The 72089-nt window shown below is 37.7% G+C and overlaps 5 protein-coding genes and 1 non-coding gene across 6 annotated transcripts; 3 read left to right on the forward strand and 3 right to left on the reverse strand.

The window, feature by feature from the left end:
* Positions 1 to 21702: 21702 nt before the first annotated feature.
* Positions 21703 to 23643, reverse strand: LOC138892907 (uncharacterized). Its single transcript, XM_070176662.1, has 2 exons — positions 22826 to 23643; positions 21703 to 21763 (listed from the first exon to the last, which is right to left on the reverse strand). The coding sequence occupies exons 1-2, from the start codon at positions 23641 to 23643 to the stop codon at positions 21703 to 21705; spliced, it is 879 nt and encodes a 292-aa protein (XP_070032763.1).
* Positions 23644 to 24879: 1236 nt separating this feature from the next.
* On the forward strand, positions 24880 to 24986 carry LOC117273821 (small nucleolar RNA R71). The gene has a single exon (XR_004503851.1). It is a non-coding gene; the product is annotated as a small nucleolar RNA R71 (small nucleolar RNA).
* A 6070-nt stretch (positions 24987 to 31056) lies between these two features.
* LOC104084481 (riboflavin biosynthesis protein PYRR, chloroplastic) lies at positions 31057 to 42597 on the reverse strand. The gene is made up of 9 exons (XM_009588355.4): positions 42118 to 42597; positions 41119 to 41253; positions 37448 to 37547; positions 37222 to 37347; positions 36756 to 37069; positions 36048 to 36167; positions 33981 to 34226; positions 33771 to 33896; positions 31057 to 31569 (listed from the first exon to the last, which is right to left on the reverse strand). Exons 1-9 carry the CDS (start codon positions 42502 to 42504, stop codon positions 31291 to 31293), a joined length of 1833 nt encoding a protein of 610 aa, XP_009586650.1. The 5' UTR covers positions 42505 to 42597; the 3' UTR covers positions 31057 to 31290.
* Positions 42598 to 46281: 3684 nt separating this feature from the next.
* LOC104084501 (uncharacterized) lies at positions 46282 to 47434 on the reverse strand. Its single transcript, XM_070176663.1, has 3 exons — positions 47005 to 47434; positions 46701 to 46957; positions 46282 to 46554 (listed from the first exon to the last, which is right to left on the reverse strand). Exons 1-3 carry the CDS (start codon positions 47432 to 47434, stop codon positions 46282 to 46284), a joined length of 960 nt encoding a protein of 319 aa, XP_070032764.1.
* Positions 47435 to 65688: 18254 nt separating this feature from the next.
* Positions 65689 to 66153, forward strand: LOC138892908 (uncharacterized). The gene has a single exon (XM_070176664.1). The coding sequence runs from the start codon at positions 65689 to 65691 to the stop codon at positions 66151 to 66153; it is 465 nt and encodes a 154-aa protein (XP_070032765.1).
* A 901-nt stretch (positions 66154 to 67054) lies between these two features.
* LOC138892909 (secreted RxLR effector protein 161-like) lies at positions 67055 to 67747 on the forward strand. Its single transcript, XM_070176665.1, has one exon. The coding sequence runs from the start codon at positions 67055 to 67057 to the stop codon at positions 67745 to 67747; it is 693 nt and encodes a 230-aa protein (XP_070032766.1).
* The last annotated feature ends 4342 nt before the right edge of the window (positions 67748 to 72089 follow it).

A 72089-nucleotide genomic window follows, 5' to 3' on the forward strand; every position in this document is an offset into this window, starting at 1 on the left:
ACTACTAATCCCTATGTCTACGAGCAGATTCATTACTATGTTTTTATACCCTATATATAGACTATAGAGCTTAAGTAACCTGAGCAAGCATGTTGTAAAATCATGAAGCCGCATTACTAATAAGTAATAACAAAGGGTCAAAGCCAGTGCCATCCAAATGTTTCATCAATATCTTAAACGAAAAACGGCTATTCTTTTAGATTATTGTATGATTTCTTAACTATGGCTACTCCTTAACTAGGTAACAGGACAAGCATAATACAGTTAACTTCAGGATATGCTCTCACAGAGTTGTTCGATTTCCACTATCTAATTTTAATTACCATAATTTGTAAACTGAAAAAGATGTTATTTATTTATCTGCAGGTTTTATAGAAAATAATGAATCAAAGCCAAAAAAAGCAAGCCTCATGAAAAAAGAAAAGTGCTAAATACACTACAGAGGCAAAGGAACATGATAAGAAGTGATGCAACATGCAGCCAGAGGGGATGGAAAGCAAAAATAAAGATAATTAGAAGCCTACAGAGCCACCATAGGATTATATTCATGAGAGCAAGAAGGGGCCACACTACAAATCCTATAGTCCTGCTCAGGGGCGTATGTACCATAACGGTACGTGTTCAGCCGAATCAATAGCTTTTGTCCAATCTTTATATTTGTCTTCAAAATTCAATGCAGTAACTTCAAAGGGGTATAATCCAAAACCTATAAATTTTAAATTTTGGATTTGTCTCCTGTCTTGCTGAAAAGGTATGATTAATTTTTTTAAATTTTATTTTGATGTATTTCGATCGAGTTACACTGCTTTTTTACTCATTCTTTTGATTGGACATGTCAAAACAGAGAAAATTAGTGAATGAATGAAGCTTCCCCAAGATCTTCTACCACTTTGCAATAAAGCAAGAGAATACTTCTTTATGTGCTCTATTAATTTTAAGAGAAAGTATACTGAATTCTGATATGGTAAGCTTATTGTGTTTTATAAGTTATTAGAAAAATTGTGATGCTTGATGAGATATTAACAATGTGCAATCCTTCCACGGCCAAGATGAGCTAAATTACTTAGATGGTTTATTTTAGAGTTTGCAAAAACTAACTTTGCAAACTTAATTAGTGTTCGAGTTTTTGGAAAGGTGTTTGTTTGATCTGTTTTTGCAAACTTTTTTTTAAAAAATATCTCCAACCTTAGTTTTTGAAATCTTTCAAAATAATTAGCATGAGATGAAATTTATATTCCCAATGATGGGGAGTTAAACATTAGTGAGATGGCTGAATTCTATTGTGTACATTCAGGTAGCTTCTCTCAGCGACGTTAGTTATTTTGAAGCAATAAATGGACTTCAACATGGAATGGAATGTCTTCTCTCCGAGGATCTAAGTCGGTCAAACTTATGGTATCACTCATATTGTTTTGGCTTCTTGGATATAATTGTTTGAGAATTGTTTGACACTTCATATGATTCAATACATTCGATCGTTGCGTGTAGCTTTATAGTTTGGATTTTTGGAATTATGAAGCCGGCTTAGAGAAAGTTCATCTAAATCAGTTGAGGGAAGTAAAAGCCAAAAAACTCTTTGTACAAACCCTATTGCTATATCAACTTGAAATAGCCGTTTTCTTGTGACATAATGACTTATTACCTCCTTTGCAATAGCATTATAATATACGCTTCATCATCCTGCTTCTTTTCTGTTGTAGCATGTCATACTCGTATTTTTCTTCTTCATAACTATTCTGTTTAATATGGTTTGTTTTCATATCTGTTCTTTTTTCTACATTTTTCTTAATTTACCTAATGCTAGAATGATTGGTGATTTAGAGTATAGCTATCGCATTTTTAATTGTTATCTTAGTCATGCTTATACATTTTTTCATTGGTGATTGGGACTATCAATAAGACCTATTTAAGTGCTATCAATTTGACTCATGCTTTATGCCCTTGTGCTATATCTTCATCTCTAGCCTTTGTCACCTTTTTTTACTTATCTTAACCGTTACAAATGGACCACAATTCTATTAATATGAGCCTTTGTTAAATGAATGTAATACACGATCGATTGATAGAACTGACTATAAAATACTAAGCAGCAAAGAGCTTCTTGCAATTAACCAGAGTAAAAGTTTTATATTACATGAACAAGTTCCATTCTAAGCTGATAACACTGCTTGCTGGTAGGATGCCTTCTTGATTGATCGTTTATTGTTTTATGCACGAGACTTAGATGGATGATTCCTTCTTTTGATTTGTATTCTGTCAACTTTAAATTTCTTTACTTTTCACTTCATCAGCATGTTTTTTGAATAAATGAAAATTTTTAACAAACAAATATTCTATTATCTAACGCAATAAATATATCAAAATACTTAAATGCCAGTATTAATAACATGTACATAAAAGATTCATGTTAGGCTTCACACGCCTACATATTTATCTTTTGTAAATATGCTAACAAGAAATGCAATTCTACTTCTAATAGAATTATTTATATCTGTGATATGATCAAATATATAAAATATACAATAAAATTTAATCTATTATATTTTAAATAAATTTACAACTACATGAATAGATATAAATTTACTAATTTCATTTACAATCATGCGAAGCGCGAGTTATATCACTAGTTAAAACATATTACATATGCAAGACTATCATTACAGAGATTCAGAACATAGTGGAAAGTAAATTCATGTCAAATAACAAATGTAGGCATTCAGGCATTGACACAGTAGACTAATTAACTAAAGAAAGTCCAAGTTATACCAAGAATTCATCCTAATATCATAAAACAATAATTCAAATATGGTTGAGATAACAAGCTAAGGTAACTGTTCTAAAATCACAAGCAATCACTAAAGGGGTATGGGATCGAGTGAGCATGCGGAGTGACACAATAGCAGAGAGACAAGTTATAATTAACAAGGAAAGTCTTACAAATGTGAGGCATTCATTATAGAGATTCAGGACAAAGCAGGTAAGCATATTCATGAACATTCAGGCGTCAATACACTAGCTAAACAAGCTTAGAAAGGTTCAGATTATCCAAGTTAGACATAGATAATCTCAGATTTAGCAGCATTAGGAGTAGTTAAATACTAAAGAGACTTAAAACGCGTGTAAAGTTAACAGAGTGGTGCATAAAAGTAACCCAGAAACACATTAATCCATGGATTCCAGAAGTAAGAACACATGCAAATCAGAGACACATAGGGATGAAATTGCAAAAGTCAAGTAACTTACCAGTTAAACAAACAACAGCAAAAATTCCACAAGAACCCAGAATCTCAATGCGCCAAAGTTCCCAAGAGCTTCAAAAGAACTCCTGGAAATGCTCCTACCAAGAGAAAGTTCGAATTACAGAATTTCAGTGGCCTTGGCTTTCATCCGGCCGAAATGAAGTACAGAACAAGAGAATGAGGGAATCACAGAACAAAGCTCCAATTTTTAGTGAAAGTATATCGATTCAAGTCTGTCCCAAAGGGGAATGGGGAGGGGTTTATATAGTAGCAAAATTAGACGAATAAACAAGGAAACAAAGTAAATAAAACCTAAAATAAGGAAAGAAAGCATGCAAAATTGATTCAAATCAATTTAGGAGAGAAAACGGATAAACCCTAGTTCAAGAGGGAAAGCACAAATCAACAGATATCTCACTACTTACATAGCGTGGTATTGAATATATATAGACGAAATAATGATCAGAATCAAAGGTTCAACCACTTTGGTTCCATATCAGGAGATCTTGCTTGCCAAACTTAGGCAAGCACCTAAGTAACACCACAAACGGGCGACCAGAACCAAAGGGACTCAAATATGGTAAGAAAATAATGGTCGAATCCCATTATCAGTAGGATTAGGAGAGGGAATTAAGGGGAGGCGGCTAGGGTTCTTCAGAAGAGAGAAGCAGAGGTTAAGAGCGTTTAGGGGCGGCAGGTTAGAGGGAAATGGGTTAGGGTTTCAGGTCTAGGGTAATTAAAAGGGTGGGTTGATTGTAGATCGTTGATCTTGAAAGATCAACGGTCGAGATTAAGAGATAAGCGGGGCGGGTCGTTTGGAACGGGTATCGACCGGGTTAATTATAGGGGTCATTTAGATTGGGCTTTGGGGGGTTGGGCCAGAGATTTGGGGCTTGTTTGGTCCGAATATTAGCTCAAAATTTGAGCCAGCCTTTAAATAAGAAATTAAGGGAAAAACTATTTTAATAAAATAGTTAAATAAACTATAAAAATGTTGTTTATGCAAATTAATACCTTAAAACAATAGTATAAGATTATAAAAATATAATATATTATTTTGACCCAGAATGAATTGACAAATGCAATACAATTGTAAAATATAGGCTATTATTGCGAGATTGTGCAAATAGCCTGAAAATACTAATGTAATTATAAGAAAATAGAGTAAAATACCTGAAGCAAATATTATAGATGCAAAATAAGGATTTAGGTAATTGAGTCATCACAAAATAATTTGAAGGAATAATTAATAATTATTCAAGCAATTTAAATACAAAAATCAATTTAAAAGCCCTAACAATTATGAAAAATTATAGAAGATGCTTGCATAAATCTTGTAAATTAAATAATGATTCAAGTTAATATTTTGAAAGCATATACGCTTATTTGCAAAAATATGAGGGCAAAATTGGGTATCAACAGTGACAACCTTCTTAAGGGAATGAGTCAGTTTTTGTGTTTAGATAATAATAGTAGTAGTAATGAATAAAAAGACATAATCAAGTCATTCTCGATGAGTTAATCATGCTTCATTTGGTACCAATACACTTAGCTACGTGCTTATGGTTAGAAACAAGGTTTTGAAAGAAATAACTCTAGTTAGTAACTTTGTGACTCTTGTGTTGACTTTGGCAACCATCGAGTGGTTTAATTGAACCATAGTGATCTTTAAACTTGAATGTGGTCGTTGTAGGCTCTCTACTCTATCCTCTTTTACAATCTAGTCGTGTGAGGGGTGATATGAATTGTTGCTAGTCCAAGTATTTGTGCGAATAGTCTAGAACTTGCCCCGAATGTGTTTCATGGCGAAATCCTAAGTTTTGCTTGGTTTGAGAAGTGATTGTAGGCTTTCCTTGGTCCGTTTGAGCTTTCTATTGCCAACCAATGTCGTTATACCTAGTCAACCCCTTTGAGCTTCTAGCCTTTCTCATTTGATAAATGTTATAAGCCTTTACCCGTTTTGTCGTGACCCTCTCTTGGTACTCGGACATTCCTTAACACTCTTGTGAAATAAGTGGCTTAACGCATAAGTTTGGGGGAGAGATGAGGAATTTGAAAAAGGTATCAAGGCACAAAAAGAGAAAAGAAATGATCTCTATGAAAAGAGAAGGCAAGAAAAAAAAAGAACAAAAAGAAAAATGCAAAAAGTGAATAAGTGGAAGGGTTGATGGATTCAAAAAGAGGTAATGATCCCTAATATGAGCAATCAAAAAAGGGAGAAAAAGAATGAAATAAACAAGAAAGAGCAATGTTAAGTCTCTCTAGTCCCCAATGAAAAGAAAATGCCTTTAAGAATTCGTAATTGTGAGCCGAGAAATAAAAAATGTGGAGTGCTTAAGGAAAGGTGTAACCAGTTACCCATATTGTATTCAACCCTAATCCAAAAGCCTTCATTACAACCCGAAAGAAGTTCTACTTGATTTTGCACTAAGTGAGCTTATATTAGTGGCGATCTACATGAAGGGCACGCCTATGGTACTTGAAGCCGTACTTATGATTTTCTCTTGTGAGAGATGAGTGAACCTTTCATGAATCTTAAGATTGAGTGCTAATTTCTTAATTGAGCTTGGCAAATGGAAAGTTGAGGAGGAAGAGTTTGGAGTCCACCATGACCTACATGATAGAACAAGAGTCCTTGATGAGTAAAGTCAATTCTTGAAGCTCAAATGTCACATTAGAACTATATGTGCATGAATATTTGACTTGTCACCTTGTTGATAATGCACGAGTAGTGTGGGTAATTGTTGGTCCCAAATGATGTGTGAATGGCTCACTATTGACTCGCTGAAATGACCCTTAACTCTGAGGAGGTGAATTTTGACCACTTATTAGCACCTTTTGTTGTAGTCTGAAAGTATTGATTTAAGTTCCCAAAACTAATGAAAGTGTGCAAATTACAGGAATGTTGGAAGTTTGGGCTCCCATGATAAAATCCAACTCAAAAAGGAGTGTTCCGACTCACAAGGCAAGAAGGGGCGCAGAACTTAAGAAGTGCGGTCCGCAGAAAGATTTCTACGGTCGTAGAAGAAAGTGCGGACTGCAGAATTCCCTCTGTGGCCGCAGAACAAGTGAAGAAAGCCATCAGAGTTTTAGTTGATCTGCGGACCGCACATGAATTGTGCGGCCGCAGAACAAGGTTTGCACTGACAAAGAATTCAAAGTTCAGAGAGTGTGCAAATGAACAAGATTTGAAGCCTTGTCTGAAGTGCGGACCGCACAAGAATTGTACGGCTGCACAATTCAAGACCCTGCCAGCTGAAGAAATATGCAGGCCCCACAAGGAATTGTGCGGCCGGAGAACCTCCCGAGGGGCATTTTTGTCAGCAAATTTTGAGCCACTCTAAATAGACGAGAATCACATTGTTAGGTCAAGTTTTGAAGTTTAAGCTATTGTAGCCGTTGTATTTTGCTATTTTAGGAAGTTTGTGACCATTTTAGGATTTAAACATCATATTTAATCATATTAATCTTTGATTATGAGTTTAATTAGTATTTCTTCTTTGTTTCCTTCATTTATTAGTATGAGTAGCTAGATTCTTACTTTGGTTGTGACCCAACCTTATTGTGTAAACCTTATGGGTATTTAATTTAATGGTTGTTTATGATTGGGTGTTGATTATTTAGCCTAGTTTATGCTTTAATTTTAGAATTAATGGTTGTAAATATTGATTCATGCCTTTTTGACTTGGTCTTTACTTGAGAAAGAGGGACCTAGACTAGGATAACTTGGCTAATAAGAAATTGGGCTAATTAAGGGTTTGATTAGCCTAATTAAAGGGTTCAAACTATAGATAGTGAGAACCTGACTTGAGCTCATATCAACTATTTAGTTTGATACCCATTTGGGCTTGAGAAAGCCAAATTGGGCAAAATTACTCTATGATCGAGATGTATTGAGTGAGTAACGTAGAGTTGAGAGCTATAATACACCCCAATCAACAAAACAAGTGTTAATGTACTTAACCCATTAGGCGAACACCTAGGTTAAGGTCACATCCTTAGGCTTTTTAACTGTTTGGAAAAACACCTAAAAAAATCATTCGCTTCTAGTTTCTTCTCTTAGCTTATAATTGTTAGAGTAAAATTAGAATTAGAAATTAAAACCCTTTGTTTGGAAGTGCAATTTAGTTGTTCCATTTGCTTTTGTCAAGTGTATACCCCTAACACCCATAGTAACTCCCTGTGGAAATCGACCCCGACTCTTGTTGGGTACTATTCTTCCAACGACCGTTTTTACTCACTATTGAGTGTGGATTGGATGTGGATCAGAAGACTTTTATCGCAAATGCGATATTGACTGAGGTTGTGAGGGTTCGAAAATTTGATCCCTGGTCCGCAATTGTGAGGGTTCATAAATGCGACAATTACAGCTGATACAAAGGGCTGGGAGATGAGATTTTAAGCACATTCTCTCAATTTTAGAACCCTAGACTCGGTAGGAGGCGATTTGGAGAGGGGATTTTCATCTACAAACTTTGGGTAAATGATTATAATCTATTTCTAATCATATTCCATCAATGTATCGTAGATTTTAATATCAAAATCAAGTGAATCAAAGTGAAAATTTGTGAAACTTTGTCAAGTTTTTGAAAAATAAGAATTTGAGTTTTGAGAGTCGATTTGGACTCGAATTTTGAAACTAATCACATATATGAACTCGTGAGTAATGGCTAGTCGGAATCTACCATTGGACCTGGGTTTTGACCGGGCGAGTCCGGGGTTGACTTTTGTTGATTTTTTGGAAAAGTGTAAAGATCATAGCTTCATCTATTGTAATTGATTTCTCTTGCATTGTTTGATGATGTTAAGTCGATTTTGGTTAGATTTGAGCCGTGTGGAGGCAAATTTAAGGGAAAAGCTGTTTTCGAGAGTTGAATTGGGCTAATTGAGGTAAGTATCTTGCCTAACTCTATGTGGGAGAACTACGACTTAGGATTGGTATTGATTGATTCATCTGTGCTATGTGAAAGCCGTGTACGCAAGGTGATGAGTGGGTACATGGGTTGTACGTGATATTTGACTAGTTTAGTCTACTTAGACTATTTCCATGCTTTAATTGAAATACCATATCATGTTCTAACTTCTCATAGTCAATCTATTCTTATTTGTGTCAGTCTATCCTTACATACCTTAATTGACTTGTTTAACACTTGTTCTGCATCCTACTTGGTAAATTGTTTTCATGTTTTAGTTGAACTTGTTGCCCTTTTATTTGATATATGTCATCTCTTTCATTGTTGATTATCATTACTTGAAGTCATTGTACGTGTTATCTCTTTCAGTGTTAATTATCATTATTTGAAGTCCTTGTTACACCTCTTTCGCTGCTATTATTCTGATTTGAAGTCATGTTATTTATTCCATTGCGAGTTATTTGTATTTAGTTCGTAGTTACACATTATCTTTCTCATTGTTGAGTTATTGGTGTTGAAGCTGTGAAAGTCGTACCACTTTGAGGCGAACTTGACAATTGTTGAGATATCTTCTTGTTGAGAATTTTACATTCATTGTTATTGTTAATATTCTTGTACATGTTGTGGTGGAGCCCTGGGCTATTATTGTAGAAATATTATATTGATGATTGTTGGCAAGTTGTGATATATGAGAACTTATTGTGTGAGTTGTTATTGTGATGTGATGTTGACGTGCATATGGCGGTATAAGGCTAGGGGTTAATATGCATGCGATGGTATAAGGTGGGACTTATGTACGTGTTGCTTATAAGGGAACTACGTGAAGTCACGCGGCATCATAAGGTGGGCTAAAGTGCATGTAGCTATTTCAAAAAAACTATTTTCAAAACCTATTTCAAATGTAAAGCTCATGTGGCGAGATAAGGGAAGATTGTGATTGAAATTGAAAAATATGAATACGAGGTGGTACCTCGGTTGTGATTCTTATTGTACACGAGGTGGTACCTTGTTGTGATTCTTATTGTTTATCTCATGTTACAAAGAGTTTTGGTAGGAACATTTCTTATTGTTTTGTTCTTCCTTGTTCTATCGGTTGTTGTCCGTATATGATCGTTGTGGTTCTCTTTTATTGCTTTTTTTATGTTATTTCCATGCTTAAATTCTGGTATTAGTTCATGTTATTATCTCATTTCGTATCAGTTATTTCTCCGCTTTCCATTAGTATTCATTCTTATATTTTTATTCTGTCTATTTATATCCTAGTAGGTGTCTTGACCTGGCCTCGTCACTACTCTACCGAGGTTAGGCTTGATACTTATCGGGTACTGTTGCGGTATACTACACTTCTACACATCTTTTATGCAAATCCAGGTATGTTTACTCGTGTCGGACGCTAGAGATGATTTGAGTTGCTGTTTTTGGGAGACTTCAAGGTATACATGTTCCACGTCCACAGGCCTCAGAGTCGTCTTCCTTTATCCTTTTTTCCTATTGTATTTTCATTCAGACAGTGATGTAGTAGACATTTTAGTTCACTCTATAGAGCTTATGACTCAATTCCACCGGTCTTGGGGAGTGTATTGTTGAGATTCTGTTTTCAGAAGTTTATATGAGTTGATGAGACTTGTTTTAGCATTTTGTTAATTATATCTGTCAAGTTGTTATCTAATGTTAGGCTTACCTAGTCGTTGAGATTAGATGCCATCACGACATCCTACAAAGGAAAATTGGGGTCGTGACATACATCATCTCATCATATCATGCATAACATACGTGATACAACAAAAACATTTCGTTAGCATTTTCTGTCACATCCCAAAGTCATGTCACGAATTGTCTATTTTGGATTAATATACAAATTGGTCCCTTAGGTTATGTCATATTAAACTGAAATAGGAAATTACGTTAAATGAACCTTTTTACAATCATCTTTTAAAATTTGATCCCATTAAGATAATTGTTAATTAAATAGACCCGTGCCAGAATTTTAAAGTTTGCTGCCATAATTTTAAAGCACACTCTCATAATTTTTAATTCTGGCAGCATGCTTCAAAATTCCGGTAGTGTGCTTTTAAACTCTGGCAGCATGCTTCAAAATTCTAGCAGCATACATTAACATTCTAGCGGTGTGCTTCAAATTCTTGCAGCGTGCTTTAAAATTCTAGCAGCATGCTTCAGAATTATGGCAGTATGTTTTAAAATTTTAGCTTTAAAAACTTTGACGGTGTGTTTCAAAGTCCCGACAACGTGCTTTTATATTTTTGGGGCTATTTCTTTAGAAAAAATTCTTAACGAGATCAAAATATAAACAATGGCACTAAATAATCCTATTTGTATAAATCTCTAAAACCCAAAAGCGAGGATACCATTTTAAATTGTAATATATTTTATATTAAACTTTACTTTTCCCTACCTTTTTTTGATAAAGACTAAGCTTAAGGTGTCATATGCATTCCTTCATTGGAATCTTACCAACATAGATATATGTTAGTCCTTCTCTTTGACACACTCTCATCAGCTCGCCCTTCATCATGAACATTACATATATCTGCTCTTAGGGACATAGTTTCTTTACAGAGGTTTGCTCCATCATACTGCATGAGTCCAATTCTGATATGAAGAATTGACTTAAATGCATATGCAACCGTATAAATTAAAAATAATCGGTGAATATATATATATATATATATATATATATATATATATATATATATATATAATCAATGTATTTTGAGCCGGAGGTCTTTGAAAAATAACCTCTCTACCTTCACAAGGTAGAGGCATGGTCTGCATACACTCTACCCCTCCCAAACCCTCACTTTGTGGGATTATACTGAGTTTGTTGTTATTGTATAATCTATGTATAGCGGCTAGAAAAAAGTAAACACTAAATCCAAAAGTCTATTTATGTAAAGATCCCTTCTAATATTATGTTTGTCACAATTCAAGCCCATTGCACGTATTGTCCAACTTGGCCCAACAAACCTCACGAAATTATCCTTTGGTGTAATACATAACATCGAGTCCAAGAACACACATCTCATGAGACTTGTGCTTTATTTTATATGCTATAGCTAAATAATGCACCATATTTATTATAAATAAAAATACTTTAAAAATATTATTATTTATAGTCATTTTTTATATTTTATAGCAAAGTCCAAATATGTACAACTGATCCCTCAACTTTTTCCTCAATCCTCTCTCTCTTCTCCCTCAACTCTCTCTCATTTGTCCCTCTCTCTTCGGCCGTCGTCCAGAGTTGGCTTTTAGAATATCTCTTTCACTTTCTCGATTTAATCAACTATGTCTTCTAGTATGAGGGTCCTTAGTAGATGTAAGCTTTTTCCCATGCTTTTAGTTTCACATTTTAGTTGCTCTTCTTTTGTGTACCAATCGAGATCCGGCAATGTTAGATCCAGATACAGGCGGTGGGTGGCGACTTCGTGATTTCAGATATGGAAGTGGGTGGTGATGGGTTTGGTTCGACGGTTGTGATTTGCGGAGACGATGGAGGGTGGCGGTGTGTGGAGACGATGGAGGGTAGTGATTTGAATGGACGGAAGACGCAATCTCTGGCGAACTTTCTTCTCTTCTTTGCTATATATATATATATATATATATATATGTGTGTGTGTGTGTGTGTGTGTGTGTGTGTGTATGTGTGTGTGTGTGTGAGAGAGAGAGAGAAAGAGAGAGAGAAAGAGTGTGTATACATATGTGTATAATTAATGTATTTTGAGCCGAAGGTCTTTGAAAAACACTCTCTCTACCTTCACAAGGTAGAGGCACGGTCTGCGTACACTCTACCCCTCCAAGACTCTCACTTTATGGGATTACACTGAGTTTGTTATTGTTGTATAATCTATGAATAATCTATGTATACCGGCTAGAAAAAAGTAAACACTAAATCCAAAAGTCTATTTGTGTAAAGATTCTTTCAAATATTATGTTTATCACAATTCAAGCCCATTGCACGCATTGTCCAATTTGGCCCAACAAACCTCACAAAATTATCCTTTGGTCTAATACATAACATCGAGTCCAAGAACACACATCTCATGAGAATTGTGCTTTTATTTTACATGCTATAGATAAATAATGCACCATATTTATTATAAATCAAACACTTTAAAAATATTATTATTTATAATTATTTTTTATATTTTATAGCAAAGTCCAAATATATACAACTGATCCATCAACCTTTCCCTCAATCCTCTCTCTCATCTCCCTCAACTCTCTCTCCTTTTTCCCTCTCTCTTTGGCCGTCGTCCAGAGTTGGCTTTTAGAAGATCTCTTCCGCTTTTTCCCATGCTTTTAGTTTCACAGTTTAGTTGCTCTTCTTTTGTTTACCAATCGAGATCCGGCGACGTTAGATCCAGATATGGACGGTGGGTGGCGACTTCGTGATTTCAGATATGGAAGTGGGTGGTGATGGGTTTGGTTCGACGGTTGTAATTTGTGGAGATGATGGAGGGTGGTGGTGTGTGGAGACGATGGAGGGTGGTGATTTGAATGGCCGGAAGACACAATCTCCGGCGAACTTTCTTCTCTTCTTTGCTCTATATATATATATATATATATATATATATATATGTATGTATGTATGTATGTGTGTGTGTGTGTGTGAGAGAGAGAGAGAGAGAGAGAGAGAGAGAGAGAGTGTGTGTGTGTATGTGTGTGTGTATACATATGTGTATAATCAATGTATCTTGAGCCAGAGGTCTTTGAAAAACACTCTCTCTACCTTTACAAAGTAGAGGCACGGTCTGCGTACACTCTACCCTCCCCTCTCCCCCTTCCCCCCCAGACTCTGACTTTGTGGGATTACACTGAGTTTGTTGTTGTTGTATAATCTATGAATAATCTATCTATACCGGCTAGAAAAAAGTAAACACTAAATCCAAAAATCTATTTGTGTAAAGATCCCTTCTAATATTATGTTTGTCACAATTCAAGCCCATTGCACGCATTGTCCAATTTGGCCCAACAAATCTCACAAAATTATCCTTTGGTCTAATACATAGCATCGAGTCCAAGAACACACATCTCATTAGACTTGTGCTTTTATTTTACATGCTATAGCTAAATAATGCATCCTATTTATTATGAATCAAAACACTTTAAAAATATAATTATTTATACTCATTTTTTATATTTTATAGCAAAGTCCAAATATATACAACTGATCCCTCAACTTTTCCCTCAATCCTCTATCTCTTCTCCCTCAACTGTCTCTCTTTTTTCCCTCTCTCTTCGGTCACTGTCTAGACTTGGCTTTTAGAAGATCTCTTACACTTTCTCGATTTAATCAACTATGTCTTCTAGTATGAGGGTCCTTAGTAGATGTAAGCTTTTTCCCATGCTTTTAGTTCCATAGTTTAGTTTCTGTTCTTTTGAGTACCAATCGAGATCAGGCGACGTTAGATCTAGATACATGCGGTGGGTGGCGACTTCGTGATTTCAGATATGGAAGTGGGTGGTGATGGGTTTGGTTCGACAATTGTGATTTGCGGAGACGATGGAGGGTGGTGATTTAAAAGGCCGGAAGACGCCATCTCCGGCGAACTTTCTTCTCTTCTATGCTATATATATATATATATATATATATATATATTGGTGTGTGTGTGTGTGTGTATGTGTGTGTGTGTAAGAGAGAGAGAGAGAGAGAGAGAGAGAGAGAGAGAGTGTGTGTGTGTGTATGTATACATATATGTATAATCAATATATCTTAAGTCGGATGTCTTTGAAATATACTTTTTCTACCTTCACAAGGTAGAGGTACAGTCTGTGTACACTCTACCCTCTCATTCACTTTGTGGGATTATACTGAGTTTGTTGTAGTTGTATAATCTATGAATAATCTATATATACCCTCTAGAAAAAAGTAAATACTAAATCCAAAAGTCTATTTGTGTAAAGATCCCTTCTAATATTATGTTTATCACAATTCAAGCCCATTGCACGTATTGTCCAATTTGGTCCAACAAACCTCACAAAATTATCCTTTTGTCTAATACATAACATCGAGTCCAAGAACACACATCTCATGAGACTTGTGCTTTTATTTTATATGCTATAGCTAAATAATGTACCATATTTAGTATAAATCAAAACACTTTAAAAATATTATTATTTATAGTCATTTTTTATATTTTATAGCAAAGTCCAAATATATACAACTGATCCCTCAACTTTTCCCTCAATCCTTTATCTCTTCTCCCTCAACTCTCTCTCATTTTCCCTCTCTTCGGCCGCCGCCTAGAGTTGGCTTTTAGAAGGTCTCTTCCACTTTCTCGATTTAATCAACTATGTCTTCTAGTATGAGGGTCCTTAGTAGATGTAAGCTTTTTCCCATGCTTTTAGTTTCACAGTTTAGTTGCTCTTCTTTTATGTACCAATCGAGATCCGGCAAGGTTAGATCCAGATACAGGCGGTGTGTGGCGACTTCGTGATTTCAGATCTGGAAGTGGGTGGTGATGGGTTTGGTTTGACGGTTGTGATTTGCAGAGATGATGAAGGGTGGTGATGTCTGGAGACGACGGAGGGTGGTGATTTGAATGGCCGTAAGACGCCAACTCCGGCAAACTTTCTTCTCTTCTTTATTGTTGAATCACATACAATGATATAAATATATTATATTCTATACATATACACTCAAATTTGAGTGTATTCTGTATTTTTCAATGCAAATAGAGTTTACGTTTTTTGTATTTTTGCATGTATTTATGTATTCCGAAGGTTATTTTCTGATCACGCCCAACTACGCCTTATAAAAAGGACAAGCGGTCGTCGCAAATATATCCCGGCTAATAAGTCCGGAGTCGAATCCCACAAGGAATTAACCTATCAACCACAGCTGCTAGACTCTCACAAATTCATGCAATCAATCTTCAGAAATATTTAAATAACACTTTGGATGTTTATTAACTAAATATTGTGTAATGAAAATGCAATAATAAATAACTAACTACGAATAGTTTGTAAACAAGAATTGGAATGATCTAAGGTTGTGATTTCCCCTATTGTCAGAATCTTTTCCGATATGTTTTCAATAAATTCGCCTAAGTCTTCTCTATCGATCATGAGCACTATGACTGTCGTAACTCTCTCCCGAGTAATTACCATAATTTACTAGATATATTCTCCCGAATTACGCTAGCTGGCATTAAGTACGGCTCACTCAGATCGCATCAAGGTTTCGTTATCCCTAATCCCACCTTTAAACCCTTTGTATTGATCCCTCATATACGTTAGGAGTGATGTTGTTCAACAACTACCTAAATATGCACTCTCTCCCGAGTAATACATACTAAATAGGAACAGCTAATTGAGGGCCCTTCAATCAATCACATGAATAATATATAGTTGAACAAATAGAGAAAATACTATGGCAAATTTATATTAGGAGTTTAGCTACTCATACTCATAGTAACAATATTCCTTCAATAGGTTCTATCAAAACCCTAGATTAGGAGTTTAGCTACTCATACTCATAGTAACAATATTCCAAATATTTTGCATAATTCAATTACAAAGTAAAGATGAAAGGATGTAGAAATCGATAAATCTAACTCCCAACGGGTGATTCCACATGCTATTCTTGCCTCCGGTTGCAAAAGTACTCCAAAAGTGGCATTTTAAGGTCTATTTATATGTGTAGGAAAAGACCTAAACGTGTAGTCAAAGTCCTAGTCAAACCCGGAGACGAAATAAGTCTTCAAAACTCGAACTGTGCATGCCCAGACCTGGCCTCGTGGGTCCTAACGCTTGGTGGACCTCGGCCCAGGCCTGGCGTAGCCAGGTATACGGCCTGGTCAAGCTCGCCTTCTGCCCTGCCTCACCAGGTCTCTCTCCAGCTACAAGCCTGGCGTTGCCAGGTATAAGGCCTACTCTAGGCCTGCCTTCGCCAGGTATAACGCCTTGTGTAGGCCTGGCTTTGCCAGCTTCTCCTTTTCAACTTCTCCCGAGCACGCTTTCGACTTTTAAGTATCCTTTTTGCTCTACTTTCATCTCCAATTCACCTACACATAAAATGGACTTCATTACGAGCAAATAAAGTGTAATTTATCATTAAAGCGTATAAAATGCAAGGCGAATAATGTGCTAAACCATGAATTATAGCCACACATCAATACCCCACACTTAAACATTGCTCGTTCTTGAGCAATCAAACTACACTTATAGACACAACCTATTAAGCAATTCCCTTAACTCATTATACCAAGAATCTTTAAAATAGTCTAAGCACCAAGGTGTAACATCCTCGCCTCAATATTTGACTCACAAATACCATGACTTATTCACAATTCGCTTACTTACTCTAACATGGAGGTCAACGACATTACCTATCCTTTATGAATCACGTGCCCTCACCCAACAAAGAGCTCAGTTCCACACACAATGAATTTTAAGAACGTAGGAACTCAAGATAGGAAAAATTCACTTGCTCTCAGAAATAACATTCATATGCCACAAATGATGCATCATATGCTTGCCCGTAGTGTAATACTCTACTAATCGAGCTTATTCAGTCTAAGATCAAATAGGACTTTGATTGGTTGTAATGTAGGCTACGGATCGGGTAGGATACATTTGGATATAAGTGACTATACCTCCCTTGAGCACTTTAATACATAAACTTTAACATTCAAGCCCATACTTATGTCAAACCAAAACTCCACCTTAACTTCACTTTATATTAGCCCCTACTTCTTTAAGCACCAGTATATCACTAGCCACCAACATCAAGAATTGTTTTTCTTACAATACAACTATTTATATTTTCTTTTCTTTTCTCTTAATCCAAGTGGCTTTTATTGACATTTGTTTTTCAAACGGTGCACCTTTCTCCTTATTTCAATTGTTCCACTCAAAAGCCACCCCACACTTTAACCTTTTCATAATTCATCACAATTCAAGTGCTCATGAGAGGTGATAAGGTTCAAATATATGGTCAATTCAAACAAAGGGGTACGACTTGTAATGTGGTTATCAAAGAAACAGGATTATAGGCTCAAAGGGTTTAACTACGATTCATAACTTTTAGGTGGGTAAACTATATATATCCGGCTTAAAAAGAAATGCCTATATCACTTCCTAGATTGAACAAGACTACTTTTTCTCTTTGCACACACACAGGACAAGTTCTAGACATCAAATGTAATGCACAAAATACATACAAAAACTCACACAGACATGGAACATAACTCACTTAGGATTGGTTTCATCGCGACACTCCAGTCCAAGCAGTTAAGAAAAATTAAGAATCTATGATTTAAGGTACTTATACTAGAGTAAAAAATCGATCCTAAGCGTCACAACCATAGTACTAACTATTCTCAAGGCATAACAAAGCTAAGAGATATTGCTGCAATTACATGCATAGCCCCATAGTTCCTACTCCAAAAAATTAAAACTAACTACACCCGGTTTAACTAAGAACCCTTGGAAAAGAACCACGGCCCAAAGAAAAACCAAGGGGGAATTGCTACACTACCTAACATAATTATCTAACGAAAACGACACTTACTAAAACAACAAAAACAAGCAATTACAAGTAATTTCTACAAGTCCCCACTCCACACTTAGATCATGCATTGTCCTCAGTGCATGCACAAATTGACAAAACAAGAAAAATGAGTAGGGTGCAAGGAAACTCCCTGATCAAACTGCGTCCTCATCCTCTGAGGCTCTCCACTTTTCATCCTATGCTTCTTCCTCATCATCATCATTGTCCTCATCATCAGACTACTCCGGCTCGGCCTCAGATTACTCAGGTGTGTTAATATCCTCATCATCGGGGAATCTGTAGCCATCACCTATCCCAACCAGCTGTTGGGCATGAGCATTGAGAGGGTACCGCTGCTCCAATAAGGTCCTCTCCTCAGATGTAGCCGGTCGACCCCCTATCCTCAGCTGCAAATCCATCATCCCATAGAGATGGGCCATAAAACTATCATCATGAGCATTGCGCTCAGCACCTGTCAAAGATGTCATAGCAGTCTCATCTTTCAGCCGTAGACTAATGATGTCCGTTTGTCATAGGAGCTGATCAATGGTGTGGTCAAACTCTGGCTCCTCCGCAACCTCCTCGTGTCTTAAGAACTGAGTTAAAAAATTGGCAAATGGCATTCGATCGACCTTCTTACTCGTTCTGACTAAAGATATCTGGTAGCGGATCAGATGACCCACATTCACCTTTTGACTCGTCATGAGGAAGTAGAGCGCACATGTCCTCTCACGGCTAATGAGAGTGTCATGATTGCACGGTAGGAGCCGTGCATTTATCAATTTAAGCCACACTTGAGCTTCTGCCCTCATCTTCTTCTTGGGGAACCTCTTGTGCCGATTTGTTTTCTTATCCCGGACCCATGCTGCCGTAGAATCGACACCACAAAGCGTGTGTCTCAGCTCTCTATATGTAGGCCGGCAAATGAAGTGGTCCAATGGCTCCACAGGACCATCCGGAGCACCTAAAAAGTTACATATGGCCGTGGCTGAAAAATCTATCAATCGTCCACGAATCGAAACCGGCTGTTCAGTATCCTGTGGATTAAACCCTACATATAATTCCCAGACTAGATTGAGATTAATATCCCTTGTGTTCTTGAATACATAGCTCAACCCCAAATCCTGGATGCCCCTCCAAATTGCCTGATACTTTGCTTTAAAGTTGCGTTCATGGATAGCTACTTCCGGGTATACATGTTTAGGCCTACAGCGCCTATACCAATCCTTAGCATGCGGGGGTATGCTATTGATTCCAAACTCCCGTTGGCCTTGGGCTTATGGACGCATGGCTGCTACAGCTTCCATAGTGTGTGCTTCACTCAGACTGGAGGTAGCTTCTCCCCCTTTTCTCTTCTTTGGGGAGGTGCGGAGGTAGCCTTTGTTTTAGCCAGAGCAGTGGAAGTAGCCTTTCCTTTGCCTGTGTCTTTTCTCGGAGGCATCTTCATTCCTACACAATTAATCATTAATCAATTAAAACTGTATTACACATTACACACATAGTCTTGCCCAACTTTCCGAGGTTACTCAGACTTTACCTCGTATTTTCTTAACATTAGAGTCAAACAACAACATATGGGCTACCCTGAGCCACCCCACACTTAAGATTTTAATGTGATGCATGACTACATAACACTAGTTTATTAATCCCGGAGACTCGGGCTCCAATGGGGACAAAGAATGCCATTGAGGCATTATAGCAAACACTTAGCATGCAACTAGTGCCATAGGAGTGCTTATAGGTGTGAGGGATTACTCACCCTCCCAAATCGACTTGGGGGTTCTGTACTACCACATGTTCATACAATCGCAGCACCATTCCTATGGGGTTCATGGGGTTGGGACACACGAATATAATACTACAATGAAGAACAACCACCAAATTTTTGTGTCTAATTGCATACCTTTACCCAACTCAAAATTGCAAGGGAAAGAGAGAAAAATCATACCTTAGAAGCTTTTGAGGGGAAGGAGTTGCCTGAAAATTGCTGGTGAGACAAGGGAAGATTTGTGCAGTGTTATGCAGTGGTGAGAGCAAAACTGGTGAAGGGTGAAGGGCGTTTGAGACTTTTTTCTTTTGCTGTGTGTTTGGTCTATGTTAGGTTAGGGTTTTTGTATTTTGTTCAGTGTTTTGGGCGCGTAAGTGAGGAGGTTAGAATAAAATAAGGGGAGAAAAATTAAAAGAGGCCAGAAAAAAAACTTACCCGGCGTCGCCTAGTGCATAACCTCGCGTAATACCTCGCCTCGCCAGCTTGGAGGCTTGCTGCATATAATTGCACTTAAGGCTCGCTTAACCTTGGTGGCTCGAGCAAATGAGTCACCGACACTACTTTCGCATCTTCCATGCCCAAATAATGTTTTAACCTGTGCCCATTGACTCTAAACGTGCGAGAGTCATTTACTGCAGCAATCTCTACAGCTCCGGTCGGGTGAATCTCTACCACACTAAATGGTCCTGACCATCTTGACTTTAATTTACCCGGAAATAACCTCAATCTTGAATTGTATAGCAATACCATATCTCCGGGTTTAAAACTCCGCTCAAGAATATTTTTATCATGCATCATTTTCATTCTCTCTTTGTATAATCTTGTTCTCTCAAAAGCGTGGTAATGAAACTCATCAAGCTCGTGCAACTCTGTGACTCTACTTGTACCCGCAGCTTCTATATCGAGATTCAACTGCCTCAATGCCCACAAAGCTCTATGCTCCAACTCCACCGGTAAGTGACACGCCTTCCCAAACACCAATTTATATGGCGACATGCCAATCGAAGTTTTGAAAGCGGTACGATAGGCCCAGAGTGCATCATCTAACTTTCTCGCCCAATCCGTTCTTGTAGCATTCATAGTCTTTGTTAAAACGCTCTTTATCTCTCTGTTCGAAACTTTTACTTGCCCACTCGTTTGTGGATGATATGGGTTGGCGACCTTGTGGAGTACATCATACATTTCTAACAACTTTACAAAGGCTCGATTACAGAAGTGAGTGCCTCCGTCACTGGTTATTGCCCTTAGAGTGCCAAATCGGGTGAATATATTCTTTCTCAAAAACCAATTACCCCCTTTGCATCATTTGTAGGGAGTGCTGCAGCCTCCACCCATTTGGACACGTATTCCACAACTACAAGTATGTACTTGTTGCCATATGAGCTAACGAAAGGCCCCATGAAATCGATTCCCCATACATCAAACACTTCTACCTCCTGAATTGGGTTCATAGCCATTTCATGTCGGCGGGAAATATTCCCGGTTCGTTGACATGCATTACAACCTTTCACCCATAAGTATGCATCTTTGAACAATGTCGGCCAGTAGAAGCCTGACTCCAAGACTTTCGTTGTTGTCCTTACTCCCCCAAAATGGCCACCATATGGTGACGCATGACACGCCTGCAAAATAGAAGATTGTTCTATCTCGGGGATACACCTCTGGATCATGTTATAAACACAAATCCTGAACAGATAAGGCTCATCCCAATAATACATGCGACAGTCGCGAAAGAACTTTTTCTTTTGAACAGAAGAAAGGTCATAGGGGACAATACTGCTTGCCAGGTAGTTTGCAATGTTTGCATACCATGGCGCTACCTCAAGACTCGTGGCTAGTAGTTGTTCATCCGGGAAGGTCTCCACAATCTCTTCCACGTCAACCTTCTTATTGGCTCCTTCCAGCCTGGACAAGTGATCAACTACTTGGTTCTCGGTTCCCTTTTGATCACGGATTTCCAAGTCAAATTCTTGCAGTAGTAGCACCCATCGAATCAGGAACGACTTTGAATCCTTCTTATCAATTAAGTACCTGAGAGCAACATGGTCAGTATAAATAATTACCTTAGAGCCTATCAGGTATGACCTGAAGTTGTCAAACACCAATGCTAGCATCTCCTTCTCGGTCACCGTGTAATTTAGTTGGGCACCACTCAAAGTTCTACTAGCGTAGTATATTGGATGCATGACTTTGTATTTGCGCTGTCCAAGCACTGCTCCCACAGCATAGTCGCTTGCTTCACACATCAGCTCAAACGGTTGCTCCCAGTCAAGTGCAACTATGATGGGTGTTGCCACCAGCCTCTTCTTTCAATTCCTCAAAAGCTACCCTGCAATCATCAGAAAACACAAAAGGGTGATCCTTTTCAAGTAATTTACACAAGGGGTTAGCAATTTTGAAAAAATCTTTTATAAATCTTCTATAGAAGCCGGCGTGGCCCAGGAAACTTCTTATTGCTTTGACGGACGTGGGTGGTGGAAGCTTTTCGATCACATCAACCTTGGTACGATCTACCTCAATGCCCTTACTCGACACTAGGTGCCCCAAGACTATACCTTCATGTACCATGAAATAGCATTTTTCCCAATTGAGTACCAGATTCGTCTCGACACATCTTTTCAGCACTCTTTTTCAAATTCCTTAGGCAATCATCGAATGAGTCTCCCACCACCAAGAAATCATCCATAAAGACCTTCATGATGTCCTCAACCATATTAGTGAAGATGGCTATCATGCACCTTTGAAATGTGGCGGGTGCATTACATAGGCTGAACGGCATCCTCTGAAAGGCGTAGACGCCATAAGGACAAGTGAATGATGTTTTCTCTCTATCTTCCGGGGCAATGGAGATTTGATTATACCCCGAGTATCCATCTAGAAAGCAAAAGTGGGACTTCCCCGCCAATCTATCTAGCATTTGATCAATGAACGGCAAGGGAAAATGGTCTTTTTGGGTGGCCTTGTTCAATCTTTTGTAGTCCATACAAATTCGCCATCCCGTGACTATTCTTGTTGATATCAACTCATTATTCTCGTTTTGCACTACAGTCATCCCACCTTTCTTAGGCACACATTGGACTGGGCTGATCCAGTTGTTGTCAGAGATGGGAAAATGATTCCCGCATCTAACCACTTTATCACCTCCATTTTCACAACGTCCTTCATGTTGGGGTTCAGCCTTCTTTGATGTTCTTTGGAAGGTTTGTGTCCATCTTCCAGTAGAATCTTATGCATACAGAAGGCCGGGCTGATACCCTTAATGTCTGCGATGGTCCAACCAATTGCAGTTTTGTACTCACTCAATACCTGCAAAAGCTATTCTTTCTGCACATCTAACAAACCAGATGAGATAATAACAGGTAAAGTTGAGTTAGGTCACAAGAAAGCATACCTGAGGTGAGGTGGTAGCGGCTTCAGCTCTAACTTTGGTGGCTCTTCTATCGATGGCTTGGCTGGAGGAATTTTTTTTTCTTCTAAGTGCAAAGGCTCAAATTCGAGCTCTCTTTTCCAAAACCCTTGGCCTTCAAGAGCCAGCACCCATTCCGCCAAATCCTCTCTATTTACTTCATCTAAGTTCATGAGACAAGCTGATAGAGGGTCTTTAGCGTTCAAGGTTTCAACTTCCTCCTCCAAAATTACATCCACGGCTTCTATTAGAGAGTAGTTAGCAAATTCACTTGGTCGCCGCATAGATTTTTGCACGTTGAATGTTATTTCTTCATCATTTAGTCTCATTTTGAGCTCTCCAGTCTCACAGTCAATTAAAGCTCTCCCAGTGGCTAAGAATTGTCTTCCCAAAATTATGGGAATCTCCTCGTCAATCCGACAGTCTAGAATGACAAAATTTGTTGGGAACACAAACTTCCCAACCTGTACTAATACATCATCAAGGATACCAGAGGGCCTCTTCATTTTTTGGTCGGCCAGCTGTAGTAACATGGACGTGGGTCTAGCTCTTCCAATGCCTAACCTTTTGTAGATAGCCAAGGGCATCAAGTTTATGCTTGCCCCCAAATCACAAAGTGCCTTGGCAAATGCATAGTTGCTTATTGTGCATGGGATTGTGAAACTCCCTGGATCAGATAACTTCTCAGCTATGGGTCTTGTCACAATAGCACTACAGGTCTGTGTCAATGTAACAGTGGATAGGTTTTGGAAGTCGAATTTCTGAGACATTAAATCTTTCATCATTTTGGCATACCCATGCATCTCTCACAACGCATCAATCAGTGGAATGTTCACCTGTATTTGTTTCAACATCTCCATAAATTTCTTATATTGCTCATCCTTATGATATTTTGCTAATCTCTACAGGAATGGTGCTGGAGGTTGCTTCTTTCCTGTGATTTAAGTTTTATCTTGCTTATGCACTACTTTTACTGTCGTTTCTTGTGCTACCTCAGTCTCCTTTGCAACCTCTTTTTCTTTACTTGTGCTCTCTTGTGCCTGTTGTACCGTCACCTCAGTTAACCCTATTGAATCATCGATCTCAATGGGTACTGGCACAAGTGTTTCAGTAGGTCGGCTTTCGCGAGCAATCTCTTGCTCCAGATCTAGGTCTCTACCATTTCGTAGACTCACTACCATAAGTTGTTTCAGGCTCTGATCTTTTGGATTGATTTGTGTGTATGCAGGTAACGTCCTTTGGGGACGATTGTTTAGAGCCATAGAAATCTGTCCTAATTGAACCTCAATACCCTTTATCGCTGATTCATGTGAGTCTACTCTCTCTTGCATTTTTTCAGAGGACCCAATCAGTTGTTGAAACATTCAATTGTTGTTGTCCAGCATTCCCTTAAGTTCTGTGAACCCATCATCTTGTCTCACAATCTGTTGTTGTTGAGGTTGTTGATAAGCCGGCTGCTGATTTTGCTGGTTGTAACCTTATTGCCTTTGGTAAGGCACCACTTGACTCTGTGGTCGCATAGCTCCAGGATTGTTGTTGTTATTGTACTGCTGCTATGTTAGTCTATATTGTTGATTCTGTTGCCCCAATTCTGACCACCTTGCCTTTGTCCCCCATAGTTGGCTACATAGTTCATATCTTCCTGATAGTGCTGGTTGTCACCTTCCGCACTCCACGAGCAAACATATGGTTGGTTAATGCATGGTGTACATAAGCCCCTATTAGCTATGTCTACTATGTGTACCTGCTGCTTCTGGCCTGATTCATCAATTTTTTGGGTAAGAATACTCATTTGCGTCATTAGAGTAGCCATATTTTCAGCTATGGAGTTGTTTGGGTCCAAAGCTACTAAATGAACTACATGAGTGATTGTAAAGTCTCTTGTTATCTATCCTGAGTTTTGGGCCATCTTATCAAGTAGGATCTTGCATTCTCTGAATGTTTTGCTCAAAAATGCTCCACCTGCTGAAGCATCAACATTGGACTTTAAGCTGTTTACCAATCCCATGTAGAACCTCTGCCCCAACATTTGCTCTGGAATTCCATGATGTGGACACTTAACAAGCATACCCTTTAACCTCTCCCATGTTTCTTGTAGTGTTTTTGTTGGTCTCTGTCTGAAGCTCAATATTTCATCAATTTGTTTGGCAGTCTTATTGGGTGGGTAGAACTTGTTTACGAATTGCTTGACTAATTCCTCCCAAGTAGTGATGGAGTTTATGGGGAGTGAATTAAGCCACGTCTGAGCCTCTCCCATCACCGAGAATGGAAACAATAATAACTTTATTGCTTCCGGTGTCACATTAGGTTGCCTTTCTGTGACACATATCGACAGGAAATTATTTTAGATGTTGCTGAGGATCTTCAATGTAAGACCCTAAAAACAGTCCCTTGTTCTGCAACAAATGTAGCATGTTGTTTGTGATTTGAAATGATTTCGCTTGTATTTGAGAGACTGCAATTGCGGTTGCCAGATTGTCGGCAGTGTGTTGTACCCAATCATATAATTCTGCTTCTGGTACAAGAGGCACCACACCCTGATTGTTTGGTTCATTCGCATTGTTTTTGTTGTTGATTGGATTTTCTATTCCGTCATCCATGTCTGGTTTGATTTGTTCTGTTAAGTTTTGTTGTTGTTTGCTTTTCTTGTTTTGCACGATTTAGTGCCTTGAAAACTTTCTCAGGATCTGATAACGCTTCGAGCAGTTCACCAGTTTTTGAGGAGTTCCTAGGCATGAACATGTAACACCCAAAACTAGCAGTTCACCAGTTCTTAAGGAGTTCCTAGGCATGAACCTGTAACACCCAAAACTACAAACGTTAGAATTTCAATGTATTTGATTTAGAATGAAGAAAATTGACTACACTAAGAATTCTAGCACTTCTTTTAGCTGCAATTAATAACACCGTTAACTCCACGGCAACGGCGCCAAAATTTGATCACGCCTAACTATGCCTTATAAAAGGACAAGCGGTCGTCGCAAATATATCCTGGCTTATAAGTCCGGAGTCGAATCCCACAGAGAATTAACCTATCAACTACAGCTGCTAGACTCACACAAATTCATGCAATCAATCTTCAAAAATATTTAAATAACACTTTGGATGTTTATTAACTAAATATTACGTAATAAAAATGCAATAATAAATAACTAACTACGAATGGTTTGTAAACAAGAATTGGAATAATCTAAGGTTGTGATTTCCCCAATTGTTGAAATCTTTTCTGCTATATTTTCTATAAATTCGCCTAAGTCTTCTCTATCGATCATGAGCACTATGACTGTCGTAACTCTTTCCTGAGTAATTACCACAATTTACTAGACATATTCTCCCGAATTACGCTAGATGACATTAAGTACTGCTCACTCAGATCGCACCAAGATTTCGTTATCCCTAATCCCACCTTTAAACCCTTTGTATTGATCCCTCATATACGTTAAGACTGATGTCATTCAACAACTACCTAAATATGCACTCTCTCCCGAGTAATACATACTAAATAGGCACAGCTAATTGAGGGCCCTTCAATCAACTACATGAATAATATAGTTGAACAAATAGAGAAAATACTACGGCAAATTTATATTAACGTAACAAGAAAATCATCCTTCAATAGGTTCCATCAAAACCCTAGATTAGGAGTTTAGCTACTTATACTCATAGTAACAATATCCCAAATATTTTGCATAATTGAATTACAAAGTAAAGATGAAAGGATGTAGAAATCGATGATTCTAACTCCCAAAGGGTGATTCCACAAGCTATTCTTGCCTCCGGTTGCAAAAGTCCTCCAAAAGTGGCATTTTAGGTCTATTTATATGTGTAGGAAAAGACCTAAACGTGTAAGCAAAGTCCTAGTCAAACCCGGAGACGAAATAAGTCTTCAAAACTTGGACTGTACACGCCCAGACCTGGCCTCGTGGGGCCTAACGCCTGGTGGACCTCGCCCCAAGCCTGGCGTCGCCAGGTATACTGCCTGGTCAAGCTCACCTTCTGCCCCGCCTCGCCAGGTCTCTCGCCAGCTACAAGCTTGGCGTCGCCAGGTATAAGGCCTGCTCTAGGCCTGGCTTAGCCAGGTATAACACCTGGTGTAGGCCTGGCTTTGCCAGCTTCTCCTTTTCAACTGCTCCCGAGCATGCTTTCGACTTTTAAGTATTCCTTTTGCTCTACTTTCATCTCCAATTCACCTACACATAAAATGGACTTCATTACGAGCAAGTAAAGTGTAATTTATCATTAAAGCGTATAAAATGCAAGGCGAATAATGTGCGAAACCATGAATTATAGCCACACATCATTTTCTATGGCATATCCCTCTATTTTTTGAATTTTTGTTTTTTGTAAATAGCCGAATTAAATATAGTGAATTGAATACAATGTAAAGCAGCTACAAATAAATACAGCGAATTGAATACAATGTAAAAGCAGCTACGAATAAATACAGTGAATTGAATACAGACGAATATCATTATTTTTCTAGTCTTTTGTCGAATTGAATACAATGTAAAATAGTTAATAATGAATATAGCCGAATTGAATAGAGCTCTATACACCTTACTTCTTGATTTTTTGTTGTTTGAATTCAACTGAATTCAATACAGTGAAATTAAATAGAATGTAAACTATATAAGAACGAATACATCCGAATTGAATACAGTGTATACAACTGAATTGAATACAGAGACATACATCACATGACAAGCAATTAGTAGCTATGAAATATAATTAGCTAAATTATAGCTACACCCAACAATAAGCCTCCAAACAATAGTCATTTCTGAAAGTTCCCCTTTCTTTTATGGCATTTCACTTTCCTCTCCTTTTGATTTTCAATCTAGAATTTGTCTAAGGTGTCATATGCATCCTTCTTTGGAAGCTTGCTACCCATAAATTTGTCAAATATTTCTCCTTGACTTGTCCTCGTCAACCCGCTTGCTTACATTTTTATTTTTAGCATTAATAATAAACACATAACTAGTGCAAAAATCTAATTGTGAAAGTTTAAAGATAAATATTAAACTAGAGTTGGACGGTGTTTTAATTGCAGGGAGATCATATGATTACATCACTTATTTTCTATTTGGATTTGGAATTTTTAAAACGCCATCAAATTGTTAGAACTGTCGCTGAAAGATCCATTATACTTCTAAGACAACCTCATGATTCACGCTACACTCTTAAAAATAAAAAATAATAACCAAAACAAAACTAATTTGTCAAAAAGCTTGATGAAGTTGTAGACAATCGACATGATTTGATCTTGTAAAACAAAAACAGCATTATTGATCATGTTGTTTAAACTATATAGACTTGTCGATTGGATTATATCGATTTTAATTTATACTTGTTCTAGCATGTTATACTTGATTGGACCATAGGATTAATATTAATATTAAGTGAAAAGGAGTTGCAATGACTAATGAGCTTGCAATTCTTTTAAAATGATCAGGTTCTATCATTACCCATTTCAGTAATCAAGAAGTAGTTTGTGGATTTCGAATATAATAAGGTTTCTGTTGCTTTTAAGCAACATGACTAAACAAAATATTAAACAAATAATAATAACATACGGTCAATATGTGAATATCTAATTGTCAAACTAGCTAGTTTAAGTATTGACTAAAATATTATTAATTTAATCGATTCTTTTGTTTAATTAATCAATTCATTTTTTTCATTTAAAAAATAAATCCAGGGATGTGATTTGAGAATAATTCAAGTGGTTTATGAAGTTCCCACGAAAAGGACTTAAAACAAACATCTTAATTTCACACTGCGAACATTCTATTCTAAACTCATCATAATCACATGTATATAAATACGGATTGTAATGAAAAGTTCACCGTCTATGATCATATTTGAGTTACAGAGAATTTTTTTTTTCTCGAATGAATATTCTTAGGAATATTTCACATAAGTTCTTCGCCAAATCGAAGAGACTTTTTATTTTCTTTTAGATGTTAGGGAAGAAGAGAAGAAGTGTACCATTGATTAGTAGTAGAATAAATGATAAGTAACATGTTATAATAAGTTAAACTACGCTAATATATAATTTATTTTACACCTTCTATGTATATAATAACTTAAAGGATAGAAATTCAATAAAATTTCAGTTATTGCAAATTGTTGTAACCCTTGATCTCTCCTCCTACGATTACTGTTTAAATTCCCAAACCTGCAAATAAATGACGGAAAGCTAATCACCTAAAAGTTGAGGTGGAGCTGAAAGATATATGTACTTCCAAAAAAATAATTGAAGAATTTATAAAATAAAGGAAGAAAAAAAGTAACCTATGTCAGCTTTCATGAATTCACAAACCTCATTATTCACGTTTTATATACATTGTTAGAAACAAAAAAAACAAAAAGCAAAATAAAACCGACTTGTCCAAAAGCACTTCTTATCACACGACATGATTTTGACCTTAAGGGAAAAACATCATTATTGATCATTGTGTTTAATCCCTGTCAATTCGATTAGCAAATTCTAATTTAAACTTTTTCCCACATGTTATACGTGTTTAGACCATAATTATAGTAATACTTAAGTGAAAAAGAGTTAGAATGATCAATTAATGAGCTAGCTTTCTTATAAAATGATTTGGTTCTTACTGTTTCTCTGATGTTTCAAATATAATAAGGTTTCTTTTGCTTTTGAGTTAGTAAATATGTAAATACGTAATTGTCAAACTATTTTGAACGGTGAATAAATAATAATGAAATCACACTGGATGCTTTTGTTTAACCAATTAATGAGTGGTTTAAGTATATATATAATTTTTTTTAAAAATCCCTTGTGGTTGAGAATAAAACAAGTTAAATTTGTAAAGTTTCCATGAAAAAGACTCCAAAACGAATAGCATAATCACATTCCAACATTTTGATGTAAGCTTATTTCTGGTGCTAAATAGTAGAATCTGAACATTAATCAACTCAAATTTTATCCAGCAATAAAAGGATCGTTTAGTGCTATATATACTGTAGAATCTGAACACTAAACTCAAATTATTAGCAGTAGAAGATTTCTTTCATCCCCTTAATTCTCATTCAACTAGTTTCAGATTTTTCCTTTAAACATTATTTCTAAGGTTTAACGATTGCGTGTTGTTATAGCTTTGTGGAACAAAATAGAGTTTATTACCAATTAATTAGAACACGGCAAGAAAATTGCCACTTAAGCTGACAGATTCTTGTCCCCTAGATATTAAAGCTTTTACTTATTAAAATATGTAGCATATTTATTAGGTACAAGTTAGAAAAGATATAATTGCCAAAAACATGTTGTTTAGTACTCCTATTAAATTAAAGTTTCACTTTTTAATCACTATCTTTATCCATCTCGTTTTATTTAGTACTGTTTGATTTTTAAGGTCAAAATTATCCATCATTAGATACTCCATCCGTTCACTTTTACATGTCCACTATGGATTTTGCACGCCCCTTAAGAAATAATAAATGAAGTGCATAATTTATCATAATACCCATATTAATTGATGCATATTTTTAATGGATTTGAGAAAATAATTTGAAATGAGTAATTAATACTGTGGGTATAACATGGAAAAAAATTGTCTTCTCTTGATATGCTAAAAGTGACAAGTAAAAGTAAAGATTTATTCTTAGAATACTGGACAAGTAAAAGTGAATTGAGGGAGTATTTAGAAAGTAATTATTCAGTAATTGAAACTATAATAAACATCCTATCTACCTTAATGACTACATTTCCAGTTTTTTTTTTTTTTTGACATATTATTTTATCTTATCATCCAATATTTGACATTTTCCATCAAAGCTTAATTCTTGTGTCACACAAATTAGGCTGAATAGTGTTCCAGTTTGCTTTTATTAGGTTTAATTTCACAGAACATAAGATTGTAGTATGGGTTCGAAATACATAATAGGAAAGAGAATTGGATCAAGCTTTTACTCAAGTTCACTTAAATTTGCCTTTCACGAAATGAAAAGTGAAAATCATTTTGAGATAATACCATAAAGTAACCTCTTAACTAGGCTTTAACAAGGGCATTTTTTGGTTTAGTACGATGGATGATAATTAAAGAGGGCGTGGATAAGCTTACTTTCAAATGAAAATAGCAGTTCCCTTGTGGAAATCAAAAAATGCATATTTGCTTTAACTTGCAATATTTGTGGTGCAATTACTCTAATACTTCTTTATAATGTCAAATTAGTAAGTATCAGCATATAACTTAAAATAATCAAAACTCATCCTCTTATTACATTAATGAGCCACAAACTCAAAATACAGTAATATTCCACGAGAACCAAAATAGGATTTATTACACACAAATAGGACCAATAGTAGGGAGCTTTCTCAATGTTCTAGAATGAAAAGATTCTCAAGGATACATAAATAAACGATGATCAAAAGGATCACTTTTCTTGCTAGATTACAACATTAGTCTAACATTATTAGGATGGAAATTTCACTAGTATTTATTTTCTGATGTTTGATGAAGCAAAGAATTTTGACTTGTTGAAGAGTCACCTAGGAACTCTGATCTCAACTTCATCAGCAACCTTCCAAGATAGTTTAGGCCTTCTCCATCTCGACCTCCTCCCCAGAATAGATCATGTGGTGAACCCTCCACAAGAACAGAGCCCGCAGTTGAGAGCAACAAAGAGTTTAAATAGGGGTATGTTGCGAACTTGCATTTTAAGGCTTTATACATGGCGTCAATCTTGACAGATTCCCAGTCTGGTCTTACCTGGAATACACAGGAAGAGAAGAGGGGAATGAATAGAAGTTAGAGCTTAACTGCATTATACACTACGGACCATTAATAAAGGTATAAAATGTCCCATTGGGATGCAGCAAAAAAGAGTATGGTGCAAACCAATAGCCTAAATCGTAAAGACCAAGTATTTCTTGCGTACATCAGAAAGATTACGTTAAGATGGATCATCCATGTCCAAATTTCTTAAATATGCTCGAAATAGAAAAGGAATTTAGAAACAAACGGCAGAATACCTAAAGACCCCCTAAACTTGGCGTGTTTTATTTATCCAGGTCCCCCTTAAACTTTACCTAGTCCTAATTACCCTCTTGTACTCTTTTCATAGTCCCTACCTCCTTAACCCATACAAGCTTATAAGCGTGTAATCACACGCCTACCAGATTGGAATAATAGCTGATGTGGCTGTCCACATTGGCAAAAAAATAACTTTTTAATTACCTGAACTTAAATAATTTAGTCTAAAGTTCAAAAAAAAAAAAAATCCAAACTAAAAATTACAAAGCATCGATATTTTTCTTTTCTAAGTTTCAAAAGAGACACTCTCTTATATCTGTTAGAGAAATTTTAGGGCTTTCCTCAGACGATTTCCCAAGCTCGTACTTCCGACCCATCTCTGTTGACTTTCGGTTTGGGTTTAGGGAGTTGGAAAATCTGAGTTTCTTGCTCTCGAAAGTAAAAATTCCAATCAATTCATCACTGTAACTCTCTTTATAAACAATAGTAACCCACTAACAGAGGCAACCAATAAATAAGACTAACAAACAACAACAACATCAACAAACCCAGCTTAATCTCATACGTGGGTCAGGGGAGGGTAGTGTGTACGCAGCCTTACCCCTACCCTATAAAAGCAGAGAGGTTGTTTCCAATAGACCCCCGGCTTAAGGAATGGTAAAAATAAAGCAACAGGCAATAACAGCAATAATATAATAAGTAATGGAAGCGATTGAATAAAAAGTATCTAATAAAGAAAGAAATAAAAAAAAAAGACAACAACAACAACAACAACCCATTAAAATCCCACTAATGGGGTTTGGGGAGGGTAGTGTGTACGCAGACCTTACCCCTACCCCGAAGGAGTAGAAAGACTGTTTCCGAAAAACTCTCGGCTCAAAAAAATAAAAAGACAAAATGATAAAAAGGAGACAATATTAGTATCACAACAACAATCATAGGATAAATAGGAACACCATGAAATCCAGAAGAAAGATGCAAAGCAAAGGGAGACAATATTGGTGGAGGATGAGGAAAAAAAAAAGAAAAATGAGAAAAGAAGAAAAAACAGTACTTTAGTGGAGGATGAAAGAAGTTATATTGAAGAATATAAAGAAATGGCCGTTGAAATGGTTAAAAAGTAAAGGAATGGTATTTTAATCTGTATTCTCCCAATTGAACAATAAATGTGGCTGTTATTTTTCATTCTCACGCGTCAAAGGACGAGTAAAACCACTTTCTCTGCCAGGTGGCCATTTGAGGGGGTAAAGACGATGAAAAAACCAAGTACAAGGGGGTAATTAGGACTAGGTAAAGTTGAAGGGGGACCTGAACAAAACGCGCCAAGTTCAAGGGGGTCTTTAGGTATTCTGCCAAACTTTAAAGTGTGGAATCCCAAGGTAATGTTTGCTACTGAACTACAACTCTTCGTTGCACACTGGCAATACTTCCAAGTTACAAATTGTCCTCTGCATAGTACTGCCACCACGTATCAGCGTCACTACTTTTTTGAAGCATCTTTCTCCGAAATCTGACCTACTGCGTCCTAGACCCTGGGATTGTGGATAGTACACCAGTACTACTGGGGATCTGCTGTCTGCCAGCGATCTTTCCAAAACTCCTTTTTTTATTTTATAAAACTTCATTGTTTGAATTAATTAGCTTTACCTCGTAACGACAAACAAAACACTTTCTGTTGGGTTTAAATTTATTTATTTTGGCTCAGTAAGCCACTTTGGAGATACTATCTAATAGGGGGTAGGTAGCTTCTGACCTCACCCAATTTTCGGTCAAGTATTTACAATACAATTGATCATGTTGTTCCACCAGTTTGAAGTGGCATGCTTATGCTTTCTGGAACACATGAATAAAGCAGCCTAGAAAGAAAGAATTACCGGGAAAATGATAGTATATGGAGAAGCAATAGGAATATGTTGTAAGAAGAATGTAAAGAATACCAGATTAGGTTGCTGCCTCTGTATTCTCCTTCCTATTCGTGCTGCTTCCTCAGGGCTCTTTGCACATTGTATTTCTTCCATGCAGCTTTTAGCTACAGGATCAGATGCCCCAACAAACTTTTGTGCCTGCAATTAAAGAACTAGTTATCAAATGTCTGAAAGGTGCTGCAAATAATAAAGTCTTATCTTTATGCTTTTCAAGAAAATGACCTGGTAATAATGCTCTACACTGGACCAGGTGACAAGTTCTCCATTTTCATTAGGCATTTGAAATGGATGGAGAGAGAAGTTTGAGAAGCCACCATATGGATCCCATGTCTTGTAAAAGAATATGATGCTTGATTCATAAGGAGAAATAGTAGGATCAATGGCCGAAGTTTCTTCTATCGATGGAATTGTAGGTGTCAGATCAGGAACTGGCTGAAGAAACCCACTAACAAGTATGTCGGGTCCAATCTGGACATTCATACGGCTTCAGAATTTAAAATTTAACTAAAAGAGAACTAGTGTTGAAAGGTAAGTCGAAAGAAAAACACTTTTTTTTGGGGGGGGGGGGGGAGAGAAAACTTTGCAAAGGCGGCAATCAGTTTATCTTGTTTCATTTTTTGAAAATGGTGAATAGCAAACCCTACCTGCAGCTTCACCAAAGAAATAATACCAGAGAATTGACGTTGAAAATCCATCAAAGTAGAGCAATTGAAAAGGCAACATAACTCTTAGCATTTACCATTTATCGCTTTAATCGATAAGCCCTGGCTTCACATAGCTTCATTGCGTTAAGCGATAAAGCGCTTAAAGTCATGGCTTTTAGAGCCTGTTTGGTCAAACTCCCAGAAATTGTCTACTTTGAGAAGCACTTTGTCAAAATATGAGAAATATTGTTGCAAAGTAACAACTTGTGTTTGGCCAATTTATTCGAGAAGTACTTTGTTCAATATTTGATAAACATATTGTGTTTGACCAATCTTTTGTTTATAACCACACAAAATATGTGTCTCATTGTACACCACAAGTTCAAAAGTCTTCTCTCTTTTCTTAAACTCCGTGCCCAGTCAAATGGGTTCACATAAATTGAAACGGAGGGAGTATTATTTAATAAGAAAAATGATTTAAAAACAATATAAATATAGTAAAACCAAAAAAAAAGGAGAAGATGGTTGTATTTATAATTTAGAGATAGATGGGCTAATATAATGAGGGATAGTTTGGTAAATATAAGTTTTTTATAACGATATTATATCTTGAAAAAAATAATTTTCTACTTCTGCTTAAGAAGCAGAAATTTGTAGCTTCTTTCTCAAAGAAAGAGATTATTTCTTCTGCTGCTACCTAAAAATACTTTTTCTTATTGACCAAACACCTCAAATCTGGCGGGGTGGGTTGAAACTGTTTTTCCAAAATCTAATGTGGGGCGGTTGCAGGTTTCCTTGCGGGTTTACACCATGGAAATCACTATAGATCGTACAAAATAAGGCAAGCAATAATATAGAGTGACTAGAGAATATGACTATGCAATTATTACTGTTAAATATACAAGACATTCACCTATTCGTGCCAAGGACATTGTCCACTACTGTTATATCATATTTCACTTAAAGTATCAGCAAACATATATGAGCTTACATATTATATTTATAAACTAGTTATAAAAAAATTAATATTTATTATATGGTAATTTATTAAGTATAAGTTACTACGTAAATTTAGGTATACGATAAGCTAATGTTATTCTTTTCAATTCATTTATTTTCTAGTTTTTATGCTTTTCAATTCATTTAATTTTTTAGTTCTTACGCGTTTCAATTTATTTATTTTCTATTACAATCTCTGAAAATAGAAATACAATATTTGAATTCATATGAGGGATTTGAGAAACTCGAAAAAAAATGAGATATTAAACTTGTGTTTTCTTAGCAAAAATAACAAAATGAAACGAAAAAAATGCGGGCCGGGGCGGGTTGAAATTTTGCGGATTAAGCTCCAACTCGCACCTACCCCGCCCCATTGCCATTCCTGCCAGAAGTTTGGACAAGGCCAAAACAAGGAAAACGCGCAAGTTGTAACTCGTGCAATAGCACATGATACATAATTAAGGATTAAGCCAGACCAGACAGCATAACATGCATTTCCCTTATTTTTTTAATTTTTTTTGTTGTGTGTGTGGGGGTGGGGGGGGGGGACGGGGGGAGAGGGGGGGGGGTGTTTGCGGATAAGTGACAGCAATACATGCATCTATTATGCACATCATCAGAGATTTTAAAGGAGAAGCATATCGACCTGCTCATAGCAAACATCAATTAGTTCCAGAGCCTGGGTCATCTCTACCATTCCAAGTTCACCAACTGGAGACGGTGCATTCTTCCCACCTATTATTTTGGGAGCAACAAATGCATGTACCTGCAGTAAGGTTTGAAATATATAACTGCAAAACAAAACTAAAAATTCCTATCCATATGCAAACTATCTGAAATTTCCTTTAGCAGAGCAGAAAAAAGTGTTTAATAACTCAGTCAACTAGAAGAGCTGCCAACAAACAGGACTGATGAATTATTAATAAGACGAAGACGACCTTAAAGGCTGAACTGTAAGCAAAGCAAAGGAAGATACACAAACTGCTGGAGTTTGATAGACTATGCTCTGAGCATTGACAGAAACTTTTGATAGTACAATGAATAATAAAAAATGAACCAAAAGGAATCCATGCACTAGACAAGTCACACTGACGCTCTTATTTAGTTAAAACACAATGAGATATATCCTTGCATTGGACTGATCTGATGCAAAAGGCCCCTGAATCAGGCAGCTCGCTGTCATTCACTGGTGTAAAAGAACAAAAACTTCTAAAACGGTTTAAATAGAAAATCAAAATTAGCCTTTCAGTTGTATACTCTCCATTTAAGAATTAAAGAGGATAAATATTTATCTTCCTTACAAATAATAAAAGCTCAGCAGGAGAGTCAAAAATATGAGACTATGAGAGCAAACCTTGTGTATGACCCCAGAAGAAATAGCAGATGCAGCCAGTGTCCCTCCACACTCCCACAGAATTGAGAGGTAACCACGATCATATAAATACCCCATAACATCTCTAGGATCTAAAATATCAAATTCAACCACTTCAACGCCTTTGGATGCAAGCAATTTTTGAAAACTCCTCCTTGCACCTCTTTGTGTAGCAACTATAGTGGGGACCTCAGAAACATTCCAAATATGCGCTTCTTCTGGAAGATCAAGAGTTTGAGATAATACAATACGTCGGGGAAGATGGCTACCACCATGTCTAACCGTCAAACGTGGATCTGGGAACCAAAATCAAAAGTATAGTAACAGTAAAATATCTGGGGCATCTCATCAAAGTTAAGCAGCATAAAGCCATTTACAGCATCTCTAATAAAGCTGACAGTATATTAACAACATTCGGACATTTATATAGGACTGGGAAGAGTCGTACTGTCTCTGCGCACAGTATTTCCTCCAACAATAACAGCATCACTTCTACCCCTCATTTCAAAAACACGAGTTCTTGACTTTTTGCTACTGATCCATGATGCATGACCACTACTAGCAGAAATTTTCCCTGTATACACCATAATGTGACAACGGGTCATTGTCCAATTTGTTAATGAAAATTGTGATTTGTTACCATAACACTGCTGCAACAACATCATAGCGCTCACCATCAAGTGTCATTGCATACTTGAGAACAGAGAACGGAACTTGACACGCAGCTCTATATAGCAAAGGAGCATTGACAAAAAGGCAGGATTTCACAGCCTCCTGGAAATTATAGACCATAAGTATTAACTCTACACAGAGCAGAAATTATAGAATGTATGAATTAGCTCTAAAAGGCGAAAAACTCCCATGATTTATTAAAGCAAGACATTAATAGTGTATTGGGTTTACGTTTCTTCTTTTTTCTTTTTTGAGTCTTATAAAACAAATACTCAATTATCTTCAACAAAGATCTAGAACTGATCATACTAATGCAAATACTAAACCATTTGCTGTGTCTTGAAATTAGCGGTTTTAGTTTCTAATGTTATGTCAAATATTATGCATCTAAACAAGAGTTAAATTACAAAAGATTTCCCCCAAAGTTTATCCACATAGCAGTCACCTTCTTCGAAGCTTTGATAGTGATAAAACCTATTTTTTCAGTAAGCAATCAAACTCAGTTTATTTATCTGATCAACTTTCCCTTCAGGATATCATATTTTGAAGCGTCTCTAGAATAAAAATAAAGCTTTAAACACTTCATAGCGATGCGCACACGCACACACAACTTTTTGAGAAAGTACTATTATATTATAAAGGGCAAGCAGGATGATCGACATACAAAAACAAGTTTGGGTACTCAAAACCTAAAATAAGGAAGGTTACTGTAATATCTAAAAACTACAAGGGAGGTGAAGGTTACAGAAAGAAGCCTCAGGCAAAAATATTGCTGTCCACAGCAATATTTTCACTCACGACTTATATTTCTTAGATATATGTCTGAAGATTAATGCATCTGAAAGTCGACCAATATCAAACAGCCACAAGTAATTTTGAGCAAAAAAAAAGGAACAAGTTTCCAATCCCCCAACCTCAAATACAGACGTCAGGAAGACAGCAGACTACCAGGTTTCTGATGATCCTCTGTAATAAAGCTTGGACCAATCCAATTAAACACTTTAGCCTGTTGTGGAAGATGGCAAGGAAAACAGAGGCATTGGCATGTATCTTGGGATCCAAAGTAGGAGCATCTTGGTTTGCTAAGTATCAGAATTTTGTCACATGATTGTAAAAGAAATTTATAGTGCTCTTACTTTGCATTCCAGGATGCTGGCCAATGCCTGTATGTTTCTGCCTTCATTCACCACAAACATGGAGCTCTTAGACAGATCAGTAATCCAAAAACAGCCTCGAATATTAGTAGCATTGCTCTCAGATACATGATTTGCTGCTTCTCTGCCCCATATAGAGGCAATGTGTTATCTGCGTAGAAAATGTGAGATATCTTTACCTTCCAATTGTTCTCTTCTAGCACAGTGAACCCTTTTAACCATCCCCTGTCCATGGCATTATTTAGCATTCAATTGAAAGCTTCCATAACTATACGGAAGAGAAAAGGAGAAAGAGGATTTCCCTGCCTCAAACCACCTCTACTGAATAGAAACGACACCTCATTTCTCTAGGGGATGGAAAGAATCACTATGGACTACCCTTTACTGACTGAAAAGTAGGCTATGGAAATATAAGCTTTTATCCAGTTCATCCATTTAATGCCTATCTCCATAATTTTAGTGCCTCTAGTAAAAATTGGCAGTTCACATGATCATACACCTTTTCCAAGTCCACCTTACAAACAATTCCAGCTTCTTTCTTCCTCATTCTGGAGTCAAGGCACTCATAAGCAATGAGGGAAGCATCCGTTATTTGTCTTCTTAGGATGAAAGCCATTTGAGATTGTGTCTCCAACTGATCCATAACTGCTCTAAGTCTGTTAGCAAGTAACTCAGAAAGCACCTTGTACAAAGTAACAATTAGACTTATTGGCCCGAAACCCCTTAATTCCATAGCACCATTCTCCTTAGGGATTAGGGCAACATAAGAAGCATTAAAACTTTTCTCAAACCTATCACGAGTGTGAAAATGGTTGATGGCCATGATAAGATCAGACTTGATGATGGCCCAGCATTTCTTGTAAAATTCCATTGTAAAACCATCCAGGCAGGTGCCTTATCCCCACTGCTGTCTTAATAACCCCTGAATCTCTTCATCAAAGGGTCTTTGCATCAGCTGATTTTTTTAATCTGAAATGGTTGGAGTGTTGTCTTGTACCATGAAAGCCTTCAATGGATTGAGGATTTGTACAGAGACTCATAGAAATTCAATATTTCACCGCTTATGTGCTCTTCATCTTCCACTAACATCCCATTTGATTCTAATCTATCAATGTGATTGTATATCCAATGAGCACTCACCATCTTGTGAAAAAACTGTATTTTTGTCTCCTAATTCAAGGCATAACCGCATAAGCACCTGGACATTTGTCTCCATGACATTTCCTCTAATCTTGCACTTCCCTCCAACTCCATGGAAGATCATCTTTGAGGAGTTTTTCATCTTCAGTGAGTTTCCTGGTTTTTGCTTCCTTGCCAAACCACTGCACTTCTCTCAAAATTTCAGATTTCCTATGTTCCAACCTTCCAAAGATGAGATGATTCCACTCCTTTAGCTTTGCTTTTAGTTGCTGCAAATTTTTAGCAAAAATGAAGTCCGGGCTGCCATAAATGTAAAAGTAATTCCACCATTGTTCACCAATTCCTCAAAAACCTCATATTTCAAACCAAGTGAATTGACCACCAGTGAGTACCCATGGCTAAAGTCACCACAGATTACCCATGGCTCGGTGATGAGGACCTTAACTGCAGATAACTCGAGCCAAGTTTTAGACCTTCAGTTCTGTTTGTGGGGGCTTAAATCACTGAAAGCACCCATTCAAAACAAGTGAAGAGATTCCTGAGGTGCACTGAGATAGAATGTTGGCCTCTAAGAGCTTTTGTTCCTTCGCAAGCTTCTTTATCCCAGATAATCCAAACCTTTGACACTGATAATTCCACAATTGAAGAAGGTATAAACTTAGGGGGATGAAAAGCTTATGCAATTTGCTAAATTTCGGGTGTGACCTATGCTACACAGTGACGACTGACGAGAATTATTTTACTTGAATTAATTCTTCGCCATATTTAAATATCTTAGTTTTTTTTGCAATTTTAGTAGTGAAAATTCTTGGTAAGGAGGAGTCTGAATCGGAGAAGTGGAATTTAGTATATAATTGAGTATGGTGATAGAATATAAATGCTAATAATCTGAAGTGAACATGATGTATGATTCTTTTCGAAGACGATATCCTGCAACTTTTGATTGGGAGAACTAAGGAGAGAAAATGCATGCCTCCACTTCTGAGAATTATCATGAATATTTTGAATTCTGGGGAATCATAAGTAATTTGTCAAAAGATTTCTTCTAGAGGTAGCAAACTGAGTATATGGTCTGATTTTACAAAAACATTTAGCATCATACAATTAATGTGGTACATCCTTTTTTTCTTTTCTAGAGACTTCTAATCTCATCAAAATGTGAAAAGCAGATAGATATTCACCATAACTGCAAGGTAAAAAAACAAGGACACATATGATGAATAAAATCAGAAGTGCAGTCAGTGCTATGGTTTCCTTGTATCATGTAGAATGTTTTAATTACTCCAGACACTAAGAATTGAGAACTAACAAAGAATTAAATTTCCACACAGAAGCTCATCAAGTGCATTGTCCTGGATGTACTACATATTAAATTTTACCTCAATAATCTTATTCTGTGTATCTTCCCCAAGCACATCAACTTGAAGGCCTTCACTTCTCAACGCGTGAATGGCATTGCCACGAAGGTGTTGCAATGGATTCCGTATTCCAATAACAACTCTACTAATTCCTGCCTAACAAAAATGTATCAATCGCATTTCCAGCTAAACTTTAACACAAAAGCATGCATATAATCAACTTTTGCAATCAGTCTTCCTGGCTAATAAGGTGGTAATAAACAGATGAACTTTTAAGTGTTACATGAACTTCTCCCCTCAGCAACTTTGCATTTACGGTACCATGCTCCTTAAAACTATAAAAAGTGAAAAGGTTAACGCCAGCTGGATGCATTCCAATTAAAACACAAGTTGTTAACTGCAGAATTAACTATTGACTAGCAGTTGCAGAGCCAAGAATTTATACAAAGGGATTAAAAACAATAGAATGTCACACCTAGGATTTGAAGCTGCGACCTAAAACAATTTTTGAGTCGCTTTGTGACTCCATTAGATTTTTCCCTTATATCAATGGGATTCAATAGCTTATACATAACCATAAAAATATATTTTTACCCTATTTTTACAGTATAATTTGAATCCCTTTTCCATTATTTACCTCCACCACTGTTGGCTGGGTGGACAAGCATGGACTTCCGTTGAAGCCAAGAATTGAACTATTATCTATTCATCATAGCATCATGGTCCATCTTCCATTAAAAACGGAGGTGCAGTCAGTCAAGCAGCAAAAGGATGAGAATCTGGACAGTCCCAAATGCATGAAACACATATGTTCCGAAAAGTAAGAGACGCGACCAGGATCAATTGAAGTAATCTATTGCTTTCTCAATCTTGTTTAGTAAAATACAGCAAACTAATCTAGTAACTGCCTTATATGTGTAAGGAAATATCATTTGCGATACCCTTCTTCTATATGCTGGCACTATTTGAGTAAAGATACAGATTATATTGAAGGAGAGAAAGTCAACTAAGTAAATATACCTTGATCAGGGCTGAGACAGCACTGCTATTGCTGTGACAATCTCCAGGTTCCATATTGAGATAAGCAGTGGCACCTCGACACCGCTCGCCGGCGGCTTCAACAGCCTGCACCTCCGCCGGAATTGTCCCTTCGGCGTACAAGTAACCTTCTCCGACCACCGTACCTCCACCATTATTGGGATGGGCGATTACGCAGCCGAAGTTAGGATGAGGAGCGGTGAATCCCGCCGATTTGTCAGCTAGCTCGGCGGCGCGTTTGATGTATAGAGAATCAAGCGCGTGGAGAGAGGAAGAGGAAGCGGAAGTGTAATTGTTGTTGAAAGAAGAAGAAGCATTAATGGGTTTGCAGAGAAGGGGAGTAGCTAATCCTCCTAGTAAATGAGCCATAGATTTTGTGATCACTGTCAAGATAATTTGCAGAAAAGGATATGTCGAATATTGAGGATGGAGTAACCTCAGGTTAGATAACTGGAGTTAGCGGTTGACTAAAAAATGTGATTAGTTGAGTAACTAATTATTGTAAAGTAACAATAACAACAAAAGTCCCACAAGATGGATATGGGGTTGTACCTATTAGGGCCTGATTCATGCAAACAAGTATTGGCCAAGGTCTTGGGACATGCAAGACAAGTTTAGCAAAGACTTGATAAGGCTGTGTGGGCAAGTTAGGGCGGCATGGCATGACATGACATGCGCGTCAAAGATAAAGGTACGAACAATTCAAGTTGTGGGAGCGCCAAGTACAGGCTAAGCTAAATCACGACAGTGCGGAATGATGGCAAAGGGTCTCAATAGCTAAGGCAAGACTATGTGAGGCAAAAGACAAGCAATGGCACGGGTGAAACAAGTGTTGACAAGGACAAGGCAGAAACGCGGCTAAGGCAATGTGCGAGCGACAGGAGTGTCGGGCGTGTGCGGCAAAATCATGGACAACAGATTGCGGACAAGGCATTGGCGTGGAGCAATATCAAAATCAGCCAAGGCTGGGTGCAATACCAGCCTTGGGCGTGCAATAGCTGACCAAGAAAAAGGACACATGCAGTGCACATGCCAAAGCAGTGGGGCGTTGTATTTTTGTAATGACTTGTACCCATGTCTGTTTAGTGCTTGTATCTAAGGTCATTTCATGTGAAAAAAGGCCTAAGTAGCTGGGGATGTCAACTACAAGTTAGGACAGATTTAGCAAAGCTGTGTGCAAAGTATGTTTCAGTGGGAGGTGGGACCAGTGCTCCACCAAAGGGCTAAGTGCTCTACCAACAAGGCTGAGTGCTCCACAAAACAGAACTAAGTGCTGAAGAGGGCTATTTCGTGGGTAATGCCCCATTAAATGGTGAATTGCTTATTTAGTGCTTTGACTGAGAAAAGCACTAGGATGGAATTTGCCCCTTCAAATCTACCAGTGGCAGCACCTATACTTATAAATAGGTGGGAATTTCGTGTGGAATTAAGGGGAGAGGCAAGAAGAGGGTCTTCAAAGAAGAAAAGTGTCTTCAAAGAAAAGGGAGTTTAGTTGTGAGACTTCCAAGTGGGAAACAAGAGAGAAACATGAGGGCTTCTAAGTGTTTCAAAAAGGGGCTAAGGCTGGGCATTGGGCAGGTCTTAGTGTGCAAGATCGACTTGTGATCTTTGCTAGACGAAGTGGGCTGTGAACGACTTGTGTTCATAGTAAAGTGGGAAACAAGAGAGAAACGTGAGGGTTTCTAAGTGTTTCAAAAAGGGGCTAAGGCTGGGCATTGGGCAGGTTTTAGTGTGCAAGATCGACTTGTGATCTTTGCTAGACGAAGTGGGCTGTGAACGACTTATGCTCATAGTAAAGTGGGAAACAAGAGAGAAACATGAGGGTTTCTAAATATTTTAAAAAGGGGCTAAGGCTGGGCATTGGGCAGGTCTTAGTGTGACAAGATCGACTTGTGATCTTGGCTAGTCGAAGTGGGCTGTGAACGACTTGTGTTCATAGCAAAGTGAGGGTTCCATTGCATATTTTGATATTAATACAAAGGTTGGGATTTTACCGTACTTGATTGTGTTCTCTTTATGTTGCTGCCAAATTTTGGGAAAGGCCAAACTTGCTAAAAAGTTGGCTAAGTATTGGAAAAGGCTGAGTAGCTTGAGTGTCAGGCTGCTGCCGCGCAGTGCCTTATTGCAAAAAATTTGACCCTGTGACAGTACCGATAGTGAGGCTCGAAAGAAGGAATAGAAACAAGCAATTATTAACAATAAAGGCCAGAAAAATGATACCAACAATGTATGAACCAAAAAAATAGATGGAGGAAAATAATAGCAATAGCAACAATCAGTAACAACGACAATGTACTAGAAAATCAAAGTAGAAGATAGTATGAAAACAGACATAATACTAGAAATCTAAGAACAACGACAAGATACTAACAGACTAGCCATAATAAACCCGAGAAAAATACATAGTGATTTATTACCCTTCTACTCTAATCCTCGACCTCCATACCCTCCTATCAAGGGTCATGTCCTCGGTAAGCTGAAGTCGTGCCATGTCCTGCCTAATCACCTCTCCAAATACTTCTTAGGGCGCCCTCTAGCTCTTCCCATACCCACTACCTCCTTACTAGAGCATCTAGGCTTCTCCTTCTCACATGCCCGAACCATCGAAGCCTCGCTTCTCGCATCTTATCCTCTATGGGGGCCACGTGCACCTTCTCTTGAATATCCTCGTTCCTAATCTTATCTAACCTAGTGTGCCTGCACATCCATCTCAACATCCTCATTTCAGCTACGTTCATCTTTTGGATATGGGAGTTCTTGACTCACCAGCACTCTGCCTCATACAACATAGTCGGTCTAACCACCACTTTATAGAACTGACCTTTAAGTTTTGGCGATACATTCTTGACACACAGGTTATCGGATGTTAACCTCTATTTCATCCACTCTGCCTTTATGCGGTGTGTGACATCCTCCTCAATCTCCCTATTCTCTTGGATAACTGACAAAGATACTTGAAACTTCCTTTCTTGGAGATGACTTGCGAGTCAAGCATCACATCCATGTCCGCTCCCCCCGTCTCGCCGCTGAACTTGCAATCCAAGTACTCTGTCTTAGCCCTGCTCAACTTGAAACATTTAGATTCTAAGGTCTATCTCCAAACCTCCAACTTCTCGTTTACACAGCTTTATGTCTTATCAATCAGTACTATATCATCAGCGAATAACATACACCATCGAATCTCCCCTTGAATATGATGCGTCAGTGCATCCATCGCTAATGCAAATAAGAACGGGTTGAGCGTAAATCCTTGGTGTAACCCTATCTTAACCAGAATACGAGTCTCCTCCAACTGTTCTCACCCGATTCTTAGCTCTATCATACATGTCCTTAATCATTCTAATGTATGCTACAAGAACATATTTAGCCTCCAAGCATCTCCAATGGGCCTCCCTAGGGACCTTGTCGTATGCTTTCTCTAGGTCAATAAATACTATATACAAATCCTTTTTCCTATCCTTGTACTGTCCCAATAATATCCTAACAAGATGGATGGCTTCCGTAGTCGAACGTTTCGGTATGAAACCGAACTGATTCTCGAAAATAGACACAGTCCTCCTTACCTTCGAATCTACCACCCTCTCCTAAACTTTCATAGTATGACTAAACAACTTGATACCCTTATATTTCTTATAATTTTGGATATTACCTTTATTCTTGTACAATGGGATTATCATACTCACTTCTTCTCCTCGGGCATCTACTTCGTCCTAAAAATAACATTAAATAACCCAATCGACCACTCCAAGCCATCCCTACCCGCATACCTCCAAAATTCAATTGGGATCTTATCTGGCCCAGTCGCTCTGCCCTTACTCATCTTACGCACAGCTTTAGTGATATCCTCAATACTAAAGCGCCTACAATATTGAAAATCACGATGACTCTCTGAGTGCTCCAAATCGCCCAGCACAATATTTTTGTCCCCATCTTTATTCAGGAGTTCATAGAAGTAAGTTTGCCACTTTCACTTGATCTGTGCCACTTCCATTAAAACTCTGCCTTCCTCGTCTTTGATGCACCTCACTTGGTACAGATCACGAGCCTTCATTTCTCTCACCTTGTCCAGCCGAAATACCTTTTTGTCCCCTAGTTCATTATATAGATGAGCAAATGCTGCAGCCTTAGCCTCCATGACCTCTAGCTTCACCTCTTCTTATCTTTTTTATACCCTTCTCTGTTGGTCCTCTTCTCCTCCTCGTCCGTGCTCTCTACTAGCTTCGAATATGCCATTTTCTTAGCTTCTACTTTCCTTTGGACATCTTCATTCCACCACCAGTCCCCGTATTTGCCATCAACATAACCCTTCAAAACCCCTAACACCTCTCTCGTAGCCTCCCTAGTGTAGTTCATTGTCATCATCCATATACCACTTGCGTCCCCACTACTCCTCCAAGCCCCCAGAGCCAACAACTTCTCCTATAATTCCTGAGCCTTGTCCTTAGTCAAGACTCCCCACCTGATCTTTGATCGACCCACCAAACCCGTTTCTTCCTCATTATCACGATGTCTAAGTCCATTACCAAAAGCCTATACTGGGTCACGAGGTTCTCACTCAGGCTAACCTTGCAATTTGTGCAGAGACCTTTATCACACCTCCTAAGAAAGAGATCATCAATTTGGGTCCTGGTCGTCGTACTCTGGAAGGTAACCAAGTGCTCTTCCTTCTTCTGAAAACTCGAGTTCGCTATCATTAAATCGAATGCCTTAGCTAAATCCAGCAGCGAAGTACCACCTTCATTTCTATCCCCAAAATTGAAGCCATCGTGCACTTCATTATAACCCTCAGCAGTCTTCCCGGTATGCCCATTAAAATCCCCTCCTATATTCTCTCAGTGGGAAAAATACCACGCACAACCTCATCCAAACCCTCCCAAAAGCGCCTTTTAACCTCCTCATCCAGCCCCACTTGGGATGCGTAAGCGCTAATAACATTCAAAGTACACCATCTAATCACTAACTTAATAGTCATCCACCTATCATTCACCCGCCTAACCTTTACTACTAGCTCATTGAGTTCCCTGTCCACCAAGATGCCAACTCCGTTCTTACCCCTCATGCCTCCGGAGTACCACAGTTTAAACTCGTCCGCCTCCCGTGCCTTAGTCCCCACCCACCTATCCTCTTGGACACAAGCTATATTGACCTTCATCTTCTGGAGAAACCTAGTCAATTCAATAGACTTCCCTATTAAAGTCCATATGTTCCAAGATCCAATTTTCAACCTAATGGCTCCTTTGTGGCCCTTACAATCCTTGCCCCCTGCCAACCCCTGCCCCCCTCTCCCACCCGAGGACATGTCCTTAAGCTACCATCATCAACCACAACCACTATAACCTATGGTATACCAAAGGCCAAAGTGTAAGAAAAAAAGTTGCTACTACAAGACCGTAATTAAGAAAACAAATAAGCACGCTAGTAGAATGCCTAAACTAACACTGTTACGACCCGAAATTCCCACCCTCAGGACCGTGATAGCGCCTAATATTTTACTTGCTAAGAAAGCCAACATTAGACGTAATTATTAACCATTTTTAACAATTCAATTCAAAAAAAAAACTAATAAGCTAAAATAAGATAGATAAATTTGATAAACGACAATATCCAAATACAAATCCTAGAACTAGTATCACGAATATACGAGCGTCTAGTGTACTATAAATAATAGTCTGAATGAAAGCATAACTGTCTGAATTGAAATAAACAGTTAGAGTAATGTAGAAGGGGACTTCAGGGCTGCAAACATTGTGCAGTTGTACCTCAAGTCTCTGTCAAGCACCGGATCTGAGCAATCTACTGACCGCCGCTAAGACCGACTCCAAAATATGGACAAGAAATGCAGAGTGTAGTATGAGTACAACTGACCACATGTACTCTGTAAGTGTCCATCCTAACCTCAATGAAGTAGTGACGAGGCTAAGGCAGGCCACTTACAATAACCTGTATGCAGTAATAATAATAATAATAACAGGGAAGGAAACATGAAATGACGGTACAACATTAAGTTATGAAAATGAGCTCAATCCTCGCAACCAAAGAACCCAGAATATCACACCTCAAAATATCATATAAAAAGGCTAAAAACTAACACAATAACATAATGAGTACAACATATACAATCCGTTGCGGCGCGCAACCTGATCCCACCGTACATGCACAATCCTCCCTTATTCCACCATAATTTCTTTTATCAATGTCAAGAATCACATATAAAATCCATTGCAGCGCACAACCCGATCCCACCTTACATACACAATCCTCCTTTATTCCACCATAATATGTTTTATCAATGTCAAGAATCACATATAAAATCTATTGTGGTGCGCAACCCGATCCCACCATATCATCATAATCAATGTCATATTCCTCCGTTATTACACCGTATCATAATTTATTAATATCAACTATCACATTCACAACCGTTGCGGCGCGCAACACGATCCCACCGTATCATTATAATCAATATCAAAATCCCCCCTTATTCCTCCATATCACAACAGTTGCAGCGTGCAACCCCATCCATAAACTTTGCCAATAAAAGCAATCAATTCAATAGCTTGTGTAATCTCATGAAGCTCTAGGGCAGCCATGGTTGCGCCTATCTCTCCCCAGCCTTTGGTTGTGGGAGAGACATGTTTAAACCCTAAAGAGAGAACCATAAACCCTACAAATACAACTACATATGATGGATGCCTTGTTCAATCCAAACCAACATGTATTTTGAATCAAAGACAACTAAAAATAGTCGACTTTGTTCATGGAGAACCAACGCTGAGGTTTGACATGGAGGAGCGGAAATAATTTGCAAAAGAAAAAGGATTGCACCAGGCAATCGTGGTTAAAGTATCTGCACGAGCACCAGACTTGAAGGAGCTTTGAACTCTACTGCCCAAACAACTTGGAGTTAAGGGACATTGTTTGATTAGATTATTAGCGCCAAGACAAGTTTTACTTAGGTTTGATCAGTTTGAAGATTTTGTAATATCTTTGATGCGATCAGTAATATATTTTGTGCATAAGAGAGAGGAGCATCAGTGTAGAATCTTCCCATGGTCTATTGGATTTAATCCTAAGGAACAAACAACAAAGGCAGTTGTGTGGATATCACTGCCAAACCTTACGCCGGATCTGTTTGTGAAGAGGGTTCTATTATCTATAGCTTCAGCAGTTGGTATTCCTATTGCAATTGATAAAGCTACTCAAACAAGATCAAGACCTAGCACTGCTAGGGTTAAGGTAATTCTTGACCTTTCTGATAAGTTGCCTAAGAGGGTACAATTGTAGCATATTGATAATTCAACTGGTAAGGTTTTGGAGGTTTTTCAGGAGATTATATATGATAACTTACCTGCATATTGCAATGTTTGCAAGCACCAAGGTCATGAAGAGGAGGTTTGTCATTTACTTTTGATAAAATATCCAAAAGAAAATCAGATGGAGGTACATGAAGTTGAATCTGTAGAAGATAAGTTTCGGGGGGACTCAAAGCGGATTTTGAATGAAAAAAGAGGCCTCGTTACTGGTGATCAAAGAGCTATTTTACCCAATGTTAATGATCATCTAGACACAATTAAAAAATTACAGCAGTTAGCTGATGGCAAAGGAGAAAAATCAGTAGAAAAAACACACGGTGAAGGTCGAGGTTCAGATGCTAGTAAGGCCCAACATATACCAGTTGTTACTGGTGTTGTAACAGTTCCAGTTGCAGTTGTTGGTGCTGAGCAGATTGTGACTAATACAGGTGTTGCATTAGGTCGTGGAGGTGTTGATGCAGGAGCAGGTCAAGAAAAAGCCAACTGGAGAGGATAGAAGGTTGAAGGATATCCCTGTTGCTACAGTTTTTGCAAGGATGTACACAGCTACTACTGGTGCATTGAGGACTGCACAAATAAACAATGCTACTACTGGGGCATTGAATGCTAGTGGTTATGCGAGTTCAACTGATTTGTATGGGAATTCATCTGGTGTTGTTCAAAGGCAAGAGGATCGAGCTACAGCTGATCGAGATGGACAGGGTCAGTCCAATAAGCAGAAAGCAACAGATGTGCTAAAAAGAGTGCTGGAGTACATGATCGACCTATTGTTGCACTCATTGGAACTGAAAAATCAGCAGGTGTTGGAGCTGCAATGGTGAATGAAGATGGGAAAAAACAATAAGGTGGTGATGCTTTGGATAGTACAGCTACTACATGTGTAAAGGCAGTGACTAAAGAGGATAAGCACGCTCAAAAACTTGTAGATGTTCAGGCCAACGCTGGTGCACAAATAGCTCTTTTGAATGCTACATCTGTTAATTTGGAGTGACATGAACATGTTTCAACTTCCTCTAATGAAGATGGAATTAATAAGAGCACAACTGGGAATGATTGGACTGTGGTAATGAGAGATTCTACTAGGCAGAACACACCTACAAGTGCGAAGATACAACAACAAAAGATGAGGGGTTCAGATGATCGACGATATGCTCTACAAACTGTCAACAGTCCAAACGGATTTGAAATCCTACCAAAAGAGGAGGGTGTTGATATAAACTCATCGACTCTAAATGATCCTAAATTGTTGCAGCAAATAATTCCAACTACTACCAGTGACAACAACAAACGAGGCAGTCTGTCTTTTTCTAAGGATTTGAGTGTCCGACGTAATGCTTCGGAGAACAATTTAGCTGGGATTTTAAAGGGTGATCAAGTAATATTTTCCAGCATGCCTAAGATGCATTTCTCCAGTCCACAAGTGGAGAGAATAATCAAGGATACACAGATTGCTATGATGATGAATGTCAATCCCATGATCAAACAACCTTTGGTCACTTTGAACACATTGGCACAAGAAGTTCCTTCCCAAATTATGGAGTCTTTTGGTGAGCATAGTGGTGGTTCTGGGCAGCCTCTACTATCTACAGGTAATGACAATGAAGTGGTTAAAGAGAGAATTCAAGGCTTGAGGGAGGTGATCAATAAAAAAATAAGTCGACAAGAGGATCAAGTTGGTGATCGAATTTTGCCAAGTCTTAAAACTTGGGCTGACCAAGTTGAGGAGGATGGTCTAAACTCCGCTGATGGTGAAGAATTTGAGGATGAAATCTTGTGAGCAACTGAAACACCAACAATACAATCTAACAAAAGCTCTCCAGATACAAGTACTAAGAGAAAACTCAACTCAAAAGCTCCTATTTTTGTTCCGAAAAATTTTCCAGGTTTGGCTGCAAGTATGAGTGATCAAAGTACCAAACGGCTTGTGGATATCTCTTCAAATAAGGCTGGAAAATTTTCAGATTATGATAGAGCACTTCTTGATTCTTTGGAGAGCCCAAAATTTCACAAAGGTGCATCTTCGGCAGGCTCAAATTTGATTGCACATGAGCAGCAAATTTCAGGTAAGTCTCTCAAGAAAAATGCTCAATTCCAAGCCACAGTAGTTAAACCAATTAGTATAGTTGCAAAGAGGCATGAACCGAGTGGAATGGTTAAACAAGAACTTGCAAATCAACACCAAGATGGAAACTTAAGTATTGACATTTATGAAGAAGGAGAGGAGGAAGAATTGCTTGAGTTTTGTCGGGCAGAGGTGGCTAGAAGTGGAGATTTATCTCCTATGCATAGTAGAAAGAGAAGAAGGCACACATGAGGAAGAAAAGTTGGGATATCAAGGTGAATGAAGGAGTTACAATTAGGCAACTCCCAATGAGAGTTGCAAAGCAAAAAGGGGCTGCCCCTACCACATCTACAAGGTTCAATCGATCCAAGAAGAAATGGCGAAGTTTGAAGAATTTTTTAAGGTAGTTGAAGAAGAAGGCAATGATCTACAAGTTGAAGAACTCACAAGCTTGAAGAAAAAGGGGCAAGATTCTAATTTCTACATCATCTTATTTTACCATTTTATTGGTATCATCTTATGTAATATCATCACAGAGTATGTTATAAACTCTGTGATGATCATACAATATCTAGTTCTTATTTCTTATAGGCTTGCTAGTAGATGAGGTTGTTCATGCCTCAATAGGAATTGTAAGGTAAGGTCTAGCTTAGTAAGTGTTTGCTATATATCCTATGCCTTTGGGAATAATCCAAACGGCTATGAGATCATTCACCCTCGTGAGACTTTGCCGACAACCACACCATGAGGTTTCATGAGGCTGCCATCATAAGGCAATGGAGGCGCACATGAATAATTATATAGCCAAGGCAATAGAGGCAACATTGCTGTAGTTTTTTCTCTCCTTACTTGTACACTTCCTTTGTGGTTTTTCTTTTTTATTATTAATAAAAATAGCTACTAGGCAGCCCGCCTAGTAATATAATTTGCTATAAAAAAATTAAAAGAACCTCTACAATTAAGGAAAATGAAATCAAAACAATAAAGGAACCCCGTACTAATCAAAAGAATGCTACAATTAATACAAAAGCAACAAGACAAGCCAAGTAATGACAGTTAAGGTGTGCAAGTAAGACAATTAAGACAAGTAGCAGTTAATCACGGAGTCATGGAAGGAACGAACAATGTAATACAAGAATAATTAATGACAAGTAACAAATTACGACATAGAAGGCAATTAAAGCATGTAACAGTTAAGGCATAGAGTGAGTTAATTCATGAAATACGAAAAAGATATGGAAACAATTATTTTGACAGCGTACATACCCTCGTCACCTTTCATATACACTGCTACGCACGTAATTCACATAACATATAATTCAAGGGTCCTAGTTCCCTCAAATCAAGGTTAAACACAACACTTACCTCACTCCGTAGCTCAAGAAATCAATCAACTACGACCTTGCCTTTTGAACAAGCCTCCAAACCAACCAAATCTAGCAAGTTATTGATGATTCAAAATAAGCTTTAGATACTACCTACAAATGAAAGAGGTTCAATTTAGATCATTTTTGATAAAGTTAACCCCGGTCCCGCTTGGTCAAAATCGAGATTCGGACCAAAACTCGACTACCCATTGACCCCCGAGCCCGGGTATGTGATTTGTTTCGAAATCCGACCTCAATTCGAGGTCTAAATCTCAATTTTTACAAAAACCTCCAATTCTACCCAAATCCCTAATTTCTACCATGAAAATCCTAATTTTGATGTTGAAATCTCATGAAATGTAATGAGTAATTGAAAAAAAAAATGGATTAAAGTCACTTACCAATGAATTTAGGTAGAAAATCTCTTGGAAATCGCCTCTAGGATGTTTAGGGTTGAGAGTTTGTAAGAATGAGCTAAATCCCGTTTTTCCCTCTATTACCGAGCTACGGATTTCGTAATTGCAATATCATGTTCGCAATTACGAACATCGCAAATGCGAGAAGGGGGTCGCAAATGTGAACCCTATCTCAGAAAAACAGTCGTCGCAAATGCGACCAAGCTCTTCGCAAAAGCGAAGCAGTCAACAGTGGTCAATGAACACAATTGCGACCACCTCCTTCGCAAATGTGAAGATCCGCAAATGCGAACAAAATCTCGCAAATGCGAGTTTCACCCAATCCAGACCATGCTTGCAAATGCAAATCATTGTTCACAAAAGCGACGCTCGCATTTGCGAGCCAGGCCTTGCAAATGCGAGATCTGCAGCAGAGCACCAGCACCAGCACCAGCTGTTCTAACCTTAACCAAACGCATCTTAAACACATCTGAAACTCACTCGAGCCCCTCGGGCTCTAAGACAAACATGCACACAAGTGTAATAACATCATACGAACTTGCTCACACAATCAAATCACCAAAATAATATTTAAATCTACAAATCAATCCTCAAAAAGAACACTAGAATCACGTTTAAGTGTTCTAATCATGTCAAATCAATTCCAAATTGGACCAAATTTTATAGACAAGTTTCAAATAGCAATACGGAACTATTCCAAGTTTTAACATCAAAATCCGAACCCGTTGGCTAAGAAGTCAACTTTACGGTCAAACTTAGTAATTCTTCAACTTTCAAAAATACTAGTTTTCGGTAAAATCAGTCAAAACAAATTGGGGACTTCCGTATTCAATTCCGGGCATACGCCCAAGTCCCAAATCATGATACAGACCCATCGAGACCGTCAAAACACCGATATGGATATGTTTACAAAAATGTTGACCGTAGTCAACTTAAGTCATTTTAAAGACAAAAGTTCACATTTTCTTAAATTTTTGGAAAAAGACTCGGACTGCGCACACAAGTCGAGGAATGCTAAACGAAGCTAATCGAGGTCTCGGAACACGGAAATAGAAGATAAATATCAAAATGACCTATCGGGTCATCACATTTTCCACCTCTAAAATAAACGTTCGTCCTCGAACGGACGTAGAAAAGAACCTGGACTGGTGAAAAGGTGCGGGTATCTACTCCGCATGCTGGACTCCCACGTAGCTGCCTCGACGGGATGACCTCTCCACTGAACTCGAACTGAAGGATAACTCTTAGACCTTAACTTCCGGACCTACCGGGCTAGAATGGCCACCAGCTCCTCCTCATAAGTCAAATCCTTATCCAATTGGACTGAGCTAAAATCAAACACATGGGACGGATCACCATGATACTTCCAGAGCATGGACACATGGAACACCGGATGGAATGCTGATAAACTAGGTGGCAATGCTAGTCTATAGGCCATCTCACCCACTCTCTCAAGAATCTCAAAGGGTCCGATATACCTATGGCTCAACTTGCCCTTCTTTCCAATATCTGAATGGTGGGCTCGGATTGTTCGTCCGTCTAGGGGTGAAATGTTGTACTCAACTCAACCTGTGTGCCTATCTCACATAGTACGGCCCTCCAGAAGTGCGAGGTGAATTGCTTACCTCGATCAGAAATGATGGACACGGGCACACCATGAAAACGGACGATCTCGCGGATATAGATCTCAACTAACTGCTCTAAAGAATAGGTAACTGCCACTGGAATGAAATGTGCTGACTTGGTCAACCTGTCCACAATGACTCATACTGCGTCCAACTGCTTCTGAGTCCGTGGTAGCCCAATAACGAAATCCATGGTAATACGCTCCCACTTCCACTCAGGAATCTCAAGCCTCTGATGCTCATACTTTACTTGATAACAATTCAAACACTGAGCTACATAGGCAACTATATCCTTCTTCATTCTCCTCCACCAATAATGCTGCCGCAAGTCCTGATACATCTTGGTGGCACCCAGATGGATGGAATACCGGGAACCATGGGCCTCCTCAAGAATCAACTCACGAAGCCCATCCACATTGGGCACACAAATCCGACCCTGCATCCATAACACCCCCATAATCTCCAACAATAACCTACTTGGCACCACCATGCCACAACATGTCCTTAAGTACAAGCAAATAGGGGTCATCATATTGACGCTCTCTGATGCGCTCATACAAAGAAGACCGAGAGACCGTGCAAGCTAGAACACGACTGGGCTCCAAAACATCTAACCTCACGAGCTGATTGGCCAAGGCCTGAACATATTATGCTAGTGGTCTCTCACCATCTAGAATATACGCAAGGCTACCCATACTCACAACCTTTCTACTCAAGGCATTAGCCACCACATTGGCCTTCCCGAGGTGATACAACATGGTAATATCATAGTCTTTCAATAGCTCCAACCACCTCCTCTGCCTCAAGTTGAGATCCTTTTGCTTGAACAAATACGGTAGACTCTAATGATCCGTGAACACCTCACATGACACGTCGTAGAGGTAATGCCTCCAAATCTTTAGCGCATGAACAATGACTGTCAACTCTAGGTCATGAATATGGTAATTCTTCTCATGAACCTTCAATTGCCACGACGCGTATGCAATCACCCTGCCATCCTACATCAATATTACACTGAGCCCAATACGAGATGCATCACAATACACCGTGTAAGATCCTGAACCTGTGGGCAACACCAACACTGGCGCCGTAGTCAAAGCAGTATTGAACTCCTGAAAGCTCAACTCACACTCATCTGGCCACCTGAATGAAGCACCCTTCTGGGTCAATCTTCAATGAGGCTGATATGGATGAAAACCCCTCCACGAACCAGCAACAATAACCCACCAAACCCAGGAAACTCCGAATCTCTATAGCTGAAGTAGTTCTAGGCCAGTTCTGAACTACCTCAATCTTCTTAGGATCCACTTTTATGCACTCGGCCGATACAACATGCCACAAAAAGGCGACCGAGTCTAACCAAAACTCACACTTTGATAACTTGGCATATAACTGACTATCTCTCAGAGTCTGCAGTATAATCCGAAGATGTTGTTCATGCTCCTCTCAACTGCGGGAGTAGATCAATATATCATCAATGAATACGACCACAAAAGAATCCAAATATAGCTTAAATACCCGATTCATCAAATCCATAAATGTTGCCGGGACATTTGTCAACCCAAATGACATCACTAGAAACTCATAATGTCCATACCGAGTCCGAAAAGTTGTCTTAGGGACATCCAATGCCCCGATCTTCAACTGATGGTAGCCAGACCTCAAATCAATCTTTGAAAGTACATTGGCACCCTTAAGTTAATCAAATAAGTCATCAATCCTTGGCAACGAATACTTGTTCTTGATAGTGACTTTGTTCAACTACCGATAGTCTATACATATCCTCATCAAACCACCTTTCTTCTTCACGAACAACACGGGCGCACCCCAGGGTAAGACACTAGGTCTAATGAATCCCTTTTGAAGAAAATCTTGTAATTGCTCCTTCAATTCTTTTAACTCCGACTGGGCCATACGATATGGTGGAATAGAAATGGGTTGAGTGCCCGGAGCTAAATCAATACAGAAGTCAATATCTCTATCGGGTGGCATCCTCGACAGATCTGTAGGAAAGACCTCTGGAAACTCACGCACAACAGGTACTAAATCCATGGAAGGAACCTCCACGCTAGAGTCACGAACATAGGCCAAATATGATAGATACCCCTTCTCGACCATGTGTCGAACCTTCATATAAGAAACAACCCTGCTGGTAGAATGGCCATAAGTCCCTCTCCACTCTAATTGAGGCAACCCCAGCATGGCTAAGGTCACCGTCTTGGTGTGACAATCCAATATAGTATGATAAGGTGACAACCAATCCATGCCCAAAATAGCATCAAAGTCTACCATATCATGAAGTAGGAGATCTACATTAGTCTCAAGACTCCCAATAGTAATCACACACAAGAGATAAACACGATCTACAATAATAGAATCTCCCACAGGCATGGACACATACACAGGAGCACTCAAAGAATCATGAGGCACAACCAGATATGAAGCAAAATAGGATGACACGTAGGAAAAAGTAAAACCCTGATCAAATAGAACTAAAGCATCTCTATGGCAAACTAGAACAATACCTGTGATAACGGAGTCAAATGACTCGGCCTCAGGTCTAGCTGGGAATGCATAAAATCGGGGTTGGGCCCCACCACTTTGACCTCCATCTCTCGGACAGCCTCTAGCTGGCTGGCCTCCACCTCTAACGGCCTGACCTCCACCTCTAATGGTCCAACCTCCACCTCTGGCTGCTTGACCCCTGCCTCTAGCTGGTTGAGCGGGCGGTGAAGCAACCGGTGTCGGGACCATGGCACGAAAACTCTGTTGCGGCATGCTTCTCAACAATCTCGAACAGAAACTCCTGATGTGACCAGTACCCCCACACTCAAAACACCCATCCTGTTGATGTAGCTGCTGAAGCTGAAGCTAACCCGAACGGGCAGGATAACCACAGTGGTAGCTCTGGATCGGAGGCGCACTAATATGAGCTGATGGTGCACTATAGACTGGATGTCCAGAGTGAGATACATAAGGACCACGACTACCCGAAGCACTGTGGGATACCTGAAGTGTTGACTGAAATGGCCTAGGAGGATGGGCTCTACTAAAAGTACCCTTGCCTCTAGATGAGGCACCACTGAAACCACCAGAATGATGAGGCCTCTTATCAGACATCGGCCCCTCTCCTGACCACAAACCATCTTGATCCGTCTAGCAATATCTACGGCCCTCTGGAAAGAAATATCATCTCCAGTCTCCTTGGCCATCTGTAGCCTAATACTGAAAGTGAGCCCATCAATGAATCTCCTCACTCTCACCCTCTCAGTAGGGAGTAAAACAATGGCATGGCAAGCTAAGTCCATAAATCAAGTCTCATACTATGTAACAGTCATACTACTCTACTAAAGACGCTCAAACTGCCTGCGGTAATCCTCTCTCAGAGTGACAGGAATGAATTTCTCTAGAAATAGTTGTGAAAACTGATCCCAGGTAAGTGCAGGCGAACCATATGGTCTAGTCAACGTATAATCTCCCCACCATCTCTTGGCGAAACCAGTCATCTAAAACACTGCAAAGTCGACCTCATTGGTCTCAACTATACCCATATTGCGCAACACCTCATGGCAACGGTCCAAGTAGTCTTGTGGGTCCTCAGAAGATGCACCACTGAAATGAATAGGGAAGAGCTTGGTAAACTTATCCAACCTCAACAGGGCCTTAGGAGATATAGCGGGCCTATCACCGGCCTGTGCCACAACAATCGGTTGAATCACCCTAACTGGCTGGGTTGCTGGAGTCTGATATAGGGAGTTGCGTGCTCCGGGGTGTGAGTAGCGGAAGTCTATGCTCCTATTCCAGCCCAAGAGATGACTGGTGCTACCGGAAATGCACCGGTCTGGGCCACACTCTATAAGGCCCATCAAGCGGACTAGAGCGTCCTGAAGCACTGGAGTGGCTATGAATCCCTCCGGGACCTGAGCTGGTCCTACGAGCACAATTTGAGCTGAGACTACCTCCTCATGATCAAACTTAGGCTCTACTACGAGTGCTGCTACTCGAGCTCTAGGCTGAGCTCGGCCTTTGCCCCCGGTAGTAGTTGTAACAGGGGACTCCGGCTCCTGTTCGGCTGCAGATGTTGTGCGTGTTCTAGCCATCTACGAGAGAACAAGAATAAAATGGTTCAACCATCAATGATAGAATAAATCATCAATGAGAGAATAAATAAACTCAAGCAATAAATCAACCACGACTTTACCTTTTGAACAAGCCTCCAAATTAACCAAATCTAGCAAATTATTGACCAAATAATTCAAAATAAGCTTTAGAAACTACCCACAAATGAAAAAGATTCAATTTACATCATTTTTTAAAAAGTCAACAAAAGTCAACCCCATGCTCGCTTGGTCAAAATCGAGATTCAGACCAAAACCCGACGACCCATTCACCCTCGAGCCCAGTTATGCGATTTGTTTCAAAATCTGACCTCAATTCGAGGTCTAAATCTCAATTTTTACAAAAATCCCCGATTCTACCGAAATCCCTAATTTCTACCATAAAAATCCTAAATTTGATTATGAAACCTCATGAAATATAATGCGTAATTGATAAGAAATGGATTAAAGTCACTTACCAATGAATTTAGGAATGAAAAGTCTCTTGAAAAATTGCCTCTAGGGTGTTTAGGGTTGAGAGTTTGTGAGAAATGAGCTAAATCTCCTTTTTCCCTCTTTTACCCAGCTGCGGATGTCACAATTGCAATGTCATGTTCACAATTGCGAATATCGCAAATGCGAGAAAGGGGTCGCAAATGCGAACCCTATCTCAGAAGAACAGTCATTGCAAATGCGATATTTTGGTCATAATTACGAACCCAGAGCCCTCGCAAATGCGAGAAAATTCTTCACAAAATCGAAGCAGTCAACAGTGGTCAATGATCGCAATTGCTACCACCTCATTCGCAAATGCGAAGGTCCACAGTCCGCAAATGCGAACAAAATCTCGCAAATGGGAGTTTCACCCAATCCATCCCATGCTCGCAAATGAGAATCATTGTTCGCAAAAGCGAGGCTCACATTTGCGAGCCAGACCTCGCAAATGCGATATCTGCAGTAGAGCACGAGCACCAACTATTCTAATCTTTACCAAACTCATCCAAAACAAGTCTGAAACTCACTCGAGCTCGGGCTCCTAACCAAACATGCACACAAGTGTAATAACATCATACTAACTTGCTCGCACAATCAAATCAAAAAAATAACATTTAAATCTACGAATCAATCCTCCAAACGAATGAACTTTCAAAGTGAAACTCAAGAACACTAGAATCACGTTTAAGTGTCCGACTCATGTCAAAGCAATTCCGAATTTGAGCAAATTTTACAGACAAGTTTCAAATAGCAATATGGAACTATTCCAAGTTTTAACATCAAAATACGAACCCGTTAGCTAAGAAGTCAACTTACGGCCAACTTAGTAATTCTTCAACTTTCAAAAATGCTAGTTTTTCGTAAAATGAGTCAAAAAGAGTTGGGGACTTCCGAATTTAATTCCGGGCATACGCCCAAGTCCTAAAGCATGATACAGACTCACCGGGACCGTCAAAATAATGATCCATATCTGTTTACACAAAATACTAACAGTAGTCAACTCAAGTCATTTTAAAGACAACAATTCACATTTTCTAAATTTTCACATAAAAATTTTCGGAAAAAGACTCGGACTGTGCACGCAAGTCGAGGAATTCTAAACGGAGCTAGTCGAGGTCTCAGAACATAGAAATAGTAGCTAAATCTCAAAATGACCTATCTGGTCATTACACACGAAAACAATTTAACTAATACGAAAGAAAGGAGTATGTCGACAAGTCGACATGAGATACCAACTCCAGGGAATAGAACTTGGATTGGAGTCTTGGTGTACACAACATTGTTACGCCACTTGACGCGTTTACTTCCAATTTCCCATCAACCCTTGCTAACGCCCACCTGAGTTGCTCTACTATGTTGCGCGTGGGCCTCCCGCTTCAATTAGTGAATATCTGTTAGACCTATTACTAATTATTGTAAAGTCAGTTAGTGAATATCTGTTAGACTCATTAATGACAATTATAGCATGTTTGGTCAAGCTTCTAAAATCAATTTTCTTTTTAAAAAAATATTTTTTCGAAAAAGTACCTTTGGAGAAAAATAGTTTGTGTTTGACAAATTTAAAAATAACTTTTGACTAGCAATACATGTTTGGTCAAGCTTTTTAAAAAGTACTTTTAAGTATCAATTCACAAATAATGACATAAAAATTTACTTATAGTTAATACTAATTAAGTAGATAAAATAATTTCAAATATTTATTATAAAAAATTATAATTAAATTTTTCTTTTAATTTAAGTGAAATATGAAAGTAAAATTTAAAATTACTTTATTTTTCAATTATTTAAATATATTTAAATATTATTTAATAAATATAAAAGTATTCCTTCCAAAGTTACCATATATTAGAAATATATGCTAAAAGTAAAAAGAAAACTCTTAATCTTGATATAATTACTATGATCAATGTAATTTATTTATTGTTTTGATTTATCAAAAGGTACGACTCTATTCAGAGTTAGTGTATACCTAATAGATTGGACAATAACGAATAACATTTGTGAAATAATAATTAGTTGATAGAATCCATGACTTGGTTTTGAGTTTGACGATACCCCTTTATGTGAGCTTATAAGTTTTCATGTGAAAACTCGGCCGGTGAATTTTGTTTCCGTCACATGAAATGGTTTAAGCGGAATTATATTTAATTAGTTGATTAAATTAAATTTTAAGTAATTTAATTTAATTAACTGGTATTTGGGATCTTAACATAGGGAGTTAAAATAAGTGTTACTGAATTTTCGAAATTCATATTGAGGAGTTCAATTGCAGTTTTTTTGTGGAATAAACTGCAATTAATTATAGTAAAAATTAATTCATACTAATTTCGAATTGATGCTATAATTAGTAGCCTCTTATTATTTATGTGGTCCCTGCTATACCTAGTAGAAACCTGGACTTAACTTGGGGTAAAAAGTAACTTAGAAGAAAAGTCATCCGGTAGAGTTAGAATAGGATTCTACTCGTGCAAGTAGAATCCTACATGTTTTTGGAGCAGATTTTTGGCCAAAAACTAGTCTACTTAAGGAAGACTTATTTCACCCAATAACTCACTTTTTAGAGTTGTATTATTCTTGCCCACTCAAAGAAAATTCGTCCAAGGTTTTACTAGGAATATAGCAGAAGACTGCAGCCCTGGATTTTAGCTGTGTGGAGGATTTGTGCAACGTTTTCAAGAGGTTAGTGCTTCTAATCTAGCAATTATAGCATTGTTTAGTTTATATGTATTTGATGCCTAGATTGTTTGCTTGCTTCCGCTACGCATGTTCTAACAATTGGTATCAGACGTCGTCTTACATCTAACTAGATAATGTAATACAGCATGAATAGAGTAATATTAAAACGTATTGTTTAATGATACATGTTTGGTATGATTATTCTATGTCAAAAACGTGATTGTATTTATTAGTATTTTAATTCTGAAATTATGAATTAATATACATATGCATAAATAGTGGTGTTATATTTGATGACAATCTGTTTAATTGCGCTTTTTGATGAATAGTTGTGTTGGTTTTAAAATAAAACGTGACTGTTTTTTCAGAGTACTATTAAATCTGTAATTATGGATTAATACATATATGCATAAACAGTGGATTAGTACTATTAATCTGTTTTAGTTGCATTTTTTGTCCATAATTACAGTGTTATATTAATAAAAACGTGTCTGTTTTGAATGATATTAGTTCTAAAATTATGGATTAATATACGAATTATGAACAATAGCGTTTGGAACGGCGAAAAGCATTCCACAATTCTGTTTGAACACGTTTTTATTAAATAATAATAAAAATATTATTTTGAGTTCTGAAATCATATTTTAACATACATCACTATATTATGTGATTTGAACCAGTCAAAATAATTAAAACCCTTAAAAATGCCAAAAACAGAATTCTACGAATAGGTCATGAATTTGGAATTTTGAAATTCTGTCGAACTCCGATTGACCTCAAATTTAGTAGGTTCATCGAAAACGGCCCAGTGAGCAATACACATCACTTTGCTCATGACGTACGTCATTTTTGGGGCATTCGGGGTCGTTTAGATGGGGTTTTGGCCATTTTTCTATTTTCTGAAAAAAAAATTATAAAAGAATTTTTTTTAAAAAAGAAATCAGTGATGGTAGGGTTCAATTCTCATGGTTTTCATTCATGTTTTACAGTAATATAATGAATTTATATGTTGACATAGGTCTTCTTCCACATCGGATAAGTTCATTATAGATGATTACTGTAGTTTTTCCTCTAGTTATTTGATTACTTGTATTAACTCTCCAACTGAGTTACATGTTGATTCAATGAAACGAGAGTTTATAAAAGTGATACTTACCTATCTTAAATTAACAGTTTACTCTCCATCTGAGTTGGTCCTGTTTTAATTTATGGGATAAATATCTTACATAACTCATATATTTTGCATGAATAGTTAAGTTTCCCTAACAAATATAACTATTCAATGAGCATGGTTATATGTGTAATGTGTTATTTTTTAATTTAATTATTCTAAATACATAACTAATGATCTATTTAATATGAATATCTCTCAGATTAACCATGTCTTCATTCAACCCACTTACCTCAATTTTGAACCAAAACAAGTTAGAAGGACCGAAGTATGTTGACTGGAAAAGAAACCTTGATATTGTCCTAACTGCTGAAGGTTACAAATTTGTAATCACTGATGAGTGCCCAAAAAAACCTAAAAATGCTACTGATGATCAGGTTAAGGCCTATGACAAATGGGTCAAGGTTGATGAGATGGCGCGATGTTACATTCTTGCCTCTATGGCGAATGTTTTGCAACATCAGCATCAATCTATGAGGTCTGCTTACGACATGCTCAAAAGTCTCAAAGAGATGTTTGGTGAGCAAAATCGTGCAGCTAAGCAGACTGCCATGAAAGTCCTTTTGAACACCAAGATGGCTGAAGGATCATCGGTCAGGGACCATGTTCTGAAGATGATGAGTCTTCTAAATGAATTGGAGGTCCTTGGAGCTATGATTGATAAGGAATCTCAAGTTGAGATGGTCTTACAGACTCTGCCTGATAGTTTTCAACAATTTTGCTTGAACTATAACATGAACAAAATGGATTTATCAGTGGCGAAATTGTTGAATGAGCTGCAAACGGCAGAATCTATTATCAAACAGCAAGCCCCAGTTGTGGCACTCAATGTTGAGAAAGCTTCAGTTTCTAAGTCGAAAGTAGGTAAGAAAAATAAGAAGGCTCAAAAGGTCTTGGCACCTGGAGGTGCGGCTGGTGTGAAAAAATCCAAGGGAAAGTGATATTATTGCAACAACCTGGGCATCACAAAAAGCAATGCCCTGCCTATCTGGCAAAGTTGAATAAGCAAGGTAATTCAAATTTACATGTCATTGAAACTTGTTTAGCGACTGTCTCTACCATGTTTTGGTGTGTAGATTTAGGAGCCACTAATCATATTTGTACTACTTTGCAGGGGTGTTTGGAAACGCGACGGCTAAGTAAGAATGAAGTTTGCATTTTTCAAGCCAATGGCGAGCCAGCACCAGCTTTAGCATTAGGAGATATTAGAGTTTCGTTTAGTAGTGATAGAGTTTTAGTTTTGAAAGATGTTCTCTATGTACCTTCTATTAGAAGGAATTTGATTTCGGTTTCGAAAATAATAGATGCGGGTTATAATGTTTATTTTGCTAATAACTCTGTTGTTATTAAGTTTAATAAACATTTTATCTACACTGCTGCTAGAGTACATAACCTTTTCATTCTTGATATATATCCTCCTCATGTACTACAACAACCAAAAGAATTAAACAACTATAATCTGCCATATAAAAGAATAACATATTTCTGAATTGAGCCAAACTTATTTATGGTACTTATGTCTAGGTCATATAAATCTAAATAGGATTTCGATATTGGTCCCTGATGGACTTTGAGTTCATTGAAAGTGGAGTCACTGCCAACATGTGAATCCTGTTTAGAAGGTAAAATGACCAAGAGACATTTTCCCTCAGAGCCAGCAATAAGTTAGAATTAATTCACTCTGATTTGTGTGGCCCTATGAATATACAAGCAAGAGTTGGTTTTGAGTATTTTGTGACTTTCAAAGATGATTACTCAAAATATGGATACATTTATCTGTTGCGTCATAAGTCTGAATGCTTTGAGAAATTCAAGGAATTTAAGACGGAAACGGAGAAACGACATGATAAATATATCAAAACATTGCAATCTGATCATGGTGGTGAATACCTTTCTGCAGAATTCATTAAATACTTATTAGATTCTGAAATTACATCTCAATTATCTACTCCAGGAACACCACAACAAAATAGTGTGGCAGAAAGAAGAAATAGGACCCTTATGGAGATGGTTAGGTCAATGTTAAGTTATTCCGATTTGCCTTCTTCCTTTTGGGGATATGCTTTAGAAACAACAAATTACATTCTAAATTTGGTTCCTTCAAAGTCAGTACCTTCAACTCCAGTAGAATTGTGGACTGGGCGCAAGCTAAGTTTACGGCACATTCGGGTTTAGGGTTGTCCAGCACATGTGCTGAAAGGGAAAGCGGATAAATTGGAATCGAGGACAAAAGTATGCATTTTTATAACTAAAGGAGGTTTATTTTATTGTCCCAAATAAAAGAAGGTAATTGTTACGACAAATGCCAGATTTTTAGAAGAGGACTATTTAATGAACCATATTCTTAGAAGCAAACTAGTTTTACAGAAATTAAGTAATAGAGTAACTAATGACTCATCTATGGAACGTATCCCGGAAGCCAGTATTGACATACCACTGCATTATCGTAGTGGGAGAAATGCCAATAGGCAGCAGAATGCACAAGAGCAATTGCCTAACATCTCACTACCCCAAAGTAGTAGGAGTAATATTGAGCAACCTGAAATTGTTCTGCAGCCTGCACTCCAGGAAGAAGTTAATGATATCCCAACACCGCAAGGTATGGAGGATAACATTGACGCTTCAGTTTCAGAAAATGATGTTGTAATTCAACAACAAAATACTGCACTTGTAGTGACTAGTCGTAGTGGGAGAATTATAAGAAAACTTCTCCGTTTTGCGCTTTTGGGAGAATCTTATGATAGAATCCCTGAAGAGCCCAACACCGAACCTATTAATTACGATGAAGCACTATAGGATACAGATGCTGATAAATGGGTTGCTACTATGAAATCTGAAATGGAGTCCATGTACTCCAATCAAGTTGCTACTATGAAATCTGAAATGGAGTCCATGTACTCCAATCAAGTCTGGGATCTTGTAGAACCACCTACTGGAGTCCAACCCATTGGTTGTAGATGGATCTATAAGAAAAAGAGAGGAGTAGATGGAAAAGTGCAAACCTTTAAAGCTAGGCTTGTTACAAAAGGGTTTATTCAAAAAGAAGAGATCGATTATGAGGAAACCTTTTCACCAGTAGCCATGCTTAAATCCATTAGGATTCTCTTATCCATTGCTGCTCATTACGATTATGAGATTTGGCAAATGGATGTCAAGATGGCTTTTCTAAATAAAAGTCTTGATGAGTGCATCTATATGGCACAACCAGTTGGTTTCATAAAAAGTGACAATGAGCACATGTTGTGTAAATTAAAGAAATCTATCTATGGATTGAAACAAGCTTCAAGAGCATGGAACACTAGTTTTGACGCATCGATTAAAACCCTCAGTTTTGATCAATGTGAAAATGAGTTTTGTGTCTATAAGAAGTGGGATGGAGATAAAGTTATATTTTTGGTTTTGTACGTAGATGATATTTTTCTCATAGGAAATAATGTGAGCATGTTGAATTCAGTAAAGGAATGGTTGTCCTCACATTTCGATATGAAATACTTGGGACATGCGGCACATATTCTTAGGATCAAGCTTATGCAAGATCGCAAGCAAAGGATATTAGGCTTATCCCAAGTACTTTATATTGATACTATTCTCACCAGGTTTAGCATGCAAGATTCCAAGAAAGGCTTTCTCCCTTTTAGACATGGATATCTCTCTGTCGAAAGATCAGTCCCCAAAAATGACTGATGAGATAGAAAAGATGAAGGTGATCCCTTATGCTTCTGCTATAGGGAGTCTCATGTATGCTATGCTATGTACTAGACCTGATATCTGCTTTGTTGTTGGCATGGTTAGTAGATTTCAGTCTAACCCTGGACGAGAACACTGGACTGCCGTTAAGCATATAATCAAGTACTTGAAAAGGACTAGGGATTATATGTTGGTGTATCACTCAGGTAATCTTGCACCCATTGGCTATACTGATTCAGATTTCCAGTCAGATAGAGATTCTAGAAAATCTACCTCAAGATATGTTTTTACCTTAGGAGGTGGAGCCATAAGTTGGAGGAGCATCAAGCAATCATGTGTTGCCAATTCCACCATGGAAGCCGAATATGTGACTGCATCTGAGGCAACTAAAGAGGCTGTTTGGCTCAGGAACTTTCTAAAAGAGCTTAATGTAGTTTTTTCAGTTCAAGCACCGATTGTACTTTACTATGATAATAGTGGTGCAGTTGCAAACTCGAAGGAACCAAGAAGCCATAAAAGGAGTAAGCATATTGAGCGTAAATATCACTTAATTTGGGACATAACTCAGAGAGGTGATGCAAGAGTGTTGAAGATTGCGTTAGAGGACAATTTGGCAGACCTGTTTACAAAGAGCTTGACACAGAAGATTTTTGACAAGCATGTAGAAGAAGTGGGTATTAGAGTAGTAAACGCATGGTTATGAGTCTAAGTGGGAGATTGTTGGGATATACTATTAACCATGCGGTTTAGACATAGTATTTTATTTTATTCTTTATGGAATAATTATTTATTTAATTTATTCAATTCAATAAAGTACTATTTTAAATAGATCATTTGTTACACGTGTGTCCTTTTAGTTATGTAGTAGACAAATTAGTGTATAGAGTCTTAGCTCATGCACAGAAGATTAAATTGTCGGTTGATATAATTAATAAACTATGTTCACAATCAAAGATATTATTGGATAAAATATCTTGATGATTGTAGCACAAGATTATGGTATAATTTGTCTTGATTATGGGAGTGGTTTTACTCCGACTTCTTATGCTAGTATACTTAGTGTATATTGAACGGACTAAGTAGAGAAAAGATATTTTTGTACTGAATATATATAAAATATTTTCTCTAATTCATTAAATGAGCTTAAACTCCTAATCATGATATAATTATTATGATCAATGTAATTTATTTATTATTTTGATTTATCAAAAGGTACGACTCTATTCAGAGTTAGTGTATGCATAATAGATTGGACAATAACGAATAACATTTGTGAAATAATAATTAGTTGATAGAATCCACGATTTGGTTTTAAGTTTGACGATACCCCTTTATGTGAGCTTATAAGTTTTCATGTGAAAACCCCGCCGGTGAATTTTGTATCCGTCACATGAAATGGTTTAAGTAGAATTATAAAAGATTTAATTAGTTGATTAAATTAAATTTTCAGTAATTTAATTTAATTAACTGATATTTGAGATCTTAACATGGGGAGTTAAAATAAGTGTTATTGAATTTTCGAAATTCATATTGAGAAGTTCAATTGAAGTTTTTTTTGTGGAATAAACTGCAATTAATTATAGTAAGAATTAATTCATACTAATTTCGAATTAATTCTATAATTAGTAGCCTCTTATTATTTTTGTGGTCCCTGCTATACCTAATAAAAACCTGAACTCAACTTGGGTAAAAAGTGACTTGAAAGAAAAGTCATCCGGTAGAGTTAGAGTAGGATTTTACTTGTGCAAGTAGAATCCTACATGTTTTTGGAGATTTTCGGCCAAAAACTAGTCTACTTAAGGAAGACTAATTTCACCCAACAACTCACTTTTTAGAGTTGTATTGTTCTTGCCCACTCAAAGAAAATTCATCCAAGGTTTTACTAGGCATATAGCAGAAGACTGCAGCCCTGGATTCTAGCTGTGTGGAGGATTTGTGCAACGTTTTTAAGAGGTTAGTGCTTCTAATCTAGCAATTATAGCATTATCTAGTTTACATGTATTTGATGCACGAATTGTTTGCTTGCTTCCGCTGCACATGTTTTAACAGTTAGAACTTAGGACTATATCAAGTAAAATTGCATTTTCAGCAGTCTACAACAACTCCTCAGAGAAAAAGAAAGAAGGATATTATATCCTGTATAAAATGAAAATATTAACTAAATACATGTCAAACTTAATCAAAAGATTTGCATGAAATTAACACTTGCAATTAACCACCAATACATTCCATCCAAGCATCTATGGTATCTTCACCTTCCATTCCAAGTTCATCTGCAGTCTCAGTGCCCTTAATCCTCTTTCCGTCGTAAGTAAACCTTATTACTTCATATTTTAGCCCAACTTCATCAGAATAAGCATGTAAGAGTCTTGACAGAGGAACATCTTTTTTGCACCTGAAGAAGACATCTTCCTTATCTTCCATCTGTACTCTAATAGTTGCATGAGAAGAAGTACTTTTCCCCTTAACGTTTGATGTTTCCATTTCCATTCCTTTTCATTTGTATTCTGAACATACTATTTATAGTATATATATGATGAAGAATTTTATGAGTTGAGATCTCATCATGAAAAAGAAAGCCCTTTCAAATTCCAATTATTGGAATACTAACGGATAGGTTCATTGATATAGTCATAGAGAAAAGGAGATGCATTTTATTATCTCCTGCAAATAAATTATTAAGAAGCATTTATTGGCATTTAGTAAGTTAAACAGTTATTGTTGGGATGATTACCCTAATCTCTCCGCCATTAGGTTAGAAGTCAAATAGTTAAAATCGATGGTCACCTTTTTATATTGTCAGTACAATTTAATTTGGTCATAGTAGGTTCTCACTCTATTTTGCAGGTTGCTATACCAGACTTGATATGAAGAGTTAATGATATACTCTCTCGGTCACTTTTACTTGATACGTTTTGACTTTTTACGCCCTTAAAAAATAATAAATGAAAGTGCATAATTTACCATGTTACCCATATTAATTGATGCATATTTTATTGGATTTGAGAAAATAATTTGAAATGGTAATAAATAATGTAGGTAAAACAGGAAAAAATTTGTTATCTTCTCTTGATATGCGTAAAGTGCCAAGTAAAAGTGAACATCTATTTTTAATATACATGCCAAGTAAAAGTGATCGGAGTGAGTAAATTATATTTACCTTATGGTGTAAAAATATAAATGTCCACTATCAATGCACATAACTTAAAACTTTTTGTAGGTAAGTTACTTCTTTTATTTTCTCTCTCTTTTTTTTACACATTCAACGTGAGATATGAAAAGTCCAATTAACTAGCTATTAATAACTTTAAAGTTCCAAGTGGTAATAAAGACTTTTTAGATAACCCAAAAAAACATTAAACTTGTGATACTGCCATTTAAATTATACCTTTTAATCATTCAATTGTTCTTTAGGGACATGGTGAAGTTGTTCCAACAGGAATCAGTGAGAAGATCCAGCTAGCTGGTATATATAATCAGTTCACAAGGTAAGGACGTCATAAACAATTACGGACTACAATATAAATATATAAATGGGAAAAGGTCAAGTATTATTATCTCAAATAATATTCAATAGTCATGTAAATTCATGCCATGTGGACCATAAAATGATTAATGGTTGAGATCCATTTAACTCTTATACTAATAAAAAAGGAACTAAAATGGCAAAAGTTTGTCTAACTCCACCGTTAAGAATTAACCCAAGTTACGTTTGTCACTTCTCTTTTTCTATCCTTTTAATACATCAAAATATGTCTCTTACTTTTAGCAAAATAAAGCTAAAACTATATTTTATCAAGAAAGGCAATTAAAGATGGCGGGGATCATCTATCCGATTTTTTTACCCACCAAAAGAACATTTTCTCCTTTGGAAAGATCATACATATCATTAAAAGATATTTATTCATCTTTTACAAGTATCTAATCTTATTTCTTTTCCTAAGAAACCCAAAAGTTTTATTGTTGCAGTCGTCAACAACAAACAGTGAATCTTTTGAAATACAAGGCTTTATTCTCTACCTTTTTTTAATATTATTAGTTATTGTTTGGACTTGTTAAATTTAATTGTATCACGACTCAAAATTCCCACCTTCGGATCGTGATGGCGCCTAACATTTCACTTGCTAGGCAAGCCAACGTTAGAATAATATTAACCAATTTTTAAATTTATTAATAACAAAGAACGATTGCGGAAGTAAAATCTGAAATATAGTGAATAATCCATAAAATAAAATAACGGTGTCTAAATATCATCCCAAAATTGGTATCACAAGTGCACGAACTTTTAGAATAATACAAATAAGGGCCTGAATAAAATAAAGATGTCTGGAAATAAACACACAGCTAAAGTGAAGTAGACGGGGACTTCAGAACTGCGGACGTCGTGCAGTTATACCTCAAGTCTCCTCTAAATAGCTGAAATCCGAGCAAGTCCACAGTACGCCGCTGGGACCAACTCCGAAATTTGCACAAGAAGTGCAGAGTATAGTATCAGTACAACCGACCCCATGTACTGGTAAGTGCCGAGCCTAACCTCGACGAAGTAGTGACGAGGCTAAGGCGGGTCACTTACATTACCTGTACGTAATATTAGTAACAACAACAATAATAGAGATAAATCAGGTAACTCATTTATAATAAATGAAGCCAATTCAGCAGTTATAACCAATTTTCATTTTCATCAATTCTGTTGCAGCGTACAACCCGCTCTCACAATATATTCACATTCAATTCTGTTGCAACGTGCAACCCGCTCTCACAATATATTCATTTTCAATCCTCTCATATAATTATTTTTAATCAATTATATATATTGACTTTTAAATAAGTCTATTGCGGCGTGCAGTTCGATCCCCCAAATATTAACTTTTAATAAGTTTGTTGCGGCGTGCAATTCGATCCTACAATATGGACTTTTTTAATAAGTCTGTTGCGGCGTGCAAGCCGATCCTCCAATATATCTATTTTAATCAATTCTGTTGCGGCGTGCAACCCGATCCTCTAATATATCCATTTACCAATTCTTATAGAAGAATTTTCTCCAA

The sequence above is a fragment of the Nicotiana tomentosiformis genome, chromosome 5, assembly GCF_000390325.3.
Source record: "Nicotiana tomentosiformis chromosome 5, ASM39032v3, whole genome shotgun sequence".
Classification (NCBI taxonomy): domain Eukaryota; kingdom Viridiplantae; phylum Streptophyta; class Magnoliopsida; order Solanales; family Solanaceae; genus Nicotiana; species Nicotiana tomentosiformis.

What these genes read in the sequence shown, in the direction of transcription:
- LOC138892909 (XM_070176665.1), top strand. Translation starts at nt 67,055, where the DNA reads ATGAAGGTGATCCCTTATGCTTCTGCTATAGGGAGTCTCATGTATGCT.
- LOC104084481 (XM_009588355.4), bottom strand. Translation starts at nt 42,504, where the DNA reads ATGGCTCATTTACTAGGAGGATTAGCTACTCCCCTTCTCTGCAAACCC. An exon ending in CTGTCTCAGCCCTGATCAAG is followed by an intron (nt 41,254 to 42,117) that starts GTATATTTACTT and finishes CATTTTTGTTAG; the next exon opens with GCAGGAATTAGTAGAGTTGT. An exon ending in CTTCTGGGGTCATACACAAG is followed by an intron (nt 36,168 to 36,755) that starts GTTTGCTCTCAT and finishes ACCTTACTGCAG; the next exon opens with GTACATGCATTTGTTGCTCC.
- LOC138892907 (XM_070176662.1), bottom strand. Translation starts at nt 23,643, where the DNA reads ATGCATGGGTATGCCAAAATGATGAAAGATTTAATGTCTCAGAAATTC. An exon ending in CCGCTACCACCTCACCTCAG is followed by an intron (nt 21,764 to 22,825) that starts GTATGCTTTCTT and finishes TGATGATTGCAG; the next exon opens with GGTAGCTTTTGAGGAATTGA.
- LOC138892908 (XM_070176664.1), top strand. Translation starts at nt 65,689, where the DNA reads ATGAACCATATTCTTAGAAGCAAACTAGTTTTACAGAAATTAAGTAAT.
- LOC104084501 (XM_070176663.1), bottom strand. Translation starts at nt 47,434, where the DNA reads ATGTCCTCGGGTGGGAGAGGGGGGCAGGGGTTGGCAGGGGGCAAGGAT. An exon ending in TAAAAGGCGCTTTTGGGAGG is followed by an intron (nt 46,958 to 47,004) that starts GTTTGGATGAGG and finishes GAGAGAATATAG; the next exon opens with GAGGGGATTTTAATGGGCAT. An exon ending in GTCTCTGCACAAATTGCAAG is followed by an intron (nt 46,555 to 46,700) that starts GTTAGCCTGAGT and finishes CAGGAATTATAG; the next exon opens with GAGAAGTTGTTGGCTCTGGG.